Genomic DNA, 63624 nt, shown 5'->3' with positions numbered 1-63624 from the left:
AACGTGAATAGGGCCAACTATCTTTGGTATGAAACATATTTGTCTTATCCGGACTTTCCTCATAATATTAATGCATTTCCACGTATCAGAGCAAACACCTTTTATGCTCGGCACTTATAAAATTAGGCTATCTTAATTTTTAGCGGCGAAGGACGCAGGCAGGTGTTTGACTTCGTTATATTCAACAAAATCTAAAAGTAGAGTTTTCTTTCCATGTTCATAGGCGCAATGTTTCATCAACCTCCGCGCAGAGATTTGACTGGAACAAGCATAGCATCATAACATTCAAAACGATATATCTTTTAATAATCAAATACTAAAATAATTAATAAACAAGAGGGCCAAGATGGCTCTAGTTCGCTCACCTGAGAGGAGTCGGTTCATTCAATCTTTACCAAACGTCAAACTTAACCGAGATATTGTCAAGACAAACATCCTGGTCAAATTTCATCATTATTGAACCAAAACTCTGGCATATGGAGTGTTTTTGTTTTGGTAAGATTTGACATGGTGAACTATATTTTGAGTTGAACCCCCCCCCCCCCCCCACTTACATCAAACTTTGCTTACAAAAATAAATATTATGAGAAAGATTCATAAAATCTGAAACAAAATTGTGACCTCTAGAGTGTTTACAAGGATTTTGTATAATATAATGAAAATGCAAAATTATCTATTAAAACGACGAGAAGCCAATGTTTTTGTGAGGTCATTAACTGTAACTCCAGTAATATTTTATTAAAAACATAAAAACAATTATAAACATCATAGAAATGAATGTCATCATGATCATCAAAGAAAAACAACGAGACTTTTTTCAGTGGATACGTTACATCCTGTTAAATAAAGTGACGATTGTAACAAAAATGGAGATGCACAAATCCAGTGGATAAAATGTGCATACAAAATTGGTTTAATGTTCATAAATACTATACCAACCGTAATGTGGTCATTGGCGTCGCACTGAAGTGCGGCGACTAGTATGTAATACGTTGTTTTTTTTTCGCTTATGGGAGGAGAAGTTATTTTACGGATCAATGTATATATTTTTGTTGCCAGAATATCTTGCATAGTGGTGATTTTTTGTGTGTAAATTAGTGTAAATAAGTAGTGCATTTGTGCCTATTACATTTACTATAACATTTATTGCCAATATAGCAAAGCTAATTGTTTTAATTAATAACTGATCACATGGACTGGGCAATAATAAAATATCACAGGGACTGGGCAAATACGCGAACCGGTGAAACTTTCTGGTTTTGTATAAATACAAAACTTCTTTGTTCCACTATCCTAGCAACCACCTAGTTACTAGTAAAGGCGCTGTAGAACGCGAAGCGCGACACGTATTATTAATTGTAATAATGAGTCTTGATAAAGGAAGCAGCCGCTTATCAATGAGGAGCACCATCACAGCAACCCACTCTCATAACTATCCAGTCCTCCTACTGGGTTTTTTTAAGAACCACATAAAGAAGGCCGCAGGCCTGACCCGTATCTTGCCAGTGGTATGGACAAATAGGAAACACCACAAATGACATTACGTCGTGATTATACTAAAGAATCTGCATATATGCAATCGAAGACTTAAGCTAACATTCTGAAAGTGATCAAAGAATGTCTGGGATTTTCATTGTTTGCAGCGCATTTCTCAAAATGTTTCATGAATTGAATACATTAACGAAATATAATGATAAACGGAATAAACTTTTATAAAAAGAAAAGAAAAATTGAATATACATATCTTAGTCTCTAAAAAAATAATGCACCAGCAGCTTTTAACAGAGGGCTTACTAAGGTTATATAGACGGAAGCGGATCATGAACATATGCAAAAGGCCGTTCACTAAACGCCTGAAATTGTTCATCGTTCTTTTTTTCTAATATTGCAATTGCAAACGTTTATATCGATCAATGCATTAATAGAAAACTAATTGTTATGATTAATTGTATGCCTAACCTACGCGACTAAAAGTATAAATTTGAAAATTTAAGTATTCAATTACAAATATAAGTACTCAAAACATGAAAGAAGAAACCGTAACATAATATGTGTCTTGTTCTGAGAAAACTTGGCATAATGCATGTGTGTAAAGTGTCGTCCCAGATTAGCCTGTGAAGTCCGCACAGGCTAATCAGGGACGACACTTTCCGCTTAAACTAGATTTATGGTAAAAAGGGACTTCCTTTAAACGAAAAATACCATTTGAGCGTAAAGTGTCGTCCCTGATTAGCCTGTGCGGACTGCACAGGCTAATCTGGGATGACACTTTACGCACATGCATTATGCCAAGTTTACTCAGAACAAGGCTCAAATGTGAATCTGCGAAATCCTCTGTTCTATCGCCACCCCCTTGACAATGGCTCCATCTATTTTGGAAGAATTAAAAATAATCTATTAAAACGACGAGAAGCCAATGTTTTTGTGAAGTCACTAACTGTTACTTATTGAAAGCAATCTTTTGAGTTCGTTTGCGATTTAAGTAGGAAGACATGTTCTCTCCATACATGCAAATACAAGTTGCTATTAAAAACTCCACCATGTCACAATTTATGAAGGTTCTGCTGCTTAAAAATTGTTTGTAAGTGTATGTTTATGTAAATTAGGGGATTAATTAATCTCTGCTGAATCGCAGAACATTGCAGTTTTCGTGTATTCACACAGTCCAAAGCGCCACATCGGAAGCAGCAATAGCTCGCTATTAATGTAAAGAGGTGGCACCCTTGATAAACGGCCGTGAAGTATTGGTTGGACGTTCTGACCAAGTTTCTCGTAGAATGTAAAATAAATGTGGCCTCTAGTGTGTACAACCGGCAAATGTAAACAAGGAACGATCAATGAGGAACGTGGAATTACTAAGCACACCATGAGCACGTTGTGCTCGGGCGAGCTAAAAAACACGAGACAATGCAACAGAAATATACATGTGTATACCAAATGCAAATATATGTTCAACATACTTAAGCAACCTCATTTATGTTTACCCTTCACACCACGTAAAACAATATCGATACAATTATGTAATGTCAATATATATCGAACAGCACTTTTATTTCATTTTGTTTATGTTCTCTGTAACTTTTCTAATTCAAGCCTCTGTGTTTACGGTATCTATAGCATGTGTAGCAACACTCCCTGCTCAGTTCTGGATTGTCACATTCACTGAAGCCGTAGTTACGAATATATTCCGAGCACCCGAACACACCTCGGCCAGTGTTGAAGAGTACAGGCGAATCGCCGTATTCGCAACCTGTAGATACACAAGTTGTATTTGTAGCAAAATATTAGTTCTACATAATTATGAGTCGCGTTCTGAGAAAACTGGACATTATTCATGTGCTTAAAGTGTCGTCCCAGATTAGCCTGTGCAGTTCGCACAGGCTAATCAGGGACGACACTTTCCGCTTTTATGTCATTTTTGTTTAAATGAAGTCTTTTCTTAGCAAAAAACTTATTAAGGCGGAAAGTGTCGTCCATGATTGGCCTGTGCGGACTGCATAGGCTAATCTGAGACGACACTTGACGCACATGCATTAAGCCCAGTTTTCTCAGAACACGACTCGTATATGATAGTATTGGGATCGTCGCCGCTTTGACCAGTAGTTCGGACGGTCAGTACCATGCCCAGCAGTCAGCCTGCTCGCACGTATTGTGCAAGTTGATCTGATTTAGGACCTGCTTATACTTTCTGCGCAAATTGAGATATTTACCAGTACTCTCTGCAGACTAAAATTAATTAATGCTAGTAAACGACAACTGTCCTTGAATCAGATTGATGGGAAATGTCATGGCCAATTCCCACTCAAGGCATAAGGCGGTCCCAGACGATTCGAGTGTTCGATCCTCGGATTGCAAGTCTTGTATCCTACCTAATCATTATGGCCTAGCCTTGCAAAGCATTTTAGAAAGTAGATGTCTTAAACACGTGTAACAGAACACTTTGGATCAGCAGCATTAACGTTATCTATTGTTGTTCTTGTACAGCTTTGGTGCATTAATTAAATATCCATTCAGGCACAACGCTATCCTTCGACAGGCAAGAATATAAATATATAACACGGCATGTATGTTCACATTTGACAATAACGTTTTAGATAAATAAAAATGGACAAAATAACGCAATGAAATACCAGCCACGGCTTCTGGAAGGCGCGCCTGAAGGCTCGGGCACGTTGAGCAGCAGATTTCGCGCACGTGCGATAAGTAACAGTTGATCTTCAAACGGCGGTTGGCGTCAAACGGCTGACACAATTCTGGACTTTGGTCTCCCCATTGGCAGTCTGCAATCAATTGAACAAACGATAGTGTATAACTTTACCTTGAAACCAAAACCTTCAGCAAACGTCGTCGCAAGAAGAACTATGACCAACCAATATCAGCTAGTGGTTTCTACCGGTCTGTGTGTGAGACTTCGTCAAACAAAACTGCCTTTGCGATTGAGAACCATGTGCTATATGAGCAATCCTCGGTTATATTTTGAGAAACCACTCAACTCGCGGAAATTATGAGTACGACTATTAGTCGACTATCAATGTTGACGCAGAAGAATAGTGGGGTGTTGCCTTACCCGATCTCTCTCTGTTGGCCAGCCTGGGACAAGTGCTGCAGCAGATTCTCTGGTTGTCTGGCAGATAGCACAGATACGGTTTCTCTCTGATCTCCTGACATCGCGGCGTTAGGTCGCCAAACTGGCACGTGGATACTGGAACGAGATACTTGCAGTTATTTCCACAGCGTAGCTAGTGAGAAGCGTCGTTTTGTGATACAATCAAAGAACTTCTGTACTTAACCCATTTATGCCTAGTGGACTCTCCCATCCTTCTAAATTGGATCAAATATATCCAAAATTAGGGCTGTCTAGTATATTTATTTCTATATTTAGAATATTTCTTACAGAAATTCCTTTAAGCAAACAGCGCATACCCTGATGAGACGCCGCATCATGCGTCTCCTCATCTGGGTCTACGCTGTTTGCCAAGGCCTTTTTTCTAGACGCTAGGCATAAATGGGCTAAAGTAAACCTTTCACAAACTTGAAAGGTGTTCTTCTGCAATGAGTGTGGGGTTAATTCTTCAACCATTTTATCATATGAAAACTAAATTGCTAAATCCCAAACCGGAACATTGACTCACGCTGCTGTGGTATCTGCGACCGGAAATGTTCGCATCGTTCGCAACATATTTGCCGATTGCGGTCGTTGTAACAATCGAATGCCTGAATGTCGCGGCACTGGTCCGATCTGTCGCCGTACTCGCAACCTGAAACAGTGCAAAACAGTTTCAGTTCGTTCTGTGGTTATTCTATTTTCAGATTGCTAAATTGGCCTGTACAATAACCTGAAAATGTCAGAGATATAAACATGCATACGTAACGAAACCATGTAGTGAGACAGGAATATTTACTTGTATGTTCCTCTCTCATCTACTTTCGTGACCGAGTTACTACAACAAATTCGCATTCATTTTGTACGTAAATTTAATTATAAATTAAATGAATAAGGGGTTTACGAGTGTTTAAGTGATATGTATTCCTGGCATCCATTCACTGTCAAAGGGTGCATGCTGCTGATACATGCATTACTAAATAGTGTATAAATATATCCTTTAACCCTTTGCATGCTGGGAAATTTGTCGTCTGCTAGAATGTCGTCTGCTGAATTTGTAAAATAAGCATTTTCTTCATTTTTTTCAAAGAATACTATCAGAATAGCAAACAGTTTGGATCCAGATGAGAGGCCACGTTCTGTGGCGTCTCATCTGGATCCAAACTGTTTGCAAAGGCCTTTAAAATTCGGTTCCCGCACTGAAAGGGTTAATTCAAATTAAAAGCCATGCGTATACTAGTTATAATAACTCCGCTATTTAGCTGATTTATCTCTTTGTGATATGCTTTGTACTAGTATGTTATTCCATCGAAGGAAATCCTTGCCTACCGGCTTTATCGGGTCGTTTGACCTGTAGACAGCGCTCGCAGCAGTCCCCGGACACGCGCTCGTAGTTGTAGCAGACGTAGCGGCCCAGCTGAGATATAGCGCTGTGGCAGCTCAGGCCGTTGATAGTCACTCGGGTGCCTGTGACAGGGCAGTTCTGAAATCAAGAGCGTATGTATTTGCTGCCAGTGCTTATTTAAGCCATGTATGCCTAATGGACTCTCCAATCCTTCTAATTGGATCAGTTTATTTCCAAAATAAGGGTGTCTAGTATATTTATTTCTATGTTTAGAATATTTCTTGCAGAGATTCCTTTAAGCAAACAGCGCAGACCCTGATGAAACACCACATCATGCGGCGTCTCATCTGGGTCTACGCTGTTTGTCAATGCCTTTTTTCTTGACGCTAGGCATACATGGTTTAAAAGTGTGAGGGAAATATTAATGTTTACTTAAATAGTTTAAACCAAGAAAATAAAATTGGTAATTCAATATTATTCAAACAGAGAAAAATTTCCATTAAACAGAAACATACGATGATACGAAACACAAACGCGGTCTCCGGAATTAAATAATAAAAATAATATTTGTTTAATTCGCGTCTGACTGGTTGTATAATACATTTTTGTGGCAAACAACACTTGTAAAATCACAGTTCTTACCGGATCGGACGATATCTGAGACACTATAGGATCATAGGTTGTACGATAGTTTGCCCCGCCGCTGTAGAACTGAGTTCCCCCATAGCTGTTCACGGGTCTACTCTGTGACCGGTCCACCTCGACTTCCGATGTCCGCGTACCTGTCTGATATCCGCTTCCTGACGTGTATCGGGTAGGTGAACTTCCGGTTGGGACGTACCGTCCGTTACCGACATACTGGTATCCTTGTTTAGTTCCGTATTCACGGCGTTCCGACTCTTCCTCGCCCCCAGAAACCTGCGTCACGCGTTGATTTGTATGTGCGTCCTGGTACCGCCCACTGGTATCATAGTACCTTCCCGTGGAATCCAAATGGCGACCCTGAGCGTCCACGTAGTGACCGTTGCTGTCAATGTAGCGAGGTCCACTGTAATAGGCCCCGCGCTCTTCCGGTCGACTTGTTGGGTATCTGCTTCCAGTGTATCGTGATCCGGTAGAATCATAACCACCGCCTGTGTTCCTAGTATTGCCGGACACTACACCGGCCGTCCGGCTATCTGAGGTTGTTCTAGCCTCGCTCGGGTAGTAAGAACCATATGACCGGTCCCCAGTGCTGTAACCCGGGTACCTTCCGTCCATTCCGTATCCTGATCGTGACGGATCACTGCCTGTGCCATTTGCGGTAAGAACAACTCTTCGTCGTGTTACAGACACTGTTTGACCAGACTCGTCGGTATTGCGGCCCACTTCCTCTGACGTCGTGTGGACGTAAGGTAACTGAGCGCCGTACTGCGTGGTACCTTCCTGGTCGTGGTCGGAATCACCATCTTCTGCCTCGTCTTCCTCATCATCGCCGTCGTCGCCGGGAACAAAGCCTCCGCCGAGCGCCGCTGTTTTATCGCTTTTACGGCCATCCAAGCGTCTCTCGATGACGCCGTCTTTCGCGCCACCCTCTTCAATATTGTCTATTTCCGGCTGCATTATGGTGTTAACAGGCTCAAAAGAGGCAAGGCTTTGCGGGATCTCAGCCTTCACCCGGGCTGTCGGGCTCAAAGGGGCTGACGCCCGGAAAGTCCGTCCGTTAACGTAGGGGTAGTCCTGAAAACGCAAACATCGTCCACAAGTAAACCAACCGTTGTGTTGGTGTTTTTTCTTTAACTGACTTGTTCGGGTCGTTATACTCATATTTCGATGTACATTTTATATATTGTTGGTGTTATATAGCATGATATTCCAAAAGTTAAATTCCTTAAGTATTCCTTACATAGTAGTGCTCTTTGTGTATGGACAGAATTTAATCACGTAAGAGTAAACAATAATGTAAAATTGCCTAACCTTCTGGATTTCGTTAATTGCCTCTCGTTTCCGTAAAACTTTGATGTCAATTGAATCTGGTATGACATTTTCTGAAAAAGTAAGTGATTCTTTTTTATTAATAATTCATGTTTTGGCAATTACGTACACTGCATTAAGCGTGTGTATAGCTTGATAAAGTACACTTTTAAGAAACCAAGTGATTTTAAACATGTATTGAAATTAACCGATAAAAAGGTTCAAATGTAAATAAATGTAAATCTCACCAGTTTTGGAACCAGCTTCTGTATGCCTGGAATCGACAACCACTGCGACAAACACAGAAACCGCTATTAAACCACATAAAGAAATACGCTTCATTCTGTGGAGTTCACCTGTAGAGTGAGGAAATGCACTCTCACTCACTCCGGTCTCTGGAATGTTAATCTACCTCTGTTAAAACGCAATAATCTGCTAGGACGCTCGATACACCGACTAAAATCCAACAGCACCTCGCGAAAACCTGCCCCAAAACTAATTGCGCAACAATCCCGTCTTGATTGAACACACCACGCGGTTAATTGCCTTCGTGTTCTGTCTTGGACGCGGGTGAAGCGGATGTAGTCGCGTGCGAACAGCAGCTGGGTGAGCCGTACCATAGTTACCCTGGTTCCGCTTAAAGTATACTAATAGTGATAGAGAACGAGACCATGTACACAGTAACCGTGTTGCACTTCTATGAGTAGTTTCTCGCATTGCTTTAGCAGGCTATATTTATTTATAATGAATTGTTTCCACGGCTCGCTTAGTGTGCATTTTGATACCATGCTTTATGCGACATTTAATTTTAAAAATGGATTATTCAAAACCAAAATAATCAGTAGGAAAACAGTTTGTGATGTAATGAAATAGTATGCATATAAACATAAATAATACCGGTAGACCCTGTTCTGTTTTTATGCAAATGAGTGTTACAATAGATTGTATTTTCACCAAAATTTAATATTTACAACTGCCACATTGCTTGTATACTAGAATATGCATCACTTAAATGGTGAGCTACGGCACACTCTGTACGCTTTGGTCGCACGCCAGAAAACAGTAAGGTTCAAGGAAATAAATGAGTAACAAATGTACTTAACATAGAGGAAACGCATACGTGAAAATATTTTCATTTTTGTATGAAACACTTAGAATTTGTTTAGATTTGTTTTAAAGACCTTAAGAGTAAATAACGATAGAGCCAGATAATGTTATTTTCCCTTTGAACGAACTAATCGTATTAGCTCAAGTTCTTAGAATTCGCTGGGTGGATAAAACGGAACGAATAAATGTATAAGTTCGTTTAAGAACTATTGAAGCATCAGATTGGTTCCCGAACTCGAAAGACGTTGCGTTGATTTTTGCATTTGATCTATTGTGTTTGTAAGAAATTCTATTAACTTCAGTAATTAAGAAACACATATCGAAGGCATGGAGCAGCACGAGTTGAGTCATGACTTTTAATTCTGTAACCCGGTCATATGATTTGCCGTTCATTTAGTTATTGAACTTTGGGTTAAAACATGGTAGGTGGTAACTGTATGTTAATTTGGCATTTAATGATTTGTTTATCCAATTTTAGCGTTAAAGTTTTACCTGAACAAATGATATATGTTGTGGAATTTTTCATATTATTTTTTCACGTGAGAGTCATAAAATGGTACATGATAGTGCATTTTACAAAACAAGGATATATTTCGGACATGGATTTCGGATAATTTGTAAACATAGGAGAAAACTATATAGTCTAATGCTAATGTTAGTGTTTTTCCCAGGAGGGCAAAGGGGCATGGCGCATTACTTTCAAAAAGGGCATTTTAGCGCGCCGTTTAGGCAAAAAAGGGCAAAAACGTTTCCTGAATACCTGAATTACGGGGAAACATGTAATCGCATCAGAAGCAGATGTGGACAAAATAACATATAACAGGGCTTCCCCTGGCCCAAAAATTTCTGTAGCCAACATTTTAGCCAACTGGATTTTTGTGTAGCCAAATTTTAGAAACTGTAGCCAAAGTATTAGCAAAGCATTCGGAACCGCCTGTTGTATAGGCTACAGTAGTGTTAAAGAAGAAACTAAACAAAGAAGCTTTAATATGTTTATTACTATAATCATCATGTGTGCATAACAAAAAAACACAGTTGTGCAGCAAAGTACACATAAGTCATAGCCGACACACAGCCGCTTCACTTTTGGATATTGCTGCAGCCTGCGCATTTGTCATAGATGTTTTCAGACTATAGACGCTTGTGAGGCCTCTTTGTGATCTGAAATAAACAAAATCAAATATGCTAAATTTCAAAACAAAAAGCTCATTTTGAAAAGTGTCAATATATATTTATTATGAACATACATTATTATTGTTATTTTTAATATATTATTAATAATATAAACAATATTCATGTATATACATTTTAATATTAATGATTGTCATTCTTTTTTATTACCTTTTGATTTTTTGTGTTTTGAAATGTTGTCTTTTTTCAACATACTACACCCAGGTGTGAATGAATTTGATTTCTGAAACTGTATGCATATTTTGCAAAACATCGTTTTTGATTTTGCGTTTTAATCTAACCACATGAATTCCGAAAGCCAAATATCTTTGAACGATCTATTGTCAGATTTGATTTTTTTTGAGACCGATTCAATACATTCGTCAGCGTCCAAAGGACGCTTATTGCCTAAGGTTGCCATAGTGGAAAACGCAATTCTGACAATGTTTAGGCTTATATTCCCATATACCTGTCGTCATTCACAATTGCAACACATTAAGACTATGATCTTTAACAAACATTGCAAACAATTAACAAACTACTCGAAATTAAAATCAATTATCAATTTCTTTACTTGCGTTCATTGTGTGACTTAGTTGATAATTCGCTAACTGCTATTACTCAAATTGATTGGAATCGGTAGCAGTCTTTAATCAGTGTTTATTGTTTATCTTAGCCGATAAGATGTACGATAACACCTTTTGTTTTCACAACAGCAAGCGTTCTATACATAGATGGTGACGTCACTGCCAGTACACAATGCACCAGCAAGTTTGCTTTGTTTCGATGACCGGTTCTGACCGGTGTTGCAGCAGACTGCGTATCAAATTTTCTGGTTAATAACACGATGATGTTTTGACGCACAGTCGACGGCTAAAGAGTTTACTATCTGGGATGGTACTTGACAGGCAAAAAACGTTTCGCCGAGCATTTTCGCCAACCGATAATTTTATTCGCCGAATTTTAAAAACGTTTCGCCGAGCATTTTCGCCAACCGAGAATTTTATTCGCCGAATTTGCGAAACTTTCGCCAACGGCGAATTTGGCGAACGACAGCGGAAGCCCTGTATAAACAAGCACATTTAATGGCAATAGATGTATTTAACTTTTTTTTTTTTTTTTTTTATTCAATATTTAACATACTAGTGATTTATATTAATATATTTACCTTGCAATGTAAATTTAGGTTATATGCTGTTTCAATAAACTGTACAGCACGACAAACATAATAAAGCAATATATGCATATGAATCTGATTATACCCAGATCCACTAACATATAAATGAAACCATGTTTGTCTTATCCCATTTTCTAACAATAATCTCGACAGACGTTTAAAATAACATTGCGAGTAAATTGATCGCTAACAATATGCAAAAACTCGTTTCCATGACATACATCCACCGAGTAATTATAATTGAATAAACAATGTTGTTGCTATCTAAAACATTTTTATGCATCGTTGATTTTCACAGACATTTCATTAATTCCTTTTTAATGTATAATCTCCATCGTTAATTCGATCGTTTACGATGTTATTTGCTATTTTAACCGAGTCACAATTTAATTCTGTATAGTCCGCCATGTTGATAAAATGTCAAATGATGTAAGCGACAGGTGCGCATAGCAACGTCAGGGGTTTTTCTGCCTATTTTGGGAAAAGGAGTCTGACCAAATTGGGAATTTTTTATCGACAAAATTGGTCATTTTGGGAATTTTTGCTTCGATGAAACGGCTCATTTGGGAAAAAATTGTGAATTAATCATGCTTAAATAATTCAGTGGTTTAACAAATAAATTTGTTTTTATTTGGTTATTTTGTCTTCTTCATGTAAACAGACGCAATATTGGGCATGTTCAACGTTAAGGTAGTGCACCTCTAATGGGCACATATCCAAATATAATCTAATTAATTATTTTCTTAAGCAGCATCATTTCACTGAACTACATGCAAATTTGTAGGTAGGCTTTCCATGCTTTTTAAAAAAATATACCGATTTTTTCAAAACCACCCCCACGCTCGGCTTTTGTCCAGTTTATTTTCACCCCTGGGGTATATAAAAGTTCCATAATTCATTCAAATTTCCAAATATGGGCATGCAGTTGGTGTGTACAGATGCTGTAAAGGTGTTTAAAGTTTAAACAAGATGAAATAAGTATTCTTTTACAGACATTTATTTTTTACAAATTTTTATCTATGGAAGAGCACCATGAAATGTAAGTGATTTCAGCCAAGTAAAAATTGGGTCGGTTAAAAACAAAGTGTCATAAAATTCAAAATAGTATCATTTAAGTCATATTTTAAACTTAGTTTTTATAGAAACACTATATACAGCATAAATACCAAGAACTAGACAGATTTACCGTTTACTTTTTTAAATAAAAATAAAAATGCAACATGCATGGTTCGTATTTTCAACAGTAAATCACCCAATTTCGCCATAACGTTGTTTTAATTTTAATAATTGAAAAATGTGCATAAAAATTGCAACATATTTAACAATAAATATAGCTTATATGCCATATTAAATCAAATTACGTTAGAAAATAAATAAAACGCGTCGCAAAAAAGTATACGTCGTCAGCCGGATTCGAACCTGCGCGGGAATATCCCAAAATATTTATAGTCTATCGCCTTAACCACTAGGCTACGGCACCTAATAGTAGGCTCTTCAACCTTCGAAGAAATCGCGGGAAATCATTAGAGGTGCACTACCTTAATTCAATTGCTGCAGTTTTGTTTTTCAGTTACAGTTACACTCTGTGATAAGAATTGAACAGTCAAAACCTTATAGCAAATATTTTTGACCAAAACAAACACTGGTTAGTCACACAAGTTATAAGACACTTCATTCTTAAAAAAAAAAAAAAAAAAAAAAATTTTTTTTTTTTGGAAATTGGGATTTTTTTTTATAATTTCGGTTTGGGATCGGGTCCGTTAGCTTTGGGAGTGCCTCCGTTGTCCGGAGGCGCAGACAGTGCTGAAAAACCCCTGAACGTTAAATCGTATACGCGATTCGCATTTTGTTAAATTAGTATACGTCTCAGTAATTATTTCAATAATTAGATCTATTAATCTTAAGAACGAAAACGATAAAGAATAAATTTGTTTGTGAATTTAAATGTAATTATGCGTATAAATTTATGTTTTGATATAACTGAATAATGCATGCAATACACAATTGCCAAGAGAATAACATCAAGTTTTTCATCAAAAGTCTCCGAAGTAATGATTTTATCGTGATGGAGTACATTGTGTCACACCAGTCTTACTGACAATAACGTAGTGACGTCACCATCTATGTATAGAATGGATGGAGTACACATTGCCGAGCGAAAAGTGCGCTTGGTATGACAAAGCCTCCGGCATTATCGATTGATACTGACACGGGGTTATTCACCCATGACTAATTCACAGCTTTGGAGCAGTCAGTAAGACCTACCTATAAATCGAGCACTGTTATAGATTAAATCTGCTCAATTAATATAGTCTATTACACGTTGACGTCTCTCGAGTAAATCAAGCACAGTCTGAGCGTCACAGACAATCAAGGAAGCTGATTTTGCGGACCAAGTTAGATCGTAAGGCAATAAAGATGTTATCGATAAGGGCGCGTGGCGTGGCGAAATTTGCCTTTGAAATTTGCCTTTAAAAAAAAGGGCGCGTGGCGAAATTTGCCTTTGAAAAGGGCAGCGTGGCGATCCGGGAGGGCGGCGTGGCTTTTCGCCACGCTAAAATGGCCTGGGAAAAACACTATAATGTATAATCCAATGTATATTAATTTAAACAAAATATATTGAAGTAATAGTTAATATGCATTAAATACAAATAGTATGTACTTTTTGTCAATGTATTTGTAAATCCTTATGAGCATACAGGTTTTGTAATACATGTATCGAACTACCAGTACCATGCCTATCCGTAGTATCGGCTCTCTTAATCAATAAATACGTATTTTGGAAGTAAACAAATACAAAGATATGTATGTATTATATGTCAATCCATATGTAAATGTGTATTCTTGGACATAACAACAAAAACTGCATTTAAATCTGCATTTTTAAAAAAAATACTGGCTAGATTTAGCTCCCTGTTGTAATCTGTTTCATGTATCATACATTGTTTCTCCTAATATCGGTCCTTTTGATAGGCTACTAAGATTTGTTACTCATGTGCTTGTTCCAAAAATAGCATCTTAATGGAAAAACCAGGGGTTTTTTTGGCTGCCGAAATTCGGCTATGTTCTCAATCCCAAAAAGTATACTTTTTTCCCAAAATGTGGCAAAAAATTCCCAATTTCCAAAAAAAAATATTATTTTTTTTTTTTAATTTTAAATAAGTGTCTAATTTATTTCAATTTTATTTCAATTACATCTAACAAAGTATTATATGATTTTGTTCTTTTAATTTGAATGATTATAAAGACTTATTTCAAATTTAGTATTTCCCTAATCAGTGGACTTTTCGTTTGGAATTAAAAGGCTAATGAATTTATTTTCCCAATTTCATGAAAATGCCGATAAAATTCCCAATTCCAAAGCCATGGGCTATCTTCCCAAAACGTGGAAAAGAAACCCTGAAAACAAAACTCTTACTCATGTTGTTCTTAACATATTTGTTTTTAAATTTAATTAAAAAAATAAGCAGCATTAAAACACAGAGCTCCAGATAAGGGCCGTACAGACATAAATACAGCTTTTTCATGAAGGTTTACACATTTATTTTTATAAACTAGACGTACAATTACGACTTGAATATCCCTTTTACGCATTTACGAAAACAATCTGGCCGTACCGATACGTCTGCCTCAGCAGGGCGTGATTTGTTGGTCTCTAACCTAACGGCGCTTTTTATTTATTTAAATTACCTAAAAGTTGTAGACTGGGTTCAGATATTATTGTCTATTATGTCGCGTGATTTCCAGTAACTTGTTAACACTGTCAAAAACAATATTTATGCTCGCAAGGGAAGGCCGGCTAACTTTCGGTTTAAAAAAAACACTTTGTTGTCATATAATGGCTACATACGGTCGTCTAACTATCCTGATATTCAATATGTCAACCCAGAAAAAGACATTGTCGCCCCGATATTAAACAATTTGATTGCATCGGTGGCTTCTTTGCAACTTTGACAGTTAAATGCTAAAGCAACGATTCTTTTGAAATGAGACAGTGACATTAGTGTTCATTTACTTAGCTTACTAGTTGGCTTGAGTTTTCTTGCATTTTAATGTGAAGCTTTATTTGTATAATAATGCAGAATGGAAAACCTAATAAAGTAACTGTTTAAGAAGCTAAATATATTTAACATAATGGCTGCAAATGTTTCTGTAAAGTCAGTTATATACATTTCAATATAAAGAACACGGGTAGTACAGTACTACCTGTATGTTTGGATATGGTAGTATAGATACTTATTGATTTTCAGCGTTACTCCTTTTCTTTCTGTCAGTGGCAGTACCGTTACTAATATCACAAATCCTTATCTGGAGCTCTGAAAACATTTGGTAAAGCTACTATTTTACGTTAATAAAAAATCATAGCATCACCCTTATATAAATATCACCTACTTATCATAATAGTCATGGATAACCATTAAATGAATTACAACTTCTAAAATTGAAAAAACATTACTTTCCAGCACTTCTTGGAGTGTTTCGTTAAAGTCACAATACTATGAGGAGGGCCGCTACTATAAGAATAAGGGATAAATAAGTTACTAACTGAATAGTATATAATAACTGTGTGCTGAGTAAAAAAAATATAAAAGAATTATTTTAAGTTAACAAAGCCCGAACTAATCCAAATTTGCTGAACATTGAGCATAAATTATTTAGCCAATTACTTTTTTTATGATGTTTCAAATGTGTTATATGTTATAATATATGTTTATTATCTCATGATGATGCAAATTTGTAATATGTTATACATGTGTAATATATATTTATTATGCCCCCTTTTGAAGAAGGCTATATTGTTGTGCTGGATGTCCGTCTGTCTGTCGGTAGACAAGTTCGTTTCCAATCAATAACTCGTCAACAAATTGACCGATTGGCTTGATACTTAATATGTGCATTTGCCTTGGACAGTAGATGACCCCTATTGAAATGGGGTTACTAGGACAAAGGTCAAGGTCACTGTAACAATAAGGGTGAAAAAATCGTTTCCAATCAATAACTAATCAACAAATTAATCAATTGGCTTGATACTTCACATGTGCATTGGCCTTGGACAGTAGATGACCCCTATTGAAATTGGGTTCACTAGGTTCAAGATCAAGGTCACTGTTACAATAAGTATGAACATGGTTTCAGATCAATAACTTGTCAACAAATTGACCGATTGGCTTGATACTTCACATGTGCATTGGCCTTGGTCAGTAGATGACCCCTTTTGAAATTGGGGTCACTAGGTAAAAGGTCAAGGTCACTGACACAATAAGTATAAACATTATTTCCGATCAATAACTTGTCAACAAACTGACCGTTTGGCTTGATACTTCCCATGTGCATTGGACTTGGACAGTAAATGCCCCCTATTGAAATTGGGGTCAGTAGGTCAAAGGTCATAGTCACTGTCACAATAAGTGGACAAATTGTTTCTGATCAATAACTGGTCAACGAATCAACCGATTGGCTTGATACTTCCCATGTGCATTGGCCTTTGACAGTAGATGTCAGAACACTATTGACATCGGGGTCACTAGGTCAAAGGTTAAGTCACTGTCACAATAATTGTGATTATTGTATCCAATCAATAACTCAACGATGAATTGTCCTAAAGGCTTAATACTTCACGTGCGCATTGGCCTTGGACAGTAGATGACCCCTATTGAAATTGGGGTCACGTGTTCAAAACCTGTTTTTTGGGGGGTCAATTATGCGAGACTCTTGTTGTCTTATAGTTGTTAATATTATAAAGATTTCTCATTTTTTGCTTTGTTTACTGTTAAGAATAAAACTCATTGATCTATACTTTGCTCAGCGTTTCAGGTTTTGTGGGGATCTTGACTGCCCAGACTGGGTTTTGGCAGAAATAAGTACACTGTCCAAGATTGTAAGAGTTTTTTATTTTTAATAGAATATAGTTATATACACACACTTGGTATTGTGACAGAGACATTAACATCTTCTAAATATTTTTTATTATCATTTATTTAAAGTGTGTTGCAAAATATGTAATAGCAAAATTATTTGATGTTTATTCTATAAGCTATTGTCAACAATAGTTTAATACTTTCATGATGTTTTATTTAGCTTTTTGGAACATAGACATTGTCTTAGTGGAATATATCAATGAACATTGGCATATTGCAGACGTCTGTAAAGATGAAGCTGCTGTGTGTACAGGTGATCAAGATGCTGTTAGGACAGGACATAGATGTGAGTGTGTTTGATAATGCCCCATGCTGTTAGGACAGGACATAGATGTGAGTGTGTTTGATAATGCCCCATTTAGGACAGGACATAGATGTGAGTGTGTTTGATAATACCCCATTTAAATTCTTGGATCAATTGCACAACTTTTAATAAATGTTAGAATTTAAAGAAGGGTAGCATTTTGATTTATATTTTACCATTGTCAACCCAATGGGCTAAAGTAGAAATAGCCCTGGTGCTGTGATGGAATTCCTGTCAACAATCTCCACGTGACTGAAAGTAATCATTTGAATTAAATTTATGTAAAATACTCTATTTATTAATTAAAATCTGCCAAAGTTGGAAGGATATAGGATTGGCGTTGTCCATCCATCTGTCACAAAATTTTCAGGGCTTTATCTTAGAAACTATGTAAAATATCAACATGAAACTTCATGCATCTATAGATATCAACGAGGAGAAGTGCGATGAACAAGAACCATAACCCTACACATTCTTAAATAGTAGTTATTGCCCTTCACATTTTTTGTATGACATAACTTTTCAGGGCTATATCTTAGAAATGATACAAGATTCCATGATAAAATTTCTTGGGTGTAGAGATATTAATGAGCAGAAGTGCCAGGAACAAGAACCATAACCCTATACCTTCTTATATAAGAGTTGTTGCCCTTTGTGTTTTTTTTTGTATGAACTATGATGTCACTTTTCAGGACTCCTATGTCAGATACGAAAGAAGATTTCAAAATAAAACTTCATGTTTTGTTAGGTTTCCACCATACATTAAGTGATTTGCACCCATCCATAAAACCAAATTCGTTTGGAGGGGGATTTTAATTCAATGAATGTGCTTGTTGTATTAAAATGTATGCATTATAGTAAAAAATATGGAGTTTTCTGATCATTTATCTTTTGATTTGTTGCTCTTTTGTAGTATAATAAGGTATACAAGATCACTGCTGATGCAAAATTTGGTATGTTTTATTATTTGAACATTTTGTATCTATTATACCGACTTTTCTTACTTTAAAATTACAAATGTACATTTTTTACATTTATTGCAATCTTTATCATTACAGTAGTATGATAAAAAAAGTTTTATTGTCATTTATTGTCATTATATTCCCCTGAAACAAAGACAAGTTGTTATATTGGAATCACTGTGGAATCTTTTTCTTGTACATGTATCTGTATGTTCTTCGCATGAATTTTTCCAGAAAACTCCCCCTACACTTTTCTAGGTACAACATTCAAACTTGAGTAGATTGTTCATCATGACATGAAGTTGTGCATGTGTGATTTTTATCACTTTGTTAAAAATTACAATGTAATTTTCCTTTATCACTTTAGAATTTCTCTTACATTATTGGTTAATGTGTTACTTTTGGCATTATTAGCAAAAGTTTGCATTTCTGAAAATGTAATGTTTATCTGTATTATATTTCTTATTTGCCCTCTGCATATATCATACGGGTAATTACCTTTGGGTCAAAACAGTTTACATAGGCTTTAAAATCAAAATAATTTCCCTTGAAACTATTTTGCCCAATAGTTTTATATATAGTTGGTTTGTAACATTGTATTATGGCTCTCTACAAATTTTGTTTAAAAAATTGTCACTGCTCTAAAATTGGCTAGGTTTCATGGTCCAATTTTTCATTGTGGGGTATTTGTGAACAAAAATGCAAGCTATACTTGTAACAGTTGCGTAAAGTGCTAACTTAATAAATGTTTGTTTCAAAGAATACTAAGGTTACCAACATTTATGTATATGTCAATCCATGTAATCGCTTTCAGAGGAAGGTGATGTGAAAGCCTGCATAGCTGCTCTCAACTTCATCATAGCAAGTGCCTCCAAGTATGGTGTGGATGAGGATTCTCTCTCCAATGAGCTGCTGCAGCTAGGCCTTCCAAAAGGTACTGCAGAACTTGGGGCTCCTTATGCCACTTGGGTCATGGGATTCTTTCATAAATTTAGTATGATGATCCATGTCTTGTTATTGTAGACGTGCAAATGATATGTGTGTGTGGTGAAGGTCATTATCCCCACGCTTTTCGGAGAAAAAGTGGGGATTATGTGGTCATCTCCGCCGTCCGTCCATCTGTCTGTCTGTCCATCCTGGCCACTATTTCCTCCTACACTATAAGCACTAGAGCTTTGAAACTTACACACATGGTAGCTATGAGCATATGTGCGGCAGTGACAGAGACGGAATTTTGATCTGACCCCTGGGTCAAAAGTTATGGGGGTTGGGGTGGGGCCGGGACAGAGATTTTCCTGCGACTGGGATTCGAAAAAGGCTCATAACTACTCTGTCCCTTCAGATATTGCTTTCATATTTGGTATGCATTTGTATCTAGACAACACCTTTCCATGTGCATACATTTTTTTAACCCTGGGACCTTGACCTTGAGGTCAGTGTTAAGGTTTCGAAATCTGCGACCGTGATTCGAAAAAAAAGGCTCATAACTACTGTGTCCCTGCAGATATTGCTTTCATATTTGGTACGCATGTGTATCTGGACAACACCTTTCCATAGGCATGAAATTTTTTAACATGGGGTCTGCGTTCAGGTTTCGAAATCTGGGACAGCGATTCAAAAAAGCTCATAACGTCTGTGTCTCTTCAGATATTGCTTTCATATATTTATTTGGTACGCATGTGTATCTGGACATGACTTTCCCATGCGCTTAAAAAAAAATTACCCTGTGACCTTGACATTGAACTTAGGGTCCTTGTTTAGATTTTGAAATCTATTATGTGGTTATCTCCGCCGTCTGTCTGTCCTTGCCACTATCTCCTAGCACAAGAACCTTGAATATTACACACACGGTAGCTATGCGCATATGTTGGACAGTGCACTATTTGGAATTTTGATCTTACTCCTGGGTCAGCTGTTATGGGGGTTGGGATGGGTTCGGGTAAAAGATTTTCTCTCATTTTTAGCTCATCTATTTTTTGAAAAAAAAAAGAGCTTTTGTCATCACCTTGGCGTCGGCGTTGGCGTCCGGTTAAGTCTTGCGTTTAGGTCCACTTTTCTCAGAAAGTATCAATGCTATTGCATTCAAACTTGGTACACTTACTTACTATCATGAGGGGACTGGGCAGGCAAAGTGAGATAACTCTGGCGTGCATTTTGACATAATTATGTGCCCTTTTTATTCTAAGAAAATTGAAAATTTTGGTTAAGTTTTGTGTTTAGGTCCATGTTATTCCTTAAGTATCAAAGCTATTGCTTTCATACTTGCAACACTTACTAACTACTAGTATCATAAGGGGACTGTGCAGGCAAAGTTATGTAACTCTGACTGGCATTTTGACAGAATTATGTGCCCTTTTTGTACTTAGAAAATTGAAAATTTGGTTAAGTTTTGTGTTTAGATCCACTTTATTCCTTCAGTATCAAAGCTATTGCTTTCATACTTGCAACACTTATTAACTATCATAAGGGGACTGTGCAGGCAAAGTTATGAAACTCTGACTGGCATTTGGACAGAATAATGGTCCCTTAATACTTAGAAAATTGAAAATTTGGTTAAGTTTTGTGTTTTGGTCAACTTTACCCCTGAAGTATCATAGATATTGCTTTCATACTTGGAACACTCACAAACTATCATAAGGGGACAGTAAAAGGACAAGTTGCATAACTCTGGTTGTCATTTTTACGGAGTTATGGCCCTTTTTTGACTAAGTAACTTTGAATATATGGTTAAATTTTGTGTTTCGATCCACTTCTAAAGTGTCAAGGCTATTGCTTTCAGACTTCAAATACTTTCATGCTATCATGAGGTTACCGTACCTGGCAAGTTGAATTTTACCTTGACCTTTGAATGACCTTGACTCTCAAGGTAAAATTATTAAATTTTGCTAAAATTGCCATAACTTCTTTATTTATGATTAGATTTGATTGATACTTTGACAAAACTACTCTTACCTGACATACCACAATAGACTCCACCCAAACCATCCCCCGCGTCCACCCCCCCCTATTTATTTTTTTTAAGATCATCTCACAAATGACCACCACACCCTCACACTATACCCCCCACCCCACCCCACCCCACCCCCCCCCCCCCCTCAAAATTATTTGTTGTGAAACGGAACACAAATATTTATTTTTATTTATTTTATTTTTGAAATACCGTCCAACCATCGCACCCAACAATCCCCCCCCCTCCTCCCCCCCCCCCCCCGAATTTTTTTTGGGGAAGATAATGTAATAAATGTCCACACCCCCACACTATACACCCCTCTTCACTCCACCTCTCCCTCCTTTGTGATTTAAATTGAGAGTCCCTTCACCTTTAAAAAGAAAATAGATGAGCGGTCTGCAACTGCAAGGCAGTGCCCTTGTAATAATTTAACACATTTTATTAAAGAATAACATTCTTGTACAGAGATCAACATTTAAACATTTTCAAAATATTGATTAATTTGCTCAATTAAGTGATCTATATATTGAGAGAGCCCAAACAATTAGAACAATCTTAGAAGTAGACCAAGCGGATTGTGGCTCATATGTTCATTTCCCAAAATATTTTGATTGTAAAAGTTATTGAGTCCTTTTTGGGGTATGAACAATCAAATTTAATATTTCAATAGTGCAGGTTTTTATTTCCAAAACCATGCTTTTTCATTATTATGCACCAATTGAAACTGTATTTATCCCCACAACTTACTTACTTACAATGACTTTAACTCTTCCCCAGTAACTTCTTTTTGTTTGTCAGATTCTTCAGCCATTTTGAATTTTTGTCTGATGACATAATCGGTGATGTCATGACATCATACACAATATGATGTCATTCTTAAATTGTGGCTACCTTCTGGCTCACAAGTGCCATTCTATTGACAAAGAAAATGTTCTGGCTACTATACTATAAGCTTTTTGTGTTTTCAAGATTAATATTAAAGTATTGGTTGTGGCTTTTTTTTTTTTTTTTTTTTTTGGATACAAAAATTATTCTGGCAATCTAATAGCTAGCGGCTTCTATTGGCTACTTTCTGGCTAGTAGTTGAGGTTACAAAAAAAAGGCTTTTTTTCCTGTTTTTTTTCCTGGCTTGTTTTTGTGAAAAAACAAGTCCCAAACTTTCTTGAAAATGTGAAAAATTGAGTCGCAAACTTCTTGATATTGTGAAAATTTTGAGTTGCAAATTTCCCAAAATTGTGAAAAACGGCCATTCTCACAGAAGGAAAAAAAGCCCTGGACAACATTAATTAAAAATTGAAATTTAAGCTAATTTAATCTACCTATTATGTGTCATCTTTCAAAAATATAGAATTAACTGCCTTGATCTAATGTGTCACTCATGCATATTTCATGAAGTACAGAGTAAAGAGTGGAGACTTGAAAACAGAATATGTACAGATATTAAGCTTGTTATCATCTTTAAATGTTCTTCAGCTTTTTATGTGTTATAAATTAAAACTTGTTTGCCAATTTTATGTTGACTTTAAAAAAGCGGATATGTGGTTTTTTTCTGTGAGATACCAGTTTGGCTGAATTTTATGTAAAATTTTTGTCAGAAAGCACTTAATTCTTTTTTTGTACAAAAATGATGGTAATATGGAAAATGTTTTTGATGACTATGAATTATTCTGTACACATTTCACACTTTGTTATAAACTGTTGTTTTTATTATTGTTTTTTTTAATTATTATCATTATTGACAGGTTGTGTGACCATGCCTGTTTGACAGTTCTGTTTGAGTGCCTGTGTGACTGTGGTTGTGTGACTGTGTGACCGTTGTTGTGTGACTGGTTGTGTGACCATGCCTGAGTGACCATTTTTGTGTAACCGTGACTGTGTTACAGTGGTTGTGTGACCATGGTTGTGTGGCTGTACCATGCCTGACTGACCAAGCCTGAGTGACCGTGGTTGTGTGACCCTGGTTGTGTGACCATACCTGTTTGACCATACCTGTGCAACCGTGGTTGTTTGACCATGCCTGTGTGTTGTGTGGCAGTGACTGTGCGACCGTGGTTGTGTGACTGTGCCTGTGCGACAGTGACTGTGCGACCGTTGTTGTGGGACTGTGACTGTGGTTGTGTGACCATGCCTGAGTGACTGTGCCTGAGTGATCATGGTTGTGTGACCATGCCTGTGAGGCTGTGGTTGTGTGACTGTGCCTGTGTGACGGTGCCTGAGTGACCCTGGTTGTGTGACCGTGCCTGAGTGACCCTGGTTGTGTGACCATGCCTGTGTGGCTGTGCCTGTGTTACACCATGCCTGACTAAGCCTGAGTGACCGTGACCGTGCATGTGTGACCGTGGTTGTGTGACCATGCCTATGTGAGTGTGGCTGTGGTTGTGTGACCGTGACTGTGCGACAGTGGTTATGGGACCGTGCCTGTGTGACCATGGTTGTGTGACTGTGCCTGTGTGACTGTGTTTGTGTGGCTGTGCCTGTGTGACAGTGCCTTTGTGACTGTGGTTGTTGGACTGTGCCTGTGTGGCCATGTTTGTTTGACGGTGGTTGTGTGACTGTGCCTGTGCAACCGTGGTTGTGGGACTGTGCCTGAGTGACCCTGGTTGTGTGACCATGGTTTTGTAACCGTGACTGTGTGACAGTGGTTGTGGGACTGTGGCTGTGTGACCATCGTTGTGTGACCTTGCCTGTGTGACCGTGCCTGTGTTACCATGCCTGACTGACCAAGCCTGAGAGACCGTGACCGCGCATGTGTGATGGTGGTTGTGTGACCATGCCTATGTGAGTGTGACTGTGGTTGTGTGACCGTGACTGTGCGACCGTGGTTGTGGGACCATGCATGTGTGACCATGGTTGTGTGACTGTGCCTGTGTGACCGTGTTTGTGTGGCTGTGCCTGTGTGACAGTGCCTTTGTAACCGTGGTTGTGGGACTGTGCCTGTGTGGCCATTGTTGTTTGAACGTGGTTGTGTGACTGTGCCTGTGCGACAGTGACTGTTCGACCGTGGTTGTGGGACCGTGCCTATGACCGTGCCTGTGGGACCCTGGTTTGTGATTGTGCCTGTGTGACCGTGGTTGTGTGATTGTGCCTGTGTGACCATACCTGTTTGACCATGTCTGTGCAACCGTGGTTGTTTGAATATGCCTGTGTGACTGTGCCTGTGTGACCGTGGTTGTTTGACCATGCCTGTGTGACTGTGCCTGTTTTCACCATGCCTGTGTGACTGTGCCTGTGTGACAGTTCTTGTAAGTGAATGTGTGTGCTCTACCAACTGAGCAGTGAAGCTTCTACAGACCGGTGCTCTACCAACTGAGCTAATGAGGCTTCTGTAGAGTGTTGTTCGAAACATTTATTTATCTTTAACATTTTATCATAGGAATATACAATTAAAAATATGTTGAGAACAGTATTTGAATCCATACCTGAAATTTTCTAAGCCTCTCAAGTTTACTGCACTTACCACTGTGCTGTAGAGGCTTCTGCAGTTAGCTGCTCAAAACATTTATTTATCCTTACAAAACAATGTAACAGTAAACAATCACATGGCTAATTTCTGAATTTATATCTTATTCAATATTATGGTTATTCCATAATCCCAATTTAATCCCCTTACAACCACCAATAACTGTGGTGCAGTGGATAGTGTTTTACAAAGCTGATAGGCATGGAACTAAATGTAGATTGAATGAACTTTAACTTTTCATAATTTTTAATGACGTTTTTTACAAATTTTCCGTCTTCATTTTAATAAGGGTGGGACCAGTGTTTGGTAGGTGGATCATTTCTTATTTGATATTCAATGCCTAATTACTTCTCCAGCCTCTGGAAGATATGTATAGTGATGTCAAAAAAGAGCCTCCCAGAGCCTTTGATAATTTGTGCCATGATGGCTCTGGGAGTTCATAAATATATCCCTTCATAAAGACAACCGCAGTTCTCTGCAGCTGATCATTGCGCATTCCTAATCAGACGTCTTTGGTGAAAAATTAAGGAAAATGATGAATAAACTTCAAAAACAAATTAAATTACCTGAATGACACCATCTGAGGTTATCCCTTTCAATCAACTAAACAACATGACAAAGTTTCAACACACTATTCCTGTTGACATTTTTATGCCCCCTTTCGAAGAAAAGGGGGCATATAGTGATCAGACTGTCTGTCCATCTGTCTGTCTTTCCATCACACTTTGCGTGAACAATCCCCTTGTTTGAAACATGACTGCTGCTAAGTCTATTACTTGCAACCTATCAGAGAATAGGTCAGATACCTTATTTCAATATATGGCAATCCTAGTATTTTTCAAAAACAAACATGACAGCTAACCAATGTCAGATGGAAAAAGTAAAGGAAAGTTAGGTCAAGCTAATTGTTTGTCATGATATCTCTTTAAACCTCACGCCATATGCAAGTAGTGTTGCCATGATCGCAAAATCTTGATGAATTATAATTAAATTTTTTGTCTCATAAACATTTACTTTGTTTAACAAACAACCTCTACAAAGTTATCATTCCTACTGCCTTTCGGCACCTCATGAACCTGAAAAACTCGTAACTTTATGTTTCCTCAGGCAAATATCTTCTTTTTACAATAAACAATTTCTTCACCACTTTAACAATCCTGCTACACTCACTAATGCCTCAAGAATGAAGTAAAGTTCAGGTGATCTACGACATTAGGTATTTTGCATATGTCATGAACTATATAAGTAACAGAAACTTTGAAACCTACAAACACTTTTTGGAATTTTGGAAAAAGATTCATGATTGAATGAAGAAACTTTCATTTATCTTGTAGAACATGCGTAGATTTGATCTTCAGCATCCAAAAATATGTGATATAGAAAGAACGACAATATCTTTTGGAGAGATAAATGTACCTACGTTATAAGCAAAGAACCTGTGCATCAATTCCCGGACTTTTTAGTCTGTTTATTTAACACTGTAGTAACGTTTTCCATATATAAAAAATGCTCAACCTTCCAACTTTAAGCGCCCAGTGGGATGAGGGATAGAAAGAGAAAGTCACATGCTTGAGTACATTTCAACCCATGCGCATTGCACACTTTTTTCGCATAAAAAACAATGGAGCGATACAGGGCCGCCATGGCCCTCTTGTTTTGGAAACATGGTTAAAAAACAAAAATATTTATTTTTATTATTTTATTTTTGAAAGACCGTGCAACTATCAAACCCAAGAACCTCCCCCCCCCCCCTATATTTTATTTTTGTTTTTGCATTTTTATTTCTTATTTTTGGAAGATAATGTAATAAATGACCACACCCACACACTATACACCCCTCTCCACTCCACCCATCCATCTTTTTTGATTGAAGTATTGTGATAGTTCCCTTCACCTTTAAAAAGAAAAATAGATGAGCGGTCTGCACACGCAAGGCGGTGCTCTTGTTTTTTAGGTTATTATTTTACATTAACTTCTTCATTTCTACACTGATTTACTTCAAATTGAATTACCAGCCCTGGGAGCCCCTGGGTCAAACATTTAGCGTGGGGATACGCGTCGGCATGTGCCGCACCATTTCTAGTTTATAATATTGAATTACCTTGTTGCTTGCCATGAAAGATAAAAATTATGTTTTAAGGATATTGATTGAACATATTTGGTTACAATTAGTTTGCTGTTGTTTGGTAATTTGTGTATTTCAGTGATTTCAAGTTGCCTACATTTCTTAAAACTGTCTTTACCATGAAAATTCCTTAATTAACTTTTAAAGATTTTGTTCAGAGCACACAACATCACTTGGAAAGTCATACGGTGACAGTCTCCATAAGCTTCAAGATCAGTTCAAAAAGGATAGCTTAAAATGTAAGTGTTGTATTTTAGATGCTTATTTTTATATTTTGAGCTCCGTTATTAATTGAAATTTCAAACATGTGCTCAGGGTCTTTGTGTGAGATAATTGATTTGGTTCCATCCCCATGCCTTGCATTTCAGCAGATAGATGTGTGCCCCTATTAGCACTTATTAAAGTGTTCAAGGTAAATGTGCAACATATCCAGGTCCCTGTTTCTACTACAGGTATTGTATGAAAACTTTACATACGAAGGTTCATTGTGTTAGGACACTGGACAAGTTCCATAACTCTGACCTGCAAAAGTGTCATTATGACCCGTTTTGTAATTTTTTAAGGTAAATGTTGAACATCTCCATATTTTTTTCCATTGGTATTCCACTGAAATTTCATACATGTGTTCGAAGTCATTGCATTTGGTCTTTTACCAAGTTCCATAACTGTAACATCTAATTCAGCAGATGTAGGCCCCTTTTTTTACTTAAACAGGTTGCTAAGGTAAACATGCAACATATCTGTTTCTACAACAAGTAGGCAATTGAAACTTATAACACATGTGATCAGGGTCATTATGATAGGGCAATTACCAAGTTTCAAAACTTGTACCTTCAATTTATCAAAACGTTTGCCCTTTTTGTACTTAGAAAATTGTTTTAGGTAAATGTTCAACATCTTCTTATCACTGTTTCTACAATGAACTTCAGATATTCAATATAAATTATTGAAACTTCACAAATGTGTAAGAGGTCATTGGGTGAGGTCAATGACCTGCACCCTACTCTGACCTGCAATTTTGCAGAACTATGCCCCTTTTTATACTTGAACAATTATGTATAACGTTTGTTTGCAACTACTGTTCTTCATATCCCTCTATTTTCTACATACGGTATATTGTTGGAACACTTTACATATTTTTCCAGGGCCCTTATTAAATTTCACTGATCAAGACCTAAAACCCTTATTAGCTTGTTAGCAAGATAAGGCCCCCTTTTTTAATTATTTAAATCCTGTTAAGGTTTAAGCACAAGATGATATGTAGGTTAAGGTTTGCGTGCAATAAGGTTATTCCACAGTAACAAATGCAGATATTAAATTTAAACATTTCAAATTCATACATGTGTCGTCATGTAATGTCACAGACCAAGTCCCATAACTCTTTCATGCAACTAAGCAGTTTTAAGCCCCTTTCATAGTTAATTAATTCAGGTAAATGCTTGCACGCATCAATTGTTTTCTCTAGCTTACATGTAGACCTATTATTGGGTTTCATTTGGGACCATTTGGATCAAGGTCAAGGTCACTGTTTCTTAAAGTTAATTAAAAGTTTGTGGTTAATAAATTCAGTTTGGATGGAGATATTGTGCTAAGATGTTGTGTGTAGGTTGGATTCATGAAGATCTAATGGAGGATTTGATTTGGGGCCAATGTTAGAAAGGTCAATTTTGATTAAAAAAGAAAGAGATTCTGCTCAATAATTTAAGTTTGTGCAAAGTTATTGTGCTGTAGTTTTTTTTATAGGTAGCATACATGCCAAACTAGGGTCACAGTGGGTTGCATTTGCAAGTTAGATCAAGTTCATTGTTTATATTACTAAAAAGAGAACAATAGTTTGGGCCCAATAACTTAAGTTTGGATGTTGTTGTGTAATTTTGTGTTGCGGTAGCGTGTATACAGACCTTGTTATGAAAGTAAATCAATTTAAACTTATTAAATTGGTACAAAGTTTTTAATCGAGTTTCTTGCCCAGGTCACATTTCTTGTTTGAATTTACACATTTCCTGCTATAAGCTTACAAATACAATATACATGTAACTACAACAGATGTTCATTTTCATATGAGTCTTTGTGATCATTTTATCAGATGAGTATTAGAAAATAAACACTATTAACTCTTTCAGTGCGGGAACCGAATTTTGAAGGCCTGTGCAAACAGTTTGGATCCAGATGAGACGCCACAGAAAGTGGCGTCTCATCAGGATCCAAACTGTTTGCTATTCTGATAGTATTCTTTGAAATAAAACGAAGAAAATGCTAATTTTAGAAATTTAGCAGACAACATTTTAGCAGACGACAAATTTCCCAGCATGCAAAGGGTTAATAAAAATCTTTGCTGAAGAATATTTGATCATGCTGTCTCTGGACAGCGTTATCTGCAATTATCATCAAGTTAAAGCATGAAAGCATGCATTACAGTGACTCAGTTGGAGAGTGTAGAGTGGCGGGTGGACTATATCATCAGCTCCAGTCTCCTCAAGGTACCAACTGAATCTTGTAATTTTAAATCTAAACCTGTTAGATAAAGATAGCACCAAGCTGCTTTTATTGCCACCAATCAGTCCTAAAAATCCAAACATATTACCTTAATTACTCGCCAAAGTTACCTTGCTAAGCTATAATTTACCTCACAGCCTTGATAAATAAAGCTCTGCTTATAAGTGGAATATGTGAACAATAAGTGAAATATCTCAATAATTGATCATAAGTATTAGTCTGGTTGCATTAATCGGTTGATGCAGTTATACGTAAGTTTGGTTGCATTAATCGGTTGATGCAGTTATACGTAAGGAAGTGAAAGTTTGGCAAGATACATAATATTGAAAAATAACACTTTTATATTGTACTTTTTTGAATTAACTATTCATAAAAAGTTTATGACTAAGTCTGTTTTTTGCATTCTTAATACATTATTAAATTGAAAATAAGTAAAGTAGAGAAATTGATGAGATATTTTCAAAGACATTGATGAGCATGCTGAGGCTACAAATCGCTTTCTTTTATTCATACCGTCTATAAATAAAGTTGCATATCAAAGAGATTCATGATTAACCCATTTATGCCTAGTGGACTCTCCCATCCTTCTAAATTGGATCAATTTATTTCCAAAATTAGGGATGTCTAGTATATTTATGCCTCCCTTCGAAGAAGAGGGGGTATATTGCTTTGCTAATGTCGGTCGGTCGGTCTGTCGGTCGGTCTGTCGGTCCGTCCACCAGGTGGTTGTCAGACGATAACTCAAGAACGCTTAGGCCTAGGATCATGAAACTTCATAGGTACATTGATCATGACTCACAGATGACCCCTATTGATTTTGAGGTCACTAGGTCAAAGGTCAAGGTCACTCTGACCCAAAATAGTAAAATGGTTTCCGGATGATAATTCAAGAACGCTTATGCCTAGGATCATTAAACTTCATAGGTAGATTGATCATGACTAGCAGATGACCCCTTTTGATTTTCAGGTCACTAGGTCAAAGGTCAAGGTCACGGTGACCTGAAATAGTAAAATGGTTTCCAGATGATAATTCAAGAACCCTTATGCCTAGGATCATGAAACTTGATAGGTAGATTGATCATGACTAGCAGATGACCCCTAATGATTTTCAGGTCACTAGGTCAAAGGTCACGGTGACCCGAAATAGTAAAATGGTTTCCGGATGATAACTCAAGAACGCTTATGCCTAGGATCATGAAACTTGATAGGTACATTGATCATGACTGGCAGATGACCCCTATTGATTTTCAGGTCACTAGGTAAAAGGTCAAGGTCACAGTGACCCGAAATAGTAAAATGGTTTCCTGATGACAACTCAGGAAAGCTTATGGCTAGGATCATGAAACTTCATAGGTACATTGATCATGACTCGCAGATGACCCCTATTGATTTTCAGGTCACTAGGTCAAAGGTCAAGGTCACAGTGACAAAAAACATATTTACAAAATGGCTGTCACTACAACTTAGAGCCCATATGGGGGGGCATGCATGTTTTACAAACAGCCCTTGTTATTTCTATATTTAGAATATTACTTACTGAAATTCCTTTAAGCAAACAGCGCAGACCCAGATGAGACGCCGCATCATGAGGCGTCTCATCTGGGTCTACGCTGTTTGCATTGTCCTTTTTTCAGGACGCTAGACATGAATGGGTTAAACATGCGCATTTCAGTGATTAGATTCTGAAATATGAAGTTTAAACTTTCTTGATACGCTTTGTAAGTTACATTTCTTTTTTAAGAGCAATCTTCTTGTCTATAATTATCTTTGAATGAAACAAAAATCTTCAAATTGTAGGATAATATATGGGTCCATTACTGGCCATGTTTCTGACACAAACATGTATACCAGTATATGAGCCTTGAAAACTGGGCTTAATGCATGTGCGTAAAGTGTCATCCCAGATTAGCCTGTGCAGTCCGCACAGGCTAATCAGGGACGACACTTTCCGCTTGAACTAGATTTTTTGTAAAAAGAGACTTCCTTTAAACGAAAAATATAAAAGCGGAAAGTGTCGTACCTGAGCAGCCTATACGGACTGCACAGGCTAATCTGGGATGACACTTTACGCACATGCATTATGCCCAGTTTTCTCAGAACGCGACACATATTTTCCACAGGATATAAATGAGCCATGTGTGCAGTTAAAGATGAACGTGAAGTCAACTAAGTCGGAGAAAGTTGAGCCCGTCTCCTTTACAGCATCTGCTGATAAGTTCAGAGTCTTCCTCAATGGTAGGCATGTTATTGCAACATAGATAGTAAAGAAAACTGTCTTAAAGCCTCTATAACGCTCAAAATCAATGAAAATTTCATTAAGTACTTCGTAAATTAATAATAATTGTGTTTAATACTTCACTTTATTGTACTGAATATTCACTACCGGTATATAGTATTTCAGGGGTTTGTTTAGTATCTTGGTTATTTAACCACTCCTGTTCAATGCCATGTCTATGAACTTATGTTTGTATTTCAGATTTGTTATAACTGCTAGTTATATTATACCAGTTATTTGTTGCTTGGTATTTGTCTTTGCATTTGTTATTTTGATTGTTGGGTTTCAGAATTAAAACAGGCCAGTTCAATGATGGACAGTCTCACCTCATCCTGACCACCTGGACACTTTCATTGAATCATAAAATAACCGAAATGAGAAAATGTTGTTTTTATGTTGTTTTATGCATGAAATAAATTACACAATTATGTAGGTGATCCAAATAATGGACATATTTATATGCACATTAGGTTTTTTATTAAAAACAATTTTTCTTCTGTATTTTCACAATGGGTTTGTTATTTTGTCCAAGTTTATTGTGAATTCTATATGTGTCTCCAAATAATTCAAAATGACTTACCCTGTTAATCTTCTAATGTTAATTAACTCTCTGGTTTTATGTTTATTTAACCTTTTTATGGCTGTACTAATATTGAATCATTTTTTTAAAACATGCCTTAATGAGTCAGATCAAAGTGTTCAACTTTAACTTAAGAAACATAGCCGTTAACCAGTTTAAAGCTGTTTGCCTTTTATGAGTATATCTTTTATTAATTTTCATTGATAAAACTTATTATTCACAATCAGTGTATTGTCTATTTGTTGGCTTCAGCAGTTTTGTACCTATGAGGGACCAAATGTTTAAAAGTACTGTGCTTGTAGGGTTTACATTTACTACATTTGCAGTCAGGCTTGCATTAGTTATCCCCACACTTTTTGAAAAGCGTGGGGATATTGTGGTTATCTCCGCCGTCCGTCTGTCTGTCTGTCTGTCCGTTCTGGCCACTATCTCCTCCAACACTATTAGCACTAGAACCATGATACTTACACACATGGTAGCTATGAGCATATGTGGCACCCTGCACTATTTGGAATTGTGATCTGACCCCTGGGTCAAAAGTTATGGGGGTTGGGGTGGGGCCGGGTCAGAGATTTTTAACAATTTTTTTAAGGTTATTTTACTATAATTTCTTCATTTCTACACCGATTGTCTTCAAACTGATACCGAACTTCTCTTATGACAATACGGTCAATCTCAACTATGCATGGCCCCATAACCAACCCTGGGTCGCCCCGCCCACATAGGCCACGCCCACCCAAAATTGCAGTTTTACTTTAATTTCTTCATTTCTACACCGATACACTTCAAATTGATACTGAACCTTTCTTATGACAATACGGTCAATCTTAGCTATGCATTGCCCCATTACCAACCCTGGGGTGCCTCGCCCACATAGGCCACGCCCACCCAAAATTGCCTTTTACTATCATTTCTTCATTTTTACACTGATTCACTTGAAATTGATACTGAACCTATCTTATGACAATACCGTTAATCTCAACTATGCATGGCCCCATAACCAACCCTGGGGCGCCCCGCCCACATAGGCCACGCCCATCCAAAATTGCCTTTACCTATAATTTCTTCATTTCTACACCGATTCACTTCAAATTTATACTGAACCTCTTTTATGACAATACAGTCAATCTCAACTATGCATGGCCCCATTACCAGCCCTGGGGCGCCCTGCCCACATAGGCCATGCCCACCCAAAATTGCCTTTTACTATAATTTCTTCATTTCTACACTGATTTACTTCAAATTGATACTGAACCTCTCTTATGACAATACGGTCAATCTCAACTATGTATGGCCCAATTACCAACCCTGGGGCACCCCGCCCACATAGGCCACGCCCATCCAAACATGCCTTTTACTATAATTTCTTCATTTCTACACAATATCACTTTTAATTGATACTGAACTTCTCTTATGACTATACGGTCAATCTCAACTTTGCATGGCCCCATAACTAACCCTGGGGCGCCCCTGGGTCAAACATGCGGCGTGGGGATATGTGTCGGCCTCTGTCGCGCCATTTCTATTTATAATATATACTATATATAACTATTATAACTATATCTATATATATATATATATATATATATATATATATATATATATATATATATATATATATATATATATATATATATATGTGTGTGTGAGTATTAAGACATATATATATATATATTACGGTTTAGCAGACTGATGCATGAAACTGCTAGTAAGATGTATATTTATGTGTTTGTTGTTATTATACCCCCACAAACAAAGTTAAGGGGGGTATATAGGAGTGAACTTGTCGGTCGGTTGGTCTGTCTGTCTGTCGGTCCGTATTAAGTGTCCGCTCTCTAATTCAAGTAGTTTTCATCCGATATTCACCAAACTTGGTCAGAAGTTGTATCTACATGATGTCTAGGCGAAGTTCGAACATGGGCCTTGCCGGGTCAAAAACTAGGTCACGGGGTCACTTAGTGTGTTTTAAACATTCAGCATGTTGTCCGCTCTCTAATTCAAGTAGTTTTCATTCGATCTTCACCAAACTAAGTCAGAAGTTGTATCTAGATGATCTTAAGGCCAAGTGCAAACATGGGCCTTGCCGGGTCAAAAACTAGGTCACGGGGTCACTTAGTACGTCTTACACATTGAGCATGGTGTCCGCTCTCTATTTTTAGTACGTTTTACACATTGAGCATGGTGTCCGCTCTCTATTTCAAGTAGTTTAAATCGGATCTTCACCACACTTTGTCAGAAGTTGTAACTAGATGATGTGTAGGTCAAGTTCGAACATTGGCCATGCCGCGTCAAAAACAAGGTCACGGGGTCACTTAGTGTGTTTTAAACCTCACCATGTTGTCCGCTCTCTAATTCAAGTAGTTTTTATCCAATCTTCACCAAAATTGGTCAGAAGTTGTATCTTGATAATGTATAGGGCAAGTTTAAATATGGGTCATGCCGGGTCAAAAACAAAGTCACGGGGTCACTTAGGGTGTTTTAAACATCACAATGTTGTCTGCTCTCTTATTCAAGTAGTTTTCATCCAATATTCACCAAACTTGGTCAGAAGTTGTATCTAGATGATGTCTAGTTCAAGTTTGAATATGGGTCATGCTGGGTCAAAAACCAGGTCACGGGGTATCTAAGTGCATTTTAAACCTCACCATGTTGTCCGCCCTCTAGTTCAAGTTGTTTTCATCTAATCCTCACCAAACTTGGTCAAAAGTTTTATCTAAATGATCTCTAGGACAAGTTTGAACATGGGCCATTCCGGGCCTAAAACTAGGTCACGGGGTCACTTAGTGCGTTTTTAACATTTAGCATGGTGTCAGCTCTCTAATTCAAGTAGTTTACATCCGATCTTCACCAAACTTGGTCAGAAGTTTTATGAAGATGATCTTAATGCCAAGTTTGAACATGGGCCTTTCTGGGTCAAAAACTAGGTCAAAGGGTCACTTAGTGCGTTTTAAAAATTGAGCATGGTGTCCGCTGTTTTTTTGTGAAGACGACATGCACAATATTATGTGTCAATGCGGCATGTGGGGGTATTCGTCACGTCTGTGACAAAGCTCTAGTTTTTTCAACTTTATCAAGTGCAATATATTTGTATGAAAAAATTAGACAACAAAAGTTTTCTATTACTTTTTTAGTAAGTTACGTTATTGGCGAGTTTGCGATGTACCCGGTACGTTGTTTTTGTTCTTAATATATCATCTTCTGAATGTTTCAGGAATACATTATTCCGAAATACATGAAGAGCACTTACGTTATTTTTCGCATTTAAAATATGTAAACGTTGAATTATGGTTACTGCTTCTTTCTTAATTACTTATTGATTAAAAAAGAAGTTTTGATGTGTTATTCAAATTTTATTATAATGCTAATCAGAAAATTGGAATACTGAACAATGATTTTTTCCTGCCTCGGTTGCAAACATAAACCCAAAGTTTGTATTTTATAGGTCTTTGATTGACCTAATAAAGCAGGGTCGAATAAACTAGTTGATATCCGGCAACCGTAAGTACGTATTCCTTCGCGCCGATTAACATGTTCTAGTATTTGACGTTTTACAAAATGTACATGCGGAGTTCCTGAGAAGTGTTTTGTTAAAACAAAATGATAGTAAAAGTAAAAAAATGTGTATTAAATTTAAGCAAACATATGGCAATAAAGTATTCAATATTGCCCTTAAAGTGATTTACTCATAACCTTAAAGCGTTTCTTTATATCAATAGAAAGAATACAGTCCACTTATTTTCGGTAAAGCTCGCCCTATTTTCTTTTTCTAAGCCTCGCCGGATAAACGTTCTCCATCTCGGCACCAACCATGTATTCTCTATATTATCTTTATAAAAAAGTGTTTGCTTCTCCTGAAAATTTTGCAAAAAGGCCGGAGCATCGGCGGTAAGGCAACGTGGTTTTTATCAGACTTTTTCGAGGTTGCAGACAGGGGATCCGCTCAGTTGCTACTTGTTCATACTTTGCGTTTAAATATTGTCATAAAATAAAGGTCAAATTCTAATATTAAGGGAATAAAAATTAATGACATGGAATACAAATTGTCATAATTTGCCGACGACACCTCTATACTTCTGACTCTGCAGCATCTTTTAATCCAACTTTAGACGTTTTTTCACATTTCACACACTACTCTGAGTTAACAATTAATTTCGATAAAATGAAAGCAGTCTGGATATGAAAAAAGAAGTTAAGCTCCGAAAGCTGTTAAACTAAATGTAAATTAAATTGGAACCAACAAACATTCGACATGCTTTGCCTAACTTTCATATGCTTCTTTATAAAATACAGTTCTTAATTATGTTAACAAAATAGTCAAAATTAAAACCCTATTATAAATGGTCAAGAAGGATCTTAACACCGATAGGAAAATTCAATTTATTAAAACTTGAGTATTTCCAATGTTAGATCGTCCATGAGCTTTTTTTAATTGTGTGTGTAATGGCAAACCACGTATTAACAAGAATTTTGTGATAAAGGAGGAGGTTTACAGATGATATATTTGAACTATAAACATGTTAATTGTCTAAAATGCTCATGGGTCTGTTGATTTGTCATGTTTAATGGTAAATGGATAAATATTGTTAATACCATGATGGACTTTCATAAACTATACAACAATTGACGTCACTATCCCGAACACTTATTAATGTGATACAAAATGAATTTTGGAAAGATGCATTAAAATCATTTGTTGAACTATGTAGAAAAAACATTTAAATACCAGCTTCTGCTTCAGAATCCTATATTTTTTAACCCTTACATAACTTTTGATAACAAAAGTGTATATTTTAAATCATGGTTCGAAAAAAGCGTTGGAGACTTAATGCATAATACTGAACATCTAACCTTTTACAGTTATTATGCATTTTGCAACGTGTATAACTTCCATCCAAACTACCTACATTACCTTGGTATTATTAACGCAGTGACAAGGTACATGCAAGTCACAGAGGGAGTAATCACGTAATAGTCAAGATGGCGACGTCAATACAGAGACGGGTTTTTTTTCGCCGTTTTGTACCCTTTATTACTTCTGTATTTTTTTTTAAATGACGCTCACTTGGTGATTAGCGTTTTTTTCGTATTTTAATTCGCTTTATATCTCGACTTTACTCCCTGCAAATTTTCTTAGTGGAGCCCTAATTAGGTCATCACGCTAAGAAATTTCGCACTGAGTTAAGTCGAGATATAGAGCGAATATTACTATGCAATAAACGCCAGTAACTTTCTTCCTAATATGACTGGAAAGTGAGCGGAATAAAAATAATAATACAAGTAATACAGGGTATACAACGACGAAAAAATACCTGCCTCGGCACGGACGTCGCCATCTTGTTTGTCACGTGATTACCCCCTCTGAGTCAGAAGCTCTATTGACATTCTTTTGTTGAAGCCTTTAACCCCACCAGAGGTCCATCTTAAAAAACGCAAATGGTACCAAACCTATGAATGATACAATAACAAAACAAAAACAAGTCTTTGACAATGTGTAAAGCTAAATGGTCGAACATTTTTATACGCCCGTTTTTACGATGCTGGAACAGCATCGTCTTAGGTATGATAACCATCAAAAAAATCTTCACAATGGTGACCTATGTAAAAGACCGAGCCAGTCCGATTGAGATAACTCGATTTTTCTAATCGAAATACCTCGACCTCGTTGATTTTCATTGATAACATTCTCCTAGCAGAGTTGTCGTTCGTGTTTCAACATTCAACAATGGCCGCCCCCATGAGAGTCTCGAGTCAAAACTATTACATGTACTGCATAAATTGGCTTGTTTCGCTATTTAGAAGCTGTCATTTATGATATATGAATTATTTATTCACTAAATCACCGCTAATGACAATAATGGATGGAATTCTAAGGATATATTCGATGTGAATGGATCACTTTCTACAACAATGGCTTCGCCCATGAGAGACTTGATAACACTCGTGTCAAAACTTTCTTACAGCTTAAATCGACTTGTTTCGCTATTTAGTAATGCAACAATAAATTGAATTCGAATGATATATTCAATGTGAATGAAGCACTTTCTGGATCTCGACAGCTTGACAAGGCAAAACTGGCATACTGATGATACTGGTATTTTTAGTTATCAATGTAAGTCACATTTTGCTTTATAAATTTTGTTCGAGCATTTTGCGACTTATTGAATGGCTATGATACCCGATCGCAACATGCCATATGGGATTTGCATATCACCAAGCTGTCATGAAATACAACATTGATTACAAACTCTTTACTCAAATTACTGGTTTGTATGAATTCTTTCTATTTAAGTAGTTGATATCATTATAGTCCAAATAATTAGACGTAATTACCGTTTAGTCCATGTATATCGACCTCATATTTATAGGAGTAGATATTATGTTAAAGGGGCCTTTTCACAGATTTTGACATGTTTTGAAGTTAGTCATTAAATGCTTAATATTGCTTATGTAAACATTGGATCTTAAAAGCTCCAGTTAAAAATCAAGAATAAAATTCTTTAAAAAAAGTAGTCCGCAGCAGGGCTCGAACCAGTGACCCCCTTAGTCCTGGAGTAAAAACGCATTAGCCTGCTCGACTATTCTGCCAAGTATAAATGATTGACGTATTTTATACCAAATATAAGCAATCTTCGTAGTTTCACACAATTAAACAACAACAAACATAACTCCAAATTATTCAATCGTTTCGCGTTTCAACGCTTTATAATTTTTAAATCGTTAAAAGATGCATATAATGGCTATTTTAGACCATTGTAAATGTTCAGTAATACTGTTTCCTAAAAATAACATAACTAAAGCGAAAATTTGCGAATCCGATACAACTTTTTTCATTTTTTGTCAATTTACCAAAACGTGAAAAGATCCCTTTAAAGTTAAATGAACTGTATCCCAGTAAAAGAGACATTAAGGCGATTGTGGCCAGTTTAGATCCAGTTCAGCCTGCAGTTGCTTGAAAGCTGTGTGCTTAAGAGCGGTTTTCTGACAATGACAAATAGTTTAATTGGATACTGATTAGACTGCCCTTTTCCTGTGACCTGGCTTATTAAATTCAGAAGCCTGGTAACAGTTTAACGTTAATGTTAACAATGTGTCAGACCAGAGCCTGGATTTTGAAATCTAGGACATGCATGGTCAGAAGATGTCATTTAAGATTATACATTTTTTCAAACACATACAAATGCATACAAATATAAATAGTAAAATGCACTATCAGGTAAGTCAGAAGGCATTTGACTTCGGCTGTTGCCTTAGCACACACGGTGTTTCGGTTGCAATAGTTGGATGGACTCACTACTTGGATGTGTAGTTACATTATTTACAGTATTTAGCATGAACCAATGATTTTTTCAAAATAAATAATTGATGTAAAATGCTTGAAGGAATACTATTTAAGGTTAAAGAAGGCATTTTTTTAAAGGATATCTTTGAAAATTATATTTTTATGAATTTTTTGGCATCAATGGGTAACGCATTTTTAAAAAATGTAATAAATTTTCTGACAAAAAAAAATGGTACCATGAGTAGCATGAAACAATAATTTTTTAAACATTTGTAATTGATAAAAAATGATTGCAAAAATAATATCTAGAGTCTAATAAAGCATTTTTTTATTTTATTTCAATAGGTTACTCTGAAAATTCTATTTTTCATGATTTTTTTTTGCAACAAGAGGTTATGAAATTTAAAAAATGTTACTGGATTTTTAGACCAAAACTGGTACTATGATAATACTTTGATGCACTTCGCTAAAACATTTATAATTATATTGTTTAATGCCTCTTTTTAGTTGTATTAAGCCACAAGTTCTTGTCAGCCACTTAAGGGTTATATGTTGCCTTTCTTATACTAAATGCAAAATAATTCTACACTTTGAGACATTCATAAAATATTTTATGTCTTTACAACACTGACAGGCTAATAAATTTATATACATGAACCAAGTACTTCCATACTAACAGGACCATTCTAGGCAGGCAACCTAGCAACCTTGATTTGTTCATATCTTCCTATCAATCTGTAATATGTGTTATGAATCATTCGTTCGGAGAACATTTAATGTTTGTTATAACTTTTAAATAATTCAAATTTCAATGTGATTTTGTTATTGACCGATAAACCAACATACTGATTAAAAGGGAATATTTTATTTATTATTTGCATTTTATCTTACATGAAAAATATTTGCCTTAATGTTTTTCAAACTATAGAGAAATCTATATACAATTAATAATTGACGACGTTTATAAAAAAAAACATTTATGAAATGGAAGTTTAAAGATAAAAATAAATAATGCAAGTTTTATCAGATATGCGTAATAATTTCCAATACAATTCGGTGTCTGAGCAATGTTGATGAATGAATGTATCGGATAAAACGATAACTTGTCTACACTTGAATTATGAATTATTTTCAATATTTTATGCACTTCAGTTTAGCCTTAATACGTTTTTATACGCATTTTTAGACAGTGTCCCTCCCCAAAATCAAGGAATTATTACTTGTCATTCATTTGTGTAATGGTTTACAATAATTTTGTGGTATAATATTCACGCCGGGTATGCGAATACTTCGTTTACGGATGGCACTTCACTTACAGAGAACAACAAACGCCACGCGCGAGAGGTGAGTTCTTCAGCTTTTTTTGTATTTATGTTCTGTTTATTTGGTTTTTAGACACAGAACATTGTTTGGGTGATTAATGGTATAGCACTTCGTATTGCGAAGAAAGAAATTCGCGGAAAAACGGTGAATTATTTAAAAAAAACGATAAAATTTCATCGATAATCAGCATGAATTGAATGATCAGTACATATTTAAACAAAATAAACATACTTGGAAATAAATCAAGAACGTGCTTACTATTCGAAATAAAAGATCAATATATCCAGTAATGTTACAACATGTTACATTTTAGTTTACTAATGTATTTGAGAAAATTCAAATGTTTTAAGAGTCGCATGCACATTTTTCATCTGCACTTCGTTTACCGATCATCTAAAAAACAATGGCACTTCGTTTCCTGACATCTAGACACTTTTTTCCAGATATAACACACTCGTATTTTTTGAATAAATAATGCAGAATTCGGTGTGGAATACTGTTAAAGTAAGCAGGCAATAAATAAAAATGTATGTACTTAGTACGCAAATAAAAAACGAATAACCGAAGCATGTTCTTATCCCTTTGAAATATGATTATGATTTGGTATAAATGTGAAAGATAAATGTTAAACAAATTGGATATGTCTAATGAGTAAAATCTATATGACCATATATTTTAAATTACGTTCTAAGCGGTTGATCTAAAGCATTTATCTTTATGTCCAAATGAAGGTACTAAGGCTATTTTCTTTTATATTAGATAGCATGTCATGAATAATCACTCTGCTTAAACTGCCTCTCAGAGATTAATATCAGCAGCGATGCAGGTTCGAAATTCTATTGGAACTTTTTGGCTCAATGCCAATAAACGAAAATAGCAATAAAAGAACGGGCGGGGTTGATTTAATCACACGATAGTGGTGTAAAAATTATGCATATCCGTCTTTTTTTAAATATAAACACAACACATGCTGCATATGAAGTTCTATCCAATATAGCACCCTAAACTTCGTTTGTGTGGGTATACTAAGTACTGACTCCATAATATGACATTTAAACATTGTATGTACGCATTCCTTTTTTCCAGAATCAGTTGATTTTACGATTTAATTTTAACCGTGATTCTTAAAACTCAACCAATACAGTGATTTAGGGTCAGGTGAATCGCACTTCGAGCAAACGTTAGCGTTGCGTAAAGGGAAGTGCTCCCTATAAGCAGGGCTCAAAATACAGGGAGTTTTACCATTCTCTTTTTAATTTTGTTGCTACGCATAAGTATCGTCTTGATGATGCGATTCAAATAAGCACAACCGACATAGGATTTTATGAAGAACAAATGTGTATTTGCCTCATAAAGACCCCTTCACTACCGTTATCTAGAGCCCTGCTATAAGTAAAATTAAACACGATTGTGTTGATTCGCATTATCCGTACACATTTATTTAATAATAAATATTATCTTATTTGAAAATTGCAATTATAATAAACATAGTATAAATTAATAGTCATGTGATTTTTGAAAAATATATTTAAAAAATGTTTCGTATGAATAGCCATAATATAAATAAATGCATTTGAGGTAGAAGATAAAACTCAGTTATTAGAGTGCCCGCTTTGTTGAAAGTCTCCGTAATCTGAAGTGCCCTTTATCGGTAAACAAAGTGGCTGCAACTTTATGTATGCCACCTATTACAAAATGTACTATCTTTGTTTATATTTCATTGAATGCTATCAAAATTTCAGTATTTGAAGCACAGTGATTACTCTACATGCTGGAATAGCAAAAAATTTCTTGCAATAATTCTAAGTAGTTTTATTTTGTTAAAATGTTTACTGTTCATCCAGTTTATGCTGTTTTCCGATCAAATTTTCTATTTTTTGGGCAAAACTGTTCCATTCTTCCGTGAAATTGTGTATTCCCAATACAAAAGGATACACCATTTATCAACTCGACCATGTGTCTTGTCTTAAAAACTAATCTTTAGGATATAACTTTAAATAAAACAGAGGAACTTACCTCTAGCGCGTGGCGTTTGTTGTTCTCTGTTAGTGAAGTGCCATCCGTAAACGAAGTATTCGCATACCCGGCGTGATATTTGAGAAAAACATAAGAAACGAAACTTGTCAGTGATGAAATTTTCCATATGGTTATGGAAATTACCGATCATCGTCGGTTTCCGAAAAACAATACGTCACGGTTTCCAAAAATATGATGGTTGTGCCCAAAGATTTAAATGTTAATGAACATTACTGGTTTATATTTTAATAATTTCGATTCTCATTTGATTAATAGGTAGTTTCAAGGCTGATAAACTTGAAATATGCAAGCTTTTCTTTCCTTTTGCATATGTCTGTCGATACATCTGTACAATCGGTAATTTCCATAACCACTCGTTAAATTGTAGCAGACACAAGTTTAAATTAAAAAAAAATATGTTTTACACTAATATTCTATCCCTTTCTTGCTAAAAACTAATGCATGAATAATTTAAAAGTAATATTGCATCGTTTACAGCCAGGAACACTGTCTATGACCGCGAAAAAAAACATAACAAACTTTTTGATTTACTATATTTACTTTATAAATAGCTTGCATGCGGCATGGCATTGCATGTTCCGCAATATAAATATCTCGACTTTATTTATTGGATGATTTCAGACTGTTTCATCCAATCAGAAAATAGCTTTTAAGCGTAATTTAGACCCATGTTTCGCGAGATTATTAAGTACCACTTTTTATACACTGCCAAATTGTGACATAACAAGTTGCCTCCCTTGTTGGTTTATTCTACTGTATTATTATGCCCCCCTTCGAAGAAGAGAGGGTATATTGTTTTGCACATGTCGGTCCGTATGTCTGTATGTCCGCCCACCAGATGGTTTCCGGATGATAACTCAAGATTGCTTATGCCTAGGATCATGAAACTTCATAGGTACATTGATCACGACTCGCAGATGACCCTTATTGATTTTGAGGTCACTAGGTCAAAAAGCAAGGTCACGGTGACCCGAAATAGTAAAATGGTTTCCTGATGATAACTCAAGAACGCTTATGCCTAAGATTATGAAACTTCATGTGTACATTGATCATGACTCGCAGATGACCACTAATGATTTTTAGGTCACTAGGTCAAAGGTCAAGGTCACGGTGACCCAAAATTGTAAAACGGTTTCCGGATGATAACTCAAGAACGGTTATGCCTAGGATCATGAAACTTCATAGGTTCATTGATCATGAATCGCAGAGGAAGTCTATTGATTTTCAGGTTACTAGGTCAGAGGTCAAGGTCACGGTGACCCGAAATAGTAAAATGGTTTCCGGATGATAACTCAAAAACGCTTATGCCTAGGATCATGAAACTTCATAGATACATTGATCATGACTCGCAGATGACCCCTTTTCAGGTCACTAGGTCAAAGGTCAAGGTCACGGTGACTCAATTTTGAAAAATGGTTTCCGCATGATAACTCAAGAATGCTTACGCCAATCATCATGAAACTTCATAGGAACATTGATCATGACTCACAGTTGACCCCTATTGATTTTTAGGTCACTAGGTCAAAAGTCAAGGTCTCAGTGAAAAAAACCGTATTCACACAATGGCTGCCACTACAACTGACAGCCCATATGGGGGGCATGCATTTCAATTCAATCAATTCAATTCAATGTTTTATTAGAGTCTCATTCGCAATACATATACAATTAAAATACATATAAAAGCACAGGTACATGTATGCGACCAATCATTATATGATTTATAAGAGACTATATAATTACATACTTATATACATTAACAATTATTGACTAACAAATCAATTCCACAGTTAAAACTTACTGCTATTAAAATAAGTTATTGTAGCTAAGACTATGTGGTTTTATTTACACTTGTTAATATTGTTCATACATTAAAATACCATTTGTTTTTTAAAACCTTGACTAGTCTATAAACTATTCAACAAATGTACAGCATAAAACTTAAGTATATACAATTCATTTTGAATATAAAATATTCCTTCTTTCTTTGAGAATACTAAAGCAGGATTTGGCTGATATATAAAGCAACTTCTCATCTGTAAATATGTATTTAAGTTTCTCAGTATCTGACATGTTGTGACAATTTGGAGTTTCAATTAAAATGTCCATTAGACTTTTCCTGATAATTCACATATAAAGGACAATGAAAAAGTACATGTATCTCATCCTCCACTATGTTTTTACAATGGAAACATGTTCGATTACCCAATTCAATATTTTCATATCGACCAGTTTCTAATCTAAGCGGTGCCACACCGCCTCGAAACTTAGCTAATGCACTTCTATACAAAAATGGTATGTTGTCTTTAACATAAGCTTCTGTTCCAAATTCTGTTTTAAATAATCTATACAGTCTGAATTTATTATGACCAACGCCTCTAGTTCCAGAATGACTATTGACTGCACTTCTCCATTTGACAATTTCTTTTTCAAAAATCCTAGATTCTAAATCATTTACAATATTTTTAATATTGTTAATCACAGGTGGTTAGCGTTTTGCTATGATATTAATTAGTGAAAACATCATTTTGAATGATAAATGATCCTATTATAACGAAAAATTAAATTTTATGGAAAAAAAATCACTATCAAATATATATATAACAAGGTATGCAACTCAAAATCACCCCAAAACATGGTGCATCGCTTTGAACAGCCATAGCTTCATCAATTGTGCAGCGATTTTCACGATCTCGGTCTTATTCAACGCAGAAATGTATGTCCTTTCTGAAAATGTATCATGGGTCATGCGAGTTGTGTATCGTGTTATTTCTTAAAAGTTGACCCAGCATTTGTAAAAATATTGCAAGACATATACATTTCCATAAAGGAAATCCATTTCTGCGTTGAAGATATAGCTCAAATGTTCATACTAGATTAATTTAGAGCCTTAGTCATGTTACGGAGATCTAGAGTCCGTGGTCATGTGGCAATTAAACATTTTTAAATATTACCACTTTTATATGGCGTTCTGACCAGATCTCAAATGCATATCCCTATTCTCTGTCACCCTGGTCATCTCCTATCAAAATGGCAAATTATATGCAGAAACGTTCTTTATACACAATGGTTGAATGAAAAAATTGACATCCTTTTAACATGGAAATTTTACTTTGATAGTCATGGAAAAAGAGCCTGCACAACACAGATCAAAAATACTTTTTATTTGTGGATAATCCCATATCTTGAAACTCTATTTGCATAAATCTCTTAAGTCTTCATGAAATCAGGACAACAAAAATGTTTTTTAAGTCCTTAATTGACCTGGCTGTAGTAATCAGATTATTATACGCTCAATTAGTCTATGTATGTCATATGCTTTGTGTATTGTAAACATACACACAATATTGCAGGTACATGATAGCAATAAATAATAACGAAGCCACCCATACTATAAAGGTCAATGGCAAAGCCTGTGAGAAAAAATTGAACGCATTGAGTGTAATCACACAACGTGCTCATGGTGAGCTTTTGTGGTCGCTTTATGGCCGTCGTGAGCCGTCAGCATTTGCCTTGTTAACTCTGTGGATGCCACGTTTATATTCCAATCTTCATAAAATTTGGCCAAAATATAAGTCTCAATGATATCTTGGATCAGTTCGAAAATGGTTACAATTGGTTAAAAAAGCATGGCTGCCAGGGGGTGGGATATTTTTCCATATATTGCTATAGTAAAACATTGTTAACAGTCGAGAGGTCACATTTATTTTCCGATCTTCATGAATTTTTGTCACAATATTTGTCCCAATAATATCTTGTTATCTCAGGTGAACGTCTTTGGGCCTTTCAGGCCCTCGTGTTTGTTCATCTTACCATTTGAAGAAAAGATATCATTGCACAGATGTCTTTTACTTTTAGAATGTGTTATGCTGCATTTCTTATGTGGCTTGTTCGGGGTATATTGTTTAGCACATGTCAGCCAGTCCGTCAGTCGGTCAGTCCACCAGATGGTTTCCGGATGATAACTCAAGAACGCTTAGGCCTAGGATCATGAAACTTCAAAGGTACATTGATCATGACTGGCAGATGAACACTATTGATTTTTAGGTCACTAGATAAAAGGGTAAGGTCACAGTGACTTGAATGCTTAGGCCTAGAATCATTAAACTACATAGGTACATTGATCATGACTGACATATGACCCCTATTGATGTTCAGGTCATTAGGTCAAAGGTCAAGGTCACAGTGAGTCAAAACAGTTTAATGATTTCTGGATGATATAAAGGTCAATGGCAAAGCCTGTGAGAAAAAATTGAACGCATTGAGTGTAATCACACAACGTGCTCATGGTGAGCTTTTGTGGTCGCTTTATGGCCGTCGTGAGCCGTCAGCATTTGCCTTGTTAACTCTGTGGATGCCACGTTTATATTCCAATCTTCATAAAATTTGGCCAGAATATAAGTCTCAATGATATCTTGGATCAGTTCGAAAATGGTTACAATTGGTTAAAAAAACATGGCTGCCAGGGGGTGGGATATTTTTCCATATATTGCTATAGTAAAACATTGTTAACAGTCGAGAGGTCACATTTATTTTCCGATCTTCATGAATTTTTGTCACAATATTTGTCCCAATAATATCTTGTTATCTCAGGTGAACGTCTTTGGGCCTTTCAGGCCCTCGTGTTTGTTCATCTTACCATTTGAAGAAAAGATATCATTGCACAGATGCCTTTTACTTTTAGAATGTGTTATGCTGCATTTCTTATGTGGCTTGTTCGGGGTATATTGTTTAGCACATGTCAGCCAGTCCGTCAGTCGGTCAGTCCACCAGATGGTTTCCGGATGATAACTCAAGAACGCTTAGGCCTAGGATCATGAAACTTCAAAGGTACATTGATCATGACTGGCAGATGAACACTATTGATTTTTAGGTCACTAGATAAAAGGGTAAGGTCACAGTGACTTGAATGCTTAGGCCTAGAATCATTAAACTACATAGGTACATTGATCATGACTGGCATATGACCCCTATTGATGTTCAGGTCATTAGGTCAAAGGTCAAGGTCACAGTGAGTCAAAACAGTTTAATGATTTCTGGATGATAACTCAAGAATACTTACGTCTAGGATCATGAAACTTCATAGGCACATTGATCATGACTTGTAGATTACACCTATTGATGTTTAGGTCACTAGGTCAAAGGTCAAGGTCAAAGTGACTCAAAACAGTCAAATAGTATCCGGATGATAATTCAAATATGCTTACGCCTATGACCATTAAACTTCATAGGTACATTGATCATGACTGGTATATAACCCTTATTGATTTTCAGGTCACTTGGTCAAAGGTCAAGGTCACAGTGACTCATAACAGTAAAAAGGTTTCCTGATGATAACTAAAGAATAGATAGACCTAGGATCATGAAACTTCATAGGTAAATTGATCATGACTTGCAGATAATCCCTATTGATTTTCAGGTCACTAGGTCAACGGTCAAGGTCACAGTGACATAAATGTATTCACGCAATGGCTACAACTACAACTGACAGCCCATATGGGGGCATGCATGTTTTACAAACAGCCCTTGTTTGTCTTATGTTGGTTAATGTTCATCTCGGTCAATTCTAGGTTAAGTTTGAAAGTAGGTCATATGTCGTCCAAACTAGGTAAACAAACCAAATCACAGAAAAGGTTAGTGAACACTCTACAGGTCACATTTTCTTCCAGAGCTTCATGAAAATTGGAAAGAATGTTATCGCGATGAAATAAAGTTTCAGTTTGAAAGTTAGTAGTTTGTCAAAAACTAGGTCATTAGGTCAAAATATAGAAAACTTCCTTTCATTTCTACAGGTCACATTATCTTCCTGATTTTCATGAAAATTGCTTACAATCCATCTTAATCAAATCAAAAGCTGAATTTGCAAGTTGGTCATGTGCAGGCTAAAGCTAGGTAACAACTTAGTCAAATCATACACAAGTTTTTGACACTATAGAAGGAGTTTTGGGTGAGCGATACAGGGCTATCTTGTTTTAGAACAGCCTGTAGTAAGAAAGGGAAGGTATTGTATTTGTTTCAAAAGTAACATTTTATTGCTATTGGAAGTAACTGAGCAATTATATGATGCCATAGTTTTGGTTATTTTGCTCACTTGTTATGATGTGACAAGGTGAGCTTTTGTTATCACTCTTTGTTGTATTTTATCCAAAGTTTATTGTGAACACATAAGATATCATTTTACAATGTTTAAATTTGGGTGTCACTTCTTTGCCAGATTCTTATAAAACTAGTCACCTCTATGTCATTTTGGGATTCATATTCTATCAAAAATTAGGGCACTATGTCAAATGTAAGAAAAGATCTGTTAATACTTTAGTGGTCACATTCTCTCTCTGATCCACTTGTAAATTGGTTAGAACATTATTTTAAATGATTTCAAAGTCAAGCTTAAAAGTAGCATATTCAACATTTAGGTCACAAGGTCTAGTCTCAGTGATTAACAGGTCACGTTCCAAAGTGGGTCATGTGCTTCCAAGCATTTGATCAATAACTAAAATCATTAGAATTTATGTAAGTGTTAACATAAATATAACATAACATAAACATAGGTATAGTATAGATTGTTACAAAACCTTATTTATCAATAAAAATAAATGAAAAATGATGGCTTTTTAAAAGTTGTAGTCTTGGATGATATATTCCTCAACTTATAATCTACGACGATCTTTTGAGAAGAAAAACGTAATTTGACTATTATTATACCCCAACATACTGTGATTGGGGGCTAGCACAGGAATTTTCAAATATGTTCCTCGAAAAATAATGGGTTAGCATATTGTTGCTGTTTTATCCAGTTGTCTGGACCATTACTCACAAAAGAATTGTAAGTTCAAATATGAGATATTTAGGTAAATAAATCTCATTGAAGGGAGTGCAGTGTTCAAGAACGAAAACGATTGCACCACAACCATTAACTATTGACCTGCGGATAAATGACAAGCAATAAAAATTACACAATTGTGGTGATGTACATTAACTTAAATGGATGATAATTTATTTTATGTTTCCCGGTGATACAGAAATATCAGTGAAATAAACAAGTGAAATAACAGTGAAAATATCGATATTTTTCGATGTTTTTCTCGGAAAATTGATATTCCACCGTATCCAACAAATATCCTCTATATATCCATCCTCTTCAGAAGCATCTTCAAACCAGTACTTTCAGTACTTTGATTAAAAACGGGACGTTTTATAGTTTCACCCTTGGCGGGCGGGCGGCGTCCACAGCAGTGTCCGCTCTCTTATTCAAATAGTTTTCATCCGATCTTCACCAAACTTGGTCAGAAGTTGTGTCTAGACAATATCTAGGTCAAGTTCGAATATGTGTCGTGCCGGGTAAAAAAACTAGGTCACGGGGTCACTTAGTGCATTTCAAGGATTAAGCATGGTGTCCGCTCCCTAATTGAAGAAGTTTTCGCCCGATCTTTACCAAATTTAATCAGAAGTTGTGTCTAGATATATGTAGGTCAGGTTCAAATATGAGTCATGCCGGGTCAAAAATTAGGTCACGAGGTTACTTAGTGCATTTCTACCATTTAGCATGGTGTCCGCTCTCTAATTGAAGTAGTTTTCATCTGATCTTCACCTTATTTGGTCAGAAGCTGTGTCTAGATGATATGTAGGTCAAGTTTGAATATGGGTCATGTCGGGTCAAAAACGAGGTCACGAGGTCACATAGTGCTTTTCAAGCATTTGCATGGTGTCCGCTCTCTAATTGAAGTAGTTTTCATCTGATCTTCACCAAATTGAGTCAGATGTTATATCTAAATGATATCTAGGTCAAGTTTAAATATGGGTCATGCCGGGTCAATAACTAGGTCTCGAGGTCACTTAGTGCATTTCAAGCATTGAGCATGGTGTCCAAAACCTTCGAACGGGCGTATCTTGTAACAGTTTGGCACTCTTGTTAATTATATCGAATCAAAAGAATGGAAACACATTTTTGATTTGCCTTTTCGTATTAAACGGGACAGTGGTTACAATATTGAATTGTTCATAGAATCTTACGTGCAAACTCTTTTAAAATTTGATATAGCACTACGGCCAATTGTACCTGTTGTGAAAGTATTCAACATATATTTTGGGAATGTAAGCATGTCAATCAATTAATAACATAATTGTTTTCTGGATTCAATCTTGTTTTGCTTAATATGCCGTCCCTTATACTGGGACATGCAAGTTCAAATAGTTCTTCTTTTTTTGTTAAAAAAATATTTATAATTGTCAAATGCACAAAACTAGACCGACTATTAAAGGAGCAAAATAGTACCTGCCATTGCACTGCCATGTACTTAGATAAATTAATTATTTAAACGATTTGCGTTAAAGTAAAGAATGGGAACTTTTCTAACCTCTTCCAGTAGTTGTGAAAATGTATTTTAACCAATTCTTAAATAATAAGATATTGTGTATACTGTATTGTAAAAGCTATTAATTGTAAGATGTATATAATGTACGTGTTGTAATACGCACATATTCCTTGTAAACTCTGTATAGTGTGGAGTGGGATGCCCTCGACCCACACACATCTATTGACGAGGAGAATAAAATATATTGAACTTAAAAAAAAACATAATTATTGTAAAATAGAAAGAAATGGATTCTGTCAAGCTGACTTTTTTCTAGATATATTTTTATTCTTCTGAAAAATAATTTCAAATGATATTGACGATTCTCGCATATGCATACGTGTACACCTTTTGTAGGTAATTAAGATAATTGTGTCACTACGAATATATTTCATAACATTTAGGCATGTCAGTTATGGTCTCTAAACTATGGCTGTGTAAGCTCATCATAACGGCATGCTTTTTTTATTCATGAACGTTTACTACAACAATTGCCTTGCATACCGGTTTGCGTTTCTGAAACACCTGGTATGTAGGGACGTTTAACTGTCCTGCTGGACTCGCATTTCGGTCCAAACCGCAATCGGGATTTTGCTTCATTTAATGACATAGAGAATAATAGGTAAGTGTTGATTATAGATCGGGTTTAGCATTCGAGGCTTAGAAAACAAAAAGCACGAGCCTTGGCGAGTGCTTTTTCGTTTTCGTGTCGAGCATGATAAACCTGATCTATAATCAGCACTAACCTGATCTATTATCAACACTAACATATTATTCTATTTATCCCACTTTTTATTCAGTAAACCTTTTTATTTAAACAAAATTGGTTTAACTGGATAATTTCGCGTTATCACCAGTGTATGTCGTACTTTGATAATGACTGTAGTGTAACCAAGGTCAGCTGTAATACTCCGCGTTCCAAAAATAACAGTTTTTAAAATCAGAATATCGTTCTGTGACAAAGAGTCGTGTTATTAATTACAATTGTATTCATATTGAATTGCAAATCTACAAGTTTTATAACATAAATATAACATTTAGTTGTTATATACAAGGAACTACATTTGTTTACAATGTAGCCTAACAACGTAGCATGTGCCGTTGATTATACCACAAATTTAATCAACACGGCTTTAATCAACCGAATTCGCTGTAAAAGTGGGATAAAATACATTTTGCGTTTAATAATCGAAAAGATTCTCTGAATATTTTCAAATAACATATGAACAATATTAAATGTGTATTTTTAGCTCAACGTGCTCATGGTGAACTTTTGTGATCGCTTTTTGTCCGTCGTGCGTCGTGAGCCGTCAATATTTGCCTTGTTAACTCTCTAGAGGCCACATTTATTGTCCAATCTTCATGAAATTTGATCAGAAGATTGGTCTTAATGATATCTTGGTTGAGTTCAAAAACGGTTACGTTTTCTTGAAAAACATGGCTGCCAAAGGGCGGGGATTTTTTCCTTATATGGCTTTATATATCTATAGTAAAATCTTGTTAACACTTTAGAGGCCACATTTATTGTCCGATCTTCATGAAACTTGGTCAGAAAATTTATACCAATAATATCTTAGACGAGTTCAAAAATGATGCCGGTTGGTTAAAAAACATGGCCGCCAGGGGGCGGGGCATTTTTCCTTATAAAGCTATAGTAAAATCTTGTTAACACTCTAGAGGCCACATTTATTGTCCGATGTTTGTGAAACTTGGTCAGGAGATATGTCCCAATGATATCTAGGATGAGTTCGAAAACGGTTTCGGTTGCTTTAAAAACATGGCCACCAGTGGGCGGGGCCTTTTTCCTAATATGTATATATATTGCTTCAGTTAAACCTTATTAACACTCTAGAGGCCACATTTATTGTCCGATCATCATGAAACTTGGCCAGACAATTTGTCCTAATGATATCTTGGATGAGTTCGAAAATGGTTCCGGTTGGTGGAAAAACAAGGCCGCCAAGGGGTCGTGGCATTTTCCTTATATAGCTATAGTAAAACATTGTTAACACTCTAGAAGCCATATTTTTTTTTGTCCGATCATCATGAAACTTGGTCAGAAGATCTGTCCCAATAATAGCTCTGACAAGTTTGAAAATGGTTCCAGTTGCTTGAAAAACATGGCCACCAGGGGGCGGGGCATTTGTCCTAAATGGCTTCATGAATCTTCATGAAACTTTGTCAGAATATTTTTTAAATGATATCTTGGATGTGTATGAAAATGGTTCTGGTCTGTTGAAAAACGTGGCTGCCAGTGTGTTCACTAGTCATGAAAGTTGGTTAGAACATTTGTTCTAATGTCATCTTGGGCTGCACAGAACAGATCAGTTCCTTTGAATCTCAGATGAGCGACTTTGGGCCTTTCAGGCCCTCTTGTTTGTAAATTGTATATGAATTAAATAATTTAAATCATTTTGAAATTATGCGGTAGTCGTTTTATGCTTGGGTTAATGTCAAAACACTGACGAAAGATGGCACGTTGTTATTAATTTGTAGGTTAATTAATGTTTTGGACTCATAATTTAATGATAATAACTTTTAAAAGGTTGTGGGAATGGATGCGACGGTTTACTTTATTTTATTATACATGTATATAAATAACCAAATGATAATACGAATAAATAAAAAAAAAACTCAAAATTATAAATCAGGTGCTTAATCAGTCTACTTTGTTAAAATTATCTGCACAATAAATATGACAAATACAGTAGCGTATATCAACCCCCTTTGTAAAAAGAGTATGTAATTTACGTCAGTGTCAATTGGGTCACCACTTAATGCGTTCCTAACTGTCTGTTAATCACGGTCAGTTCTACTGTGTAATAAAACATATGCACATTAAAACAGAATGACTAACACAATAAAAAGAAACACGCGCATTTGTAGATTAGTTTTGAATACTTACTGGTGAGATTGTAAACGCATTGTAAGTGGCCAACTTACACAAACTTAACTCGCAAATAGTTTATCAAACCCGTCAGAATAATAGTCGTATACAAACTGCATCTTTCGTGTCCACCAATAAAACTACACCCACTTCTCATGACATAGAAGTTTATTCCGTTCGGACTGGTATAGTGATGTAACCGAAAGTTGACCGGTGTGGTGGACTGGGTGATCGGCTTTGACCGGATGGTGACGTTGATTCCTGAAGTTTCCGCCAATTCCTGTATGGTGTTGTATATGGAAGTAAGGAGCGGAAACTCGCCATCGTTGCAGTATTTTCCAAGGAAGTCGTCTACTTCAAGGGACCAGAACATAGTCCCCGCCAGCTGGCGGGAGTGGGCGAACTGCACCTGAAACACGAGGCACACGGTTGTCATTTACCCTGTTGGTATGGCTAAACTAAATCAATCGAGCCCGATTGATGTACTCTTGATATAAACCTCACCTTAGCTAAGTGTATGTGTGTACGTGCAAACGTCTATGCGTCCGTTCGAGCTTGTTTCTTCACCAAAAGGCCTTGTAATTCTAAAATAATTGTCATCACATGTTTACCTTGACGTTGTCCTAAACCCCAGTTCAATGACAGTCAAATGTCGCATCGGACATTTTACTTGATATCGGCTTATGCCGATTGTAATTTCATCAGTAATGATGACTTTTTAAACAATTCATTAAGCATTCACCATCTGGAGACTTTGCGTCTTGTACCAGACCTGTGTCCATAGCTCAATGGTACATGTCACTCTTAGAGATCAAAGTTTAAATTGGGGGCATAGTCATAGACCTTTGTCCGGAATGTAGTTTCATCTGTCATAATGCAATTAGAAAGTATATTGCCACTGGAAGTGATGTGTGGGCGAAACCCGTAAGTGAACTTCATACGAAAACAAGGTGATTTCTCATATTAAACGGCTATTGACCCTCCAGCGATAGTGTTTATCATTATCATTAATTTAACCAAAAAATGTGTTCAACACGAGTTTTGCATTTGTAATGTGGCCTAAACATTAGCCAATTATTAGAAGTCACCACAAAATGAAGCGCGTTACAACAATATATATAAGTGAGATTTTTATATGAGTTAAATTGTAATATATTGATAAATAAAATATGTTACAATAACACAAAATAGGCAAGAATAATTATACATTGAAGACGAATTTCATAAAATGCAGCAAAGACAAATTAGTGCCCCGAGCCAATTGTGACGAAGATATTTCGTACATATTTTCCTACAATAACCGAAGCATTCGTCTTTTTATTAGGATCGGAGTAAGTGTTCGTATGTCGTATGTATAGATATTGTTGCAGAAAATTAAAATGATACGTAAAACTAAGGCTATATTTACATCATACATGCATGATATACATGCTGGCGAATTCGACGGTAAAGACATTTTCGATTTCAGAATTAAATATCTGGCTTATTTCGCATTTTTCGACACATGTTCTTCTTAACTTTTATTTTAATTCATATTGAAATAAATGTATAATAAGTTTTTGACACATTTATATAAATTCATTAATATTTGACAAAATCGTGCATACCCAATTTAATTCATCGGTTTACCGAGCATCAATTTTATTATCATGTTTTAGGCCCGTGTATACATACAGGTGTTACCTTAACAGAAATAAAATGAAAATGTTACATGAATTTAAAAAGTGTATGTCATTGTATTGCATATATTGCTTTAAGACAATATAAAAATAAAAACAAGATGTGTTTGTGAAACACTATGTCCCCCCCCCTATATATTTGACCTTGACGGATGGCCTTGACCTTTCACCTCTCAAAATGTGCAGCTCCATGAGATACACATGCATGCCAAATATCAAGTTGCTATCTTCAATTTTGCAAAAGTTATGACCAAGGTTAAAGTTTGACGCAAACATATAAACCAACAAACCAACAGACAGGTCAAAAACAATATGTCCCCCAGTATAGAATGGGGGACATAAAAATAGCAAAATTCCGAATGTTTTCAGGTTCCAAAGTGCGACAAGACGAAAGTTAACATTTAAGTCGCTGCGTTCTGTATTTTCTATTGCTATAAGTAAAGGTTTCTTGACTCAAGAGGGCATACGTTTTAGGGAGCTTTAATGAAATAATTGGTATTCAAGAAATATTTTACTGTGCACGTGCGTCAATACAGTGTAATACAAGAGAACATGATATTTGCACATATACTTTCTCGACCGTCACGTAAATAGACAGAATATTTGTGCATGATTTTCCTTCAATAACTTTTATATGCCGATGTTTACGATTTTAAGTAAAAAACCGAGGGAAGAACAAACACTGTAGAGTCGAAGGGGAGTATTAAATATGATTATGAAATAAATATAAATACAAAGTGGCTGATCGGGTGAAGTTCCAACTAATTTCACTTAAACCGGGTAAGCTCCCGAATACGCATGTCCCCCTGTTCACTGTTACTTGTTAATATACGTTTTTAAGTTGGAAGTCCGACCAGTATATGGCCGACTTATCGAACATTACTTACGTTTTTGTAAATGTCCAAATAAGGATATGTACTTTTCCTAAGAAATAAAATTATACTTATTTTTTAAATATATCATTCAAACGAACTCTACTCGAGTCATTTAAATATTTTCTCAAAATATGTTATTTTTCAATTGTTTCTTTTTCATAATGGAAAAGATCCGAATAGATATTATTATATTATAATATTATTAATATCGCTTTGTCGCTTTTCTATCTTATACCATTGAAATTAAACGTCTGAACGTCTCCTGTAGACCTCGAATTAGGCCGAAACAAAAAGGGTATCGGAAACAATAGGGGATTGGAAACAATAGGGGATTGCAGTGCATACAATTCATCTGAGGACCGCAGCAATCTGAGATCCGCATCCCTACCAAGCAAAGGCTTTTACAAAAATGAGAGGCGAAAACGTCTACCGTACCGTATTAAGGGGATTTGTGCAGATGAAGGTCAGTGGAATATATGTTGAACCGTTATGTTGGCAATGAAAAAGACTACATGTCTTTTAAATAAGAAATAAACACTTATAACAGCGCTTCCTTCCCTTCCTTCGTAATTTATGCATTTTGTGTGGCTTTAAGAACATCATACCAATAAATCTGTGAGAGTTTTACCTTGGCCTTCGTGCTTTCAGGGTTTGCATACCCCACCCACTGGTCCTCCAGTAATGCATACGCCATCTTTTGTTCGTCGTCGAATTTGTACACTGCTCCCTTCCTTATCATCTCACAAACCTGTATGTACAATACTATTTAATTAAAAAATAGTATCAACATTAGTATGATTAATACTAAAATAATAATAAAATAACAATAATAAAAATAATAATGATGATGAATATTATCATCATAATTATTAGCATCATCATTATTACAAAATACTGTAGTTGTTATTATAGTAATGACCTCAAAGACTAATATATTACCCGATAATATGAGACATGTCCCTCTTTACCCAGGTAAGGTCCGACTTTACCAGGGCCCTTCACCGGTGCCCCGACCCCCGCGTTCGTAACGTTCTCTAGGGTGAAGGTCGTCGCAGTGCCTGTAATTCCCATCACGAGCTTTTCACGTGCTGCTCCGCCCGATATCCAGCGATCGATTGCCCATTGCTAAAACAAAGCTTACACAATTTACCATTTTTATAAACATCGTCTTTCAATTGGTAAGCAAAAAACCTATCGATTAAAGATCCCAATGGTGAATAGGATAAAGAAAATGAGTTCCAGTTTTGCAAAACTCGATGATCCAATGACAGATGGTAACTGGTAATATGTCTGTCTAGTTTTTTCAGCCAATGACTAAAATATAATACTCGATAAAGTCGTAGTTTAACCCATGTTTGCCTAGCTTCTAGAAAAAAAGGCCTTGGCAAACAGCGTAGACCCAGATGATACGCCGCATGATCCGGCGTCTCATCAGGGTCTGCGCTGTTTGCTTAAAGAAATTTCTGTGAGAAATATTCTAAATATAGAAATAAATATACCAGACATAACTTATTTGGGAAATAAATTGATCCAATTTAGAAGGATGGGAGAGTAAACTAGGCATATATGGGTAAAAATGTGTGTTGCGTTGCTAGGCGTACCTGACTGAGCTGCTGGTTGAAGCGGATATCTGACAGTCTCGAGTTCAGAGGCCCAGAGAAGCTGGTCACTTTACTCCATGTTCCGTGAAAATCGTACGCCATCACTTGGATGTAGTCTACGAGTCTGGAAGTGATTAACGAGCTTTTAAACTTGATTGACGGATGTGCATTTATTCCCGTTTCGCCAGTGCTATCTTTACTGTAAGTTACACTATTCTAAATACTAAATAGCGATGACGAACATTTTCGCTTGTGCTTTACGACACGGGTTTAGTTTCCACACAAAAAAGATACAATGTCGTTTATTTGGTACCGGGTTAATACAAAAGGCAATATGTCATTTACTACACAAAAATGTAAATAATCCATTCAATAAAGTCACAGATCTTAACGTAATAAACATATGATGTTGATTTCAAATAGAAGATATCAACTCATATACAACTTTACAACTAGAGTGTAAATTGGGTATATTCACATAATATAACGAAGTTTCCCAACGGCACCGGACGTGAAAGCGAGCGGTGTGGTACTAAGAACGATGGAGTGAACAAGCTTCAAAATATGAGTCACGTTCTGAGAAAACTGGGCATAATGCATGTACGTAAAGTGTCGTCCCAGATTAGCCTGTGCAGTCCGCACAGTCTAATCAGGGACGACACTTTCCGCTTTTATGACATTTTTCGTTTGAATGAAATCTATTCTTAGCAAAAATCCAATTTAGGTGGAAATTGTTGTCCCTGATTAGCCTGTGCGGACTACACAGGCTAATCTGGGACGACACGTTGCGTACATGCATTATGCCCAGTTTTCTCAGAACACGACACATATAGTTGCGACCTCCAATAAGTGAACTGTACCTTGATATCTGTGGAATGTCATATGACTTAGAGATAGTGTCCTCTCCCACCGCTACCGCGATAGTAATCAGCAGTTTAGGCTTGCTTTCGCGAAGACTCTCCGCGTCAAACTCCTGTCGGAATACCTGCAACATCGGATATCACGTCAGAGTTGTTGTATTCAGCTTTTCGCCGTTGTGAAAATGTATCCTGTCCTATCAGGTACTGACACTTTTCTCTGACAAGTTTAGCCTGCCTACTTTCCTGTAGCAAATGTTCATACTTTTGTCAATAACTGACAGCTGCCCAAATTAAAAAGTGGGTGAACGAAATAATTACTAATTGTATAACGAAGTCCCCGCAATTTAACTTGATTGGGCTATTTTTCAAACTTACGAACATTGAGATTGTAAATCTAAACCAACTTATTTAGTCGGGCCCAACTTGAATACCAGTGTCCAAACCGAGGTATCGGTGCCGACATTATCAGCTCAAAGTCAGAGTCATAATTCAACGACATACCTAGGTCCATAGGTCAGGTTCACTAACAAACGCGTGTTCATCACAAGATTTAGATTATAAACTTAATTTAACGGCATAATTTTAATGCACCTGCGTTCAGATTAAAAAAAACAAGTTGTTTATGAATTTATTTGTTGTTCAACTTAAACCTCAGAGAAAGCGTCAAAAGACTTTGATGATGTATATATACTTTTGATATACTAATATTATTTTAATGATAACTTCTTGACTTGGAAGCATTTTCCATCAATACTAGTACCACCTGGACTTTCGTTAGCAACAGATTAGTGGCCAAAAGGGCCTTTCTACAAAAGCTTACATGTAAATCAACAGCACCATAATTTACCTCGAGCAACGTTGTAAACTTTTTCCGGTAGAGCTCCATGGGCCACTCCCAGTCGATGTCAATGCCGTCGAAGTCTCTGTCCCGCAGATAAATGGCAACATTACGTGCAAACGTAGTCATGCTCGCTTCGTTTGCCACAATTTGGTAAAACCCTTTCCCATTCTCTCCACCGATGGATAGAAGCGTCACCAACTCGGGGTGCTTTATCTTAAGTTTGTTGAATTCAAAATAACGGCCTTGTTTGTTCGTCAGCGACCCGTTATCGTCGCCGGTTTCGGATTTGATCAGCTTGAGTTCCAGTGGGTCAATGTTTGCGAACGCGTAGATGAGGTGGCTGCACAGGGTTGCGTTGATATCGCGCACGTCAAACCTAGCGTCGAAGTTGGCGAGACTCGGCGACCAGTTCGTGAAATAACAGAAGTTTTTCATCGCGTTTGCTGAAGAAAGGAAACTAATGAATAGTCAATTTGATACAAAGCAAAACGGGCTGCGTGTTGAGTGTCTGATACAAACTAAGTAGGCACTGTAAAAGGTGTTGATAGCAAGATTCGGCCAATATAAATACATGTTGATGCGTGTGTTTAGATCCATCTACGTAAATCACACGATGGAATGAGATCCCTTCATTCTTTTTATGATAGCATTTGGTTTTAATGTATTTATCATAGTAATGTGTCACCTTGATAGAAGTACACATTTGCATTACCATGAAAACACCTTGATAGGAGAACGCATTTGGATTACCATGAAAATACCAGAAATTCTAATTGTTTTCAGGTTTACGCGCGTGTGTAGCTCACAGGCAATGTCAGACTTTCATGATGAAATCAATCGTGGTTTATTTCAAGAAAATATATATTGTTTAACTGTTGCTAGTGTGCTTCTAATATGTATCTTTGTACCGAGTGTTTTCATTCGCTGTATTAAGTAAAAATGTATAAGTATAACTTTTTAAGCTCGATTAAGTCTCGTATACGTGTATAGTTATATAAGTAAAATGTTATAATCCAGATACTTTTTACTTTTTTACTTTTATTTTTTATTTTTATTATATATATATATTATTAAAATTATATTATTTTATATTATATATTATTGAAAGTATATAAATTGAGGCCGTTCAAACCATATGGACTAAACACAAAAGACTAATAAAAATGGCGCGCAATGTAACGTTCAATAATATAACGTCACTTCCGCTAAACATGATATGCTTCACAAATAAATGCCGCTGAAGAAGACCGAGAGGTCGAAAGCTACGGCAAATTAAATAAAAGCGTTTTATTATATATATACATATATATATATATATATATATATATTTATTTATTTATTTATTTATTTATTTTTTACAAAATCGTACATACTCGCTTTAATATAAATTTTGACTGAAACTTAGAGTAAAATAAGGCTTGTGTAGTACATTTAAATATTATTGAAAAAATTATACATATGAAATTATTTATAAAATATTATACATATCATTTGGGTTTATAAGTATAAATGTTATATATATCATATACCGATATTATTTGAAATATATACCGACATCATATTTAAGATCATTATTTTAATCGTATAACCGGTTTCCATTTTGTATGTATGGACCAATGTATATATTTGTATAATGTCATTATCTGGAAATAAAATATGTTTAAAGTAAAGTAAAGTATAACCGGTAATCAACTGATTTGTAGTAAAAAGAAACATAAAACCATAATGCAGATAAACCTTGATAAATAAATAAAACATTAATAAAACAGTGTCTGTGCCCTTGTTTATAAAAATACACTTCAAACATACCTGTAAACGCTCCATGTGTCAAGCTAAATAATCCGAAGGTACAAGCAAAAACACTCGTTAACGTGACACGCTCATGCATTGTACACATATATATATAACAAACTTGGTTGAATTTATGAAAAAACAACACGAATCGCACTGTATACAACTTCTTTTAATCAAACTGATATTTTATACTGCTTGATATGGTACAGATTTAACTTGTTGCCTTGGCAAGTACATACTATGAACTGACAAAGTCGCTACATCATAGCATGACCAATGCAGGAGGTATCTCCAACCCATCGCACACCACGTAGCGACGTAGTCATGTGGAAATATCGAGGGTCGGTAAACACGCTCTGTCTGTATCCGGAGGCGCAACACATACGTGTATTGTGGCCAACCGTACGCTTTGTGATAACAACTTTTGATGAAACGATTTAAATAGGATTGATGTGTCGGTTTCATTTTCTATAATTAGTTCAATGAGAATGTTAAAAAATATGTGTTTAATTACAAGTGTATCGTTCTGCTCATTACGCAAGCACCTGTTTCATTGCTATAAATGCTAGAATGATAATGATTGATCAAACCCTACAAATTTGATTTATAGATCGCGCAGTACTTCACATGCCGACAGATTAAGGAATTTTCAACGTCATTTGTTGATTACCGGTTTGTGTCTCTTGACAATAATTAAGTATAATTTATCAATTGTATAAGAACAGAAAAGAACTTTTAACTAAGGGTGATCAAATATAAAAAATATATTTGCTTCTCATTTAGTGTTTACTTTATTTAAGTAACGTCAGCTATGAAAATCATGATGCATTTTAAACGTCATGCGAAAATGGGTCTTATGCAATTTACGACCAGCGTAGCTCAAGACAAGCCGTCCGAGCCAAGAGCTACGCAGTCCGTTATAAAACCAATTTAATTTTCTCATCAGCGGAAAGTGTATGTCCTGACCAGACTGCCTTAATGTCAACATTTGATTCATTATCACATGACGCGGCCCTCCTGCGCCCCTCATTCGACAAACATGCCCTTATCTGAGAGAAGCTACTTGAAATATTCTTTTAAATTCCTGCGCTGCTATGCGAAGCAGATCAACATCCGAACAAAGGGCGTGTACAACATCGTATATGCATGCACCGCCAACGCGATAACGGGGATGAGATGCACTGTACTGATGTTATCTGCACATGCAAAATGAATGTTTTGATCCATATTAATTTCACTAGAAATCGTAAGAAAATTGCGAATTAAAGATGCCCCATAACAGCTTTTTGACAAAACGCCCGCTTATATATACAAGTGCTTGTCACAGTAGAGCCAAATCCCCGCCGAAATGTGTTTGCGTGTATGACAACATTTGTTTTAGAGAGTACAATAATATTTGTAAAAAATTGCACCCGTGTCATCTATTTATATTTCAAGGATCAATTAGTTATATAGTGTTGGAGTTGTGCTGTAGAGAATAAAAAACATGAAAATGAAAGAAATGGGGGTATTGAAAAAGAAGACTATAAACAGTTACTGTTCATGATCACTGTCATTTTCCTTAAACTCGTCTATTCATTTTACAGCGAAAACTTCAGTGTTTAAATTTAAATATTATTGTAAAATTAGATAGGGAGATATAAACAAGAGCTGTCACCATAGGATGATTTATGCC

The 63624-nt window shown here is 36.1% G+C and overlaps 3 protein-coding genes across 5 annotated transcripts in view; 1 reads left to right on the top strand and 2 right to left on the bottom strand.

Annotated features, from left to right (window-relative positions):
- Positions 1–2910: 2910 nt before the first annotated feature.
- LOC127871461 (uncharacterized) lies at positions 2911–8502 on the bottom strand. Its single transcript, XM_052414408.1, has 8 exons — positions 8150–8502; positions 7905–7975; positions 6591–7667; positions 5933–6086; positions 5133–5258; positions 4568–4702; positions 4131–4280; positions 2911–3250 (listed from the first exon to the last, which is right to left on the bottom strand). Exons 1-8 carry the CDS (start codon positions 8241–8243, stop codon positions 3084–3086), a joined length of 1974 nt encoding a protein of 657 aa, XP_052270368.1. The 5' UTR covers positions 8244–8502; the 3' UTR covers positions 2911–3083.
- An 840-nt stretch (positions 8503–9342) lies between these two features.
- LOC127871758 (COMM domain-containing protein 4-like) lies at positions 9343–35760 on the top strand. 2 transcript variants are annotated; one of them, XM_052414938.1, is made up of 9 exons: positions 9343–9430; positions 17162–17233; positions 17494–17559; positions 18491–18530; positions 19354–19473; positions 27233–27313; positions 29493–29554; positions 31691–31805; positions 32135–35760. In XM_052414938.1, exons 1-9 carry the CDS (start codon positions 9428–9430, stop codon positions 32179–32181), a joined length of 606 nt encoding a protein of 201 aa, XP_052270898.1. In that variant the 5' UTR covers positions 9343–9427; the 3' UTR covers positions 32182–35760. The 2 variants fall into 2 exon arrangements, with proteins under 2 accessions (XP_052270898.1, XP_052270890.1); XM_052414930.1 differs by lacking the exon at positions 9343–9430 and adding an exon at positions 15417–15455.
- An 18214-nt stretch (positions 35761–53974) lies between these two features.
- The window catches only part of LOC127871539 (chitinase-3-like protein 2), a 14581-nt gene continuing 4931 nt past the window's right edge, over positions 53975–63624 (bottom strand). The window contains exons 1-7 of one of the 2 annotated variants that reach the window (XM_052414579.1): positions 61965–62267; positions 60162–60598; positions 59315–59439; positions 58455–58578; positions 57793–57978; positions 57482–57601; positions 53975–54708 (exon numbers count right to left, since the gene is read on the bottom strand). In XM_052414579.1, the coding sequence (XP_052270539.1) occupies positions 54352–54708; positions 57482–57601; positions 57793–57978; positions 58455–58578; positions 59315–59439; positions 60162–60598; positions 61965–62052 (1437 nt within the window). In that variant the 5' untranslated portion in view covers positions 62053–62267 and the 3' untranslated portion in view covers positions 53975–54351. Of the gene's footprint in view, positions 54709–57481; positions 57602–57792; positions 57979–58454; positions 58579–59314; positions 59440–60161; positions 60599–61964; positions 62268–63624 lie in introns of those variants that run through there. The other variant, XM_052414588.1, reaches the window with a different exon arrangement.

Source organism: Dreissena polymorpha, chromosome 1 (assembly GCF_020536995.1).
Source record: "Dreissena polymorpha isolate Duluth1 chromosome 1, UMN_Dpol_1.0, whole genome shotgun sequence".
NCBI lineage: Eukaryota > Metazoa > Mollusca > Bivalvia > Myida > Dreissenidae > Dreissena > Dreissena polymorpha.
This window is presented reverse-complemented; position numbering and strand designations above follow the sequence as displayed.

Excerpts from the sequence above, each read along its gene's own strand:
- LOC127871758 (XM_052414930.1), top strand. The coding sequence starts at position 15,432 with ATGCAGAATGGAAAACCTAATAAA. Across the intron at positions 19,474-27,232 it reads GCAGCTAGGCCTTCCAAAAG|AGCACACAACATCACTTGGA; the intron begins GTACTGCAGAAC and ends GATTTTGTTCAG. Across the intron at positions 31,806-32,134 it reads GTTCAGAGTCTTCCTCAATG|AATTAAAACAGGCCAGTTCA; the intron begins GTAGGCATGTTA and ends GTTGGGTTTCAG.
- LOC127871461 (XM_052414408.1), bottom strand. The coding sequence starts at position 8,243 with ATGAAGCGTATTTCTTTATGTGGTTTAATAGCGGTTTCTGTGTTTGTC. Across the intron at positions 4,703-5,132 it reads GTCGCAGATACCACAGCAGC|TATCCACGTGCCAGTTTGGC; the intron begins GTGAGTCAATGT and ends ATCTCGTTCCAG. Across the intron at positions 3,251-4,130 it reads CCTTCCAGAAGCCGTGGCTG|GTTGCGAATACGGCGATTCG; the intron begins GTATTTCATTGC and ends GTGTATCTACAG.